Raw genomic sequence first — 62914 nt, 5'->3', positions numbered from 1 at the left:
ACAGTCGCACAGTGAGAAGATAAAAAGAGAATGTGTGCAAAACACTTGCCACAGCCCTCGCCCCTCGTGGAGGCCAGGCTCAGGCGGTTGTTTGCGGGGTTGTGCTGTCACAGGGAGGTAGGTGCTGCTGTGCGTGGGTGTTCACAGGGAGGAAGGTGAGAGCCTGTTGAGAACCATTTCCTGGTTTTAAACCTAACGTTGATTTCATTCTGAAGATCTCCTGTGTTTCCCCTCTGAGAGTTCCCAGTGCCTTTTTCTTTCAGTGCTTCCATTTCATCCTGAGAAGTCATTTCCCGGGCACACAGGGGTGAGGCCATCCCCAAAGTCACAGTGTTCTAGTCACCATTCCCTCCACTGCCTCGCCAAGCTCAGTTTCCAGCCCTAGACCTTGGGCTTAAGTGGCCCTTTGACAGTGCCAGTTATGTGGCTCCATTACAAACTGCTCACGCTTGCAGCTTGGTCAGTGGGATGTTATTCCTCACTCTGACATTTGCTTCCCGCCTGGTAGCTAGAAATTTCCCCCAGGGGCCAGGACTGAAATTTGGCTTCCTGAAGCTCCAAGGTTTGGGTGCCAGAAGTAAGCCAGCTGTTGGTTGCTTCTCTATGACCAACACCAGAAACCCCCCTGGACAGCCCCTGGGTCTTGTTCCAGGGGGAAGGGGGTTAGTAGAGCTGGGGGAGTCCCACACTCCAAGCTCTCCTCTCTTCCCGGTATGGCTCTGGGACCAGCCTGTCCTCCACAGATGGGCAGATCTCACAGTCCTTCCGTGACTGAGGCTGTGCCTGGATGTTGGGAATGCTGCTGGCGGAATGTCAGTGAATGGGTCCTTTGAGCCGCCCTCCAGGGCCTGAACTCAGCTTCCCGGAGCTCCTGAATGAACATGTGTTCTGGCTCACTCAGTCGCAGAAGGCCCATTGACCAGGCGGCCCTGTGGTTGCCAGTGGCTGCAGGCCCGGCGTGCAGCCCAGCTCTCTGCACTTCTTGTTTAGAGCCTACAGCGTGTAGGCAGCCCCTTGCTTGCACAGCTTTTCTGACCTCACTTGCATTCCTCTGGGGATTATCTGGCCCATTTTCTAGATAAGATGGATACCCTGAGGCCAGCAAGGGCTCTGGAAGGCTAAAGCTGCTTTTGTATTCCTGGTGACCACAGCATCCTCACACCTTGCCAGACTGTGAAATGGGGAGAAATGCTCCTGCTGTGAGATTTCTGGGAAAACTGGGCCTGGCGCGGTGCTTTCAGGCTCACTGATTTTGAAGACTTGCACGAAGAGGGTTCTTCAAGTAGCAGACACTAAGGAATTTCAGTTCCACCAGCTCCTTGAAATGAAAACCATGTAGCCCATTGGAGGCCACTAATGATTAGACCCATTTCACGTTCTAAAATTATGTATTAAGAGTATACAAAAATTGTATCAGAATACTTGAAATATGTGGTACACTGTAATTACAGCCATCCTTATAGGTAATATTTCATTTATTCTTAAAATGCAAAGGGGAAACAATGGAAATAGACTTTATTTTCTTGGACTCCAAAATCACTATTTCCATTGTTTGTCTATCTATTTGCCATGAAGTGTTGGGACCAGATGCCATGATCTTAGTTTTTTGAATGTTGAGTTTTAAACTAGCTATTCATTCTCTTTCACTTTCATTAAGAGGCTTTTTAGTTCCTCTTTGCTTTCTGCCATAAGGGTGGTGTCATCTGCGTTGTCTTAGGCTGAGGTCAACTAAACAAGTTGGTGCTCCCTGTCTCTGAGCCGTGGTGATTAAATTAGAGATAGACCTGTGTCCTAGTACAGAGTGAAGGAATACAGCCTCCTCTCCACTGAACAGTCAGTCAATTCAGTTGCTCAGTCGTGTCTGACTCTACAACCCTGTGGACTGCAGCATGCCAGGCTTCTCTATCCATCACCAACTCATGGAGCTAGCTCAAACTCATCCATTGAGTCGGTGATGCCATCCAACCATCTCATCCTCTGTCGTCCCCTTCTCCTGCCTTCAATCTTTCCCAGCATCAGGGTCTTTTCTAAGGAGTCAGTTCTTCACATCAGGTGGCCAAAGTATTGGAGCTTCTGCTTCAGCATCAGTCCTTCCAATGAATATTGAGGACTGATTTCCTTTAGAGTTGACTGGTTTGATCTTGCAGACCAAGGGAATCTCAAGAGTCTTCTCCAACACCACAGTGCAAAAGCATCCGTTCTTCATTGCTCAGCCTTCTTTATGGTCCAACCCTCACATCCATACATGACTACTGGAAAAACCATATCTTTGACTAGATGGACCTTTATTGGCAAAGTAATGTCTCTGCTTTTTAATATGCTGTCTAAGTTGGTCATAGCTTTTCTTCCAAGGAGCAAGTGTCTTAATTTCATGGCTGCAGTCACCATCTACAGTGGTTTTGGAGTCCAAGAAAATAAAGTCTCACTATTTCCATTGTTTCCCCATCTATTTGCCATGAAGTGTTGGGACCGGATGCCATGATCTTAGTTTTTTGAATGTTGAGTTTTAAGCTAGCTTCTTCATTCTCCTCTTTCACTTTCATTAAGAGGCTCTTTAGTTCCTCTTTGCTTTCTGCCATAAGGGTGGTGTCATCTGTGTATCTGAGGTTATTGATTATTTCTCCCGGCAACGTTGATTCCAGCTTGTGCTTCATCCAGCCCGGCATTTTGCTTGATGTACTCTGCATATAAGTTAAATGAGCAGGGTGACAATATACAGCCTTGTTGTACTCCTTTCCCATCATTGAACAGAAGCTACCAGAAGAGTCATCCATTGGATGGATGGATGGAGGAAGCATGTGAGCCTGGAGCTGCTACCCTGAGTTCTAGCTTGAGGATGAAGTGACCAGAGGAAGGAGGACAAAGAGAAAAGGGGGTAACAAGGCTGACATCCTTGGCGACAGCCTTTGAATCAAACTGCTTCTGAGGCTTATATACAAAAAAGTGAATGTTTCTAAGCTGTGGGACCTACTAACTGCACTTTTGTGCTAACCCCATTTGTGTTGTCTGCCAAAACAGTCTTAACTGTTATCCTCAGTGTAGGGATAAAGAGCCTCTTGATGAAAGGGAAAGAGGAGAGTGGAAAAGTTGGCTCAAAACTCAACATTCAGAAAACTAAGATCATGGCATCCAGTCCCATCACTTTATGGCAAATAGATGGGGAAACAATGGAAACAGTGAGAGACTTTATTAACTAAAAAGCTATGGTTTTTCCAGTGGTCATGTATGGATGTGAAGGTTGGACTATAAAGAAAGCTGAGCGCTGAAGAATTGATGCTTTTGAACTGTGGTGTTGGAGAAGACTTGAGAGTCCCTTGGACTGCAAGGAGATCCAACCAGTCCATCCTAAAGGAAATCAGTCCTGAATAATTCATTGGAAGGACTGATTCTGGAGCTGAAACTCCCAATACTTTGACCACCTGATGCAAAGAACTGACTCATTGGAAAAGACCCTGCTGCTGGGAAAGATCAAAGGCAGGAGAAGGGGACAACAGAGGATGAAATCATTGGATGGCATCACCAACTCTATGGACATAAGTTTGAGTAAGCTCCCGGAGTTGGTGATGGACAGGGAAACCTGGCGTGCTGCAGTCCGTGGGTCGCAAAGAGTCGGCACTACTGAACAACTGAACTGAACCGAAGGGATAAAGAAGCTTTATAGTTTGTTTGCTCTTCATAGGCTCCTGGGCACCAGCTATCTACTTTATGAACGTCAGCTCTGCTCTCATTATAGATAAAGACTATGATATCTGGACATCTGTTTGCTCCTGGCGAACACTGACATTTCCTGAGCATATTCTAGGATCCAGGTCAGGGTGCTGGCCAGAGGCCTGTGTCAGGGCCTCATACACTCCTACTTATGACACCAGTAAGATAAGACTCGCAGGTTTTCAACACATTCCTGTAGGTCTGGCCATGCACCTCTTATCCTTTAAAGAATACTGCAGCCGGTCTACCAGGGTGTTTCACGGTGTTGCCAAAGGCCTCTATTTTGTGCTCCAGTGAACCACGCGATTGTGCAGGGCATTCCTCTGAACCATCCATTCATTCACTTCTGCTTTCCTACTCACTCAGCTACACAGTCTTCTGAACCTGCTTCCCTTTCAGGGCCTTTGTGCTTGCTGCACACTGTTCTTCCAGAGCAGTGCAGAGAGCCTTCCTCATTTCCTTCTGCCTCCACTTCTGCCCAGCCCTCCCCCAGAGTTACTAGAGTAACATCAGATAAGTTAAAGAGCTCTGGAGTCGAAAGTAAAGAACTGTAACATTTATTTATTATCTACTGTATGCTGAAGGCTTCAGAGATGGTCCACCAATTCTTTACCAAGTAATGACTGACATTCCTATTTTTTAGAAGAGGAAACAGGATCTGAGAAGCTAAGCAAATTTTTTTTTTTTTAAATTTTGGCCTCAATGCAGGGCATGTGGGATCTTAGTTCCCTGACCAGGGATTGAACCCACGCGCCCCCTGCAATGGAAGTTCAGTCTTAACCATTGGACCACCAGCCAAGTCCCAAGCTAAGCAATTTTGCATGAGAACATCCAGTTACTGAGGGGCACAGCCATGAAGCGAAGTCTCCCAAGCCAAAAACTAGGAAAACTCCCCTGCTGCAGCCTCAGACTGTGGTGGGAGATACTCAAGACAATAATGAATTTGCAAATCTTTGGCAAACAACAGATGCCACCACTCCTGGCTCCCATTGACTGGGTGTTTCCATGTGCCAGATGCTTACCACACAGTATCACACTAAAAGGGACAACAAGGAGACATTTTTTCATTTATTTTCATTTTACAGGTAAGGACATGGGCTCAGAGAGAAGTGATTTGCTCAAGGTCACACAGTGACAGCAGAGATTCAAATCAAGTGTGGTCCTTTTTTTTCTTCTGCCATCCCCTTGTGGCTTGCGGGATCCCAGTTCCCTGTCCAGGGATGGAACCTGTGCCCTCGGCAGTGAAAGTGCCATCATAACCACTGGAGCACCAGGGAGCTCCCCTGGATGGTCTTATGTAAGAAAATTAGAAGCTGGAGCCTCAAGGCCTTAACTTGAGATCAACATCTATCCAGTCTCCTAAGGAAGGACACTGGATGCTTCTAACCTGCCCACCCCCACCCCCACCCCAAATGCCCCTGAAGTGAACTGTACAGGCGCCTCATAGAGCTGAGCATGTTTGGGATATGAGTGTAGAACCAGAACTGCAGTCAAAGGGCTGTGGATACTTTGCCAGACCTGGGCTTCACATTTGATCCAGGCATGTGACTTTCTCTCCCTCCCTTGGGATAGGCCCTCCTCCTCTGGCCAGGTGTACTCTGCCCTTCCTGGGAGCAGGGACTAAGAGCCCACCACTCTGGAGCTGCTAGAGAGGTGGAACACATCCTCCCAGAGTTTAAGACCAAAATAGCATGTGCTTACCCCTGTATCTGTTATTGCCCTGTTTATGGAAAACCAGAAGCCTATGGAATGTCAAGACTGCACAGTGAAGTCTTCAAGAATGTCTGAGCCACATGGCATTAAGGAATGGCTGGTGAAGTCAAGGCTTAAGACATTCCTTCTTGGGGCTGCTTTGGGCCCCTTAGCAGCCTATCCCAGGCTCTGCAACTCAGGCTTGGGTCTTCTGGTCCCTTCTCCTCTCTAAGCCTGTCTCCCAATAGGTCTGCAGGGGAGTGTCATGACAATATGGTTGTGACTTATGAGCCATAAAGTACTGGACTGAGGTGAGGAGTTACCATTACAATTCTATGAGTTGATAATCCCTGGGGTAAGAAGTTGGCTGCCAGGAGCAAAGTCTATATAAATACTGTTAGCCTGTGCTTCCCAATAGAAGCTGTTGGTAAGCAGTAGTGGTAGTAGTGTTAGTCGCTCAGTCGTGTCCGACTCTGCGACCCCATGGACTCCGGCCCGCCAGGCTCCTCTGTCCGTGGGATTCTCCAGGCAAGAATATCTGTTGCCAAGAATGCTGTTGGTAAGAGCTAGATTCAAATCCTGGCTCTGCCACAGGTAGCTGACAGCACTTCCCTGCACCTCAGTTTCTTTAATTGTAAAATGGGACTAAATAGTCTCTGGTGTTGTTTAGTCACTAAGTCATGCTGGACTCTCTTGTGACCCCATGGACTGTAGCCCGTCCATGGAATTTCCCAGGCAAGAATACTGGAGCGGGTTGCCATTTATTTCTCCAGGGAATTTTCAAGACTCAGGGATTGAACTTGAGTCTCCTGCATTAGCAGGCAGATTCTTTACCACTGAGCCACCAGCGAAACCTAAAAATAGTTATCTACCTCCTTGCTGAAAGATTGCAAGAGATGGTGTGATGGTGTGACCAGTTTGGAAAACAGTTTGCCAGTTCCTCAAAAGGTTAAAGACCCAGCAATTCCCACTCCTAGCTATCTACCCAAGAGACATGAAAACAGATGAACCTTGAAAACATCTGAGGTGAAAGAAGCCAGACACAAGGCCACACACTGTATGATGCCATGTATATGAAATGTCCAGAAAAAGCAGAACTATGGAGACAGATTAGTTGTTGCCAGGGACTGGGGGAGGAAGGATGGGGAGTGACTGGTAAGGAAGGAATGAATTTATTTCTTTTTGGAGTGATGAAAATGTTCTAAAATTAGGTTACAGTGATGGCTGCACAACAATACAAAGATACTTAAAACCCAATCATATATCTCAGTGAGGCTCTTGGAGAAATAAGAGAAAGTAGGTAGAAGTCATTCAGGGCAGTGAGTGGCTCAACAGTCCTTGGTCATTATTCTTATTGACATTGACAATGAAGTCACTCAGTCGTGTCCGACTCTTTGCTACCCCATGGACTGTAGCCTACCAGGCTCCTCCGTCCATGGAATTTTCCAGGCAAGAATACTGGAGTGGGTTGCCATTTCCTTCTCCAGATCTTCCCGACCCAGGGGTCGAACCCGGGTCTCCCACATTGTAGGCAGACGCTTTACCATCTGAGCCACCAGGGAAGTCATTCTTATTAAATAGGTCTCCCTAATAAAGCTGAATCAGACACGACTGAGTGACTTCACTTTCACTTTTCACTTTAACGCATTGGAGAAGGAAATGGCAACCCACTCCAGTATTCTTGCCTGGAGAATCCCAGGGACGGGGGAGCCTGGTGGGCTGCAGTCTATGGGGTCGCACAGAGTCGGACACGACTGAAGCGACTTAGCAGCAGCAGCAGCAATAAAGCTGAAACTCCAGTACTTTGGCCACTTCACGCGAAGAGTTGACTCATTGGAAAAGACTGATGCTGGGAGGGATTGGGGGCAGGAGGAGAAGGGGACGACAGAGGATAAGATGGCTGGATGGCATCACTGACTCGATGGACATGAGTCTGAGTGAACTCCAGGAGTTGGTGATGGACAGGGAGGCCTGGCGTGCTGCGATTCATGGGGTCGCAAAGAGTCGGACACGACTGAGCGACTGAACTGAACTGAATAGGCCCCAGAAGCAGTGAGCAGGGGAAGGAAAGGGCTGCTGAATTTCTGTCTCAGCCTACCTCTTCAAGCTGCCATGTCCCTGGGCGAGTCCCCGAACCCATCCCGAGTCTCCTCAGAGCTACTCGTAAATGAATGGGAAAACAATCCTCACCCACATCCTTAAGGTCTCGCGAGGAGAGGGCGAGTACTCCCAGAGGGCGCCCTCGGTCTCTGCCTTCGCGGTGCTGCAGGTATACGCCAGGCAGAGGCTAATCCGGAAAAGCCCTAAAGCTCTTTCAGGTGAGCCCTCGGTGATTGGCAGCTCGGGGGGGAGGGCTTCGGGTGACGGCTGCCCCGCCCCCTCACGTCGGGCCTGTTGGCGCCAGCCTGGGGGAGGTGGGCGGGCCCTGGGGTCCGCGGCACCCATTGGGCGTTGCGGGGAGGAAGCGCCCGGGAAGCCCTAGGGCCCCGCCCCCGGCTTTGCGGAGACCAATGAGCGCGGCGCGTGGGCGGGGCGTCGGCGGCGTCGGCGGAGGTCGGGAGGCTGAGGCGGCTGAGGTGGCCGCTGAAGCTGAGGCGGCGGGCGCGGCCAGGATGGCGAAGAGCCTCGAAGAGAACGGGCCGCGCGCGCCCGCAGCTCAGGGGAGCCTGTCGGGGACCCGGGAGAGCTTGGCCCCGGGCCCCGACGCCGCAGCCGCCGACGAGCTCAGCTCTCTGGGCTCCGACTCAGAGACCAACGGCTTCGCCGAGCGCCGCATCGACAAGTTCGGCTTCATCGTGGGCTCGCAGGGCGCCGAGGGCGCGTGAGTATCGCTGGGGCTCGGAGCCAGGGGACCAGGGGCCGGGGCAGGACCCGCGGCGGTGCCTCGACGCTGACAGAGCCGCTCTCGGGAAGGACAGACACGTCTCCCTTCCAACTAGGAACAACAATCCCTTATCTCCTTTGCCCCACCCGCACCTTCCCCCCCACCCCCACCCCCACCCCCGGCGGACTGACCCGCCCCTAGGAAGGGCCTAGAGTGCTCTCCTCACCGGAGCGCACAGGTCGACTGCTACCTTTCCCACCCCCGGCGCTGCCACCCTCGCCTTAGGGCTGGTTGGCTCGGCCGGCTCCTGACAGGCTCATAGGTGGTCTCCCCTCCCCCAACAGCGCGGTATTCTCCGTATCCCGCCCCCTACCAGACCCACTGACGTCCTTGTCTCAGCAGCCGCCACCGCCACATCAAGGGGACACCTTAGGCCGACTTCAGAGGGACGGGCTGCCCTGCCCCCACCGCGCTCGGGCACAGACTGACCCTCATCTCAAGGCACAGGGACCTCTAGATAGACTGACATTGGTCACCTCCCTCCCACCTTGCGATAGAGAGTCACTTCCCCTCATGGAAGGGACAGAGAATGCCCCCCTCCCCCTCAGAGGCAAGTTTCTCCCTGTCACCAGCAACAGGTGGGCAGGCACTGCCCCTTCCCAATACCCTCAGGGGGATGGTACCTCACCTCCAGGACAGACTGTCGACGCTTCCTCTTCAAACGCAGACCAGAGTGCAGGCAAGGAGACAGCAGGGGACCTGCTCATAGCACACCTAGATTTCCCACACCCAGGAGCCCCCAGCTGGCAGGCAGAGCAGTGTGAGGCAGTGGAGCAGCACCTTCCCTCCAAGCTGGGCGAGCTGAGCAGCCACATTCTGCCCCCAGAGTACTCCCTGAGTCCAGTCCTCACAGGGATCATATGTATGGATTGGTGATCCCTTTAGGAAAGATGGATTCCAGAGCCCACTCACATCCCAGCTGTCCTGTCACTTGAGACCAGTGTTCTGCCCGGAGCTGACAAGCCTCCCTTGAGATGTGCCTCCCCTTCAATAGAGAGCACCACACAATCACCTGGCAGAGCCTACAGGACTCAGCCATGACCCTATTCCAGAGGGTCCTTCCTCCCCTTTTCTGACCAGCTGTGATCGTCTAAGGCTTCTTCAGCCTCTCTTATGACTTATGGAAGAGGCTTGACCATCTGTAAGATACCCACCCTACACAAGCAACCCCATAAAGTTCACTTCTGGGATTTTCCACGGTCCCAAAGCCTCGTATTCACCAGACCTCCTTCTCCTTTGGAAAGTTGGAGAGAAATGCAGGCCCCTCCCCTAAGGAGAGTTCTCTTTTACCCTCCAGCCTCTTCCCACTTGCTCAGAGCAAGCCAAGCCTAGTCCAGTCCAGAACTCAGAGAACACCCCTTATTCTGATCCTTCACTCTGACTTGAAGCTTTGTCACAGTTCCCCAGGGAGTAGCTTGTGAGAACCCAAAGAGGACTTTGGGTATATTTTTGAATTGAAGAGCAAACACCAGAGATTAGGGTCTTGGGAGGGATGAGGTCAAAAGTGGGAAAGGAGTTACCAGTTGCATTTGTGGGTGCTTGGAAGGAAAGAGTTCAGATTTGCTAGTGAATTCTGGGAGATAAAAATTCCTACTTAAAATTCCTACTACATGCTTATCAGGAAGTTAACTAGATCTCAGGGTACAAAGCAGTGTGAAATAGTGGGAAAAGGCCAGATTTAGGAAGAAATCACACTTGCTGGCTGTGTGACCTTGGGCAAGAGCTTGAATCTCTGAGCCTGTTTACTCACTGTAAAGGGCAACAGTAACACCTATTGCCAGGATTACTGTAGAGATTAAGTATTCAAAAGTGCCTAGCACAGTGCCTGGTGCAAGTAGTGGCCTAGGAAAATGTTAGTTTCCTTTCTTTGCCTTCTAAGGGTCTGAAAATTGAGGAGAAAATGAGGGCATACCTCTGGTATTTGTGAACAGAGAGAGGCCCCAGTGGGAGCACCTCCCTTTGGCTGTAGTCCCCAACCAAACAGCCAGACATCTGTCTTTCCCACCCTCCAACCGCAAACCCGGGCTTTGCAGATGCCCTCTGCATCATTGGTGTCTATAGGGCTGGGGCTGAGGTGGGATTCCAGGTCTCTTCCTCTCTCCCTGCCTCACTTTCTTGACCCTGTTGGCCACCCTAAAATCTCTGGTGTCTGAAAACTTGGATGTACCCTGTAGAGTCAATATTGTGGTTCAAAAAAAATAGCCAAAAGTAAGTTCCTGCCCAAGGCCATAAGAGAGGAAGTTATGGGAAGTTTCAGAGTGACCGCCCTGAACCCAGTCTCGTGGTTGAGGGCTAAGAGTCCATGTGCTAGCCCAGAGAAGTGAAACATTAGCCCTGATGGCTGCAGTGGAGATGGCCAGGACTCTGGCTCCAGATTAAAGGTCTGTTTCAGCCATCTTGGGCCAAAGGTTGTCTTAAGACAGTTTTGGCAATTGCCAGGGGCTAGTGGGGTAGGGGAGGAAAGTAGATCAGAAGCTACCTCCTCAGGTGACTGCTTGGTGCCTGTTGTGAGTAGATCATAAAATCATAGACTTATATCCCTCCTATAGAAGGGATCTTAAGAATTTGACCAGTGTAACCCTAACTTCTTATACGATGAGGAAACTGAAGTCACAGAGAAGAGAGGAACTTGCTTAAGCTCACACAGTACACCAGTGGCAGAGCCAGGTCTTGAAACCAGAGGTTCTGACTCCCAAGTCAGGACCGTTTCCATTGCCTTTCCCACCCGTTAATATGGTCTGGTGGCCCCAGCAGTAAACCAAGTCCTGGACAGGTAGAACAGAAGGTCCCTAACAGGAACCTGTGTGCCCTTACCTTCCCTGGCTTAGCTCAGTACTTTGACTCCCTAAGCAGTGTGAGAGGTCCACAGAGATGGTCCAGCAAGGATAAGACTGTGTTGTCATTACCACTTTGTTACACTCATTAGACTGATGAGCATCAGAACTAGGACCAGGCCTTTTTTATTTGGCTGCAGCTTGTGGGATCTTGAGTTGGGATTGACCAGAGATTGAACACAGACCCTTGGCAGTTTGGCAGTGAAAGCACAGAGTCCTAACCAGTGGACCACCAGGGAATTCCCTGGGACCAGGCTTATTCACTTTGTTCTCAGGCCTGCAGAGAAGTAAATGATCAGTTAACATTTTCTGACACACATTTCAAGTCAGGAAGCTGAAAGCCACCTTAGAGATGGCCTTCATCCTATGGATAGGTAAACTGAGGCCTGAAGGAAATGATTAACCTCACCTGTTCAGTCAGTTGGGAGCAAAGCCAGGAAGTAAACCCAGAACTCCTGATTCCCAGCCCTAGGCCCTCTTTACTTCACCTTGTCTGTCTTTTGAGTCTGCAGGGAACCTTTGTGGGGCCTGAGATGGTCCCTGCCCGCCGTGGAGCAGTAGCCAGTGATAGGGAGAGGCAAGAAAGCAGCCAGCCAGTGAAGGGCCCTGTGGTGGTGTGAGCGCAGACCAAGTGCTGATAGCATTGGCCCCTTTGGCGTGGCTGGCAGCTGAGCTGGTTGTTGAAGTCCAAGGTGGACCAGAGGAGAAGAAAGAAGGATCTTCAGCAGGGACTGGTGGCCAGAGGACTCTGGGGACAGGAGGAGCAGACTTGTTTGTGGGGAAGGGGTCCCTTTTGGAGTTGGTCAAGAAAGGAAAGAAGGATACCAGTGGATACCAGGTCTCTGGCCTGAGGAAGATGGCCTGAGAGGGGTGGGTCCCTGGCCTCCCCCTCCTTTTCCTATGTGATTGCCAAGACTGGCCTCTTGAAGCTGGAGTTTCCCACCCAGCTTCACTGTGCGCAGTGCTGCAAGCCAGATGAGGTGAGGAGCTGTGCTGTCTGGGATCCCGTGGGTGTTGGCTTCCTGTTAGGGGAGAAATGGATCTGAACTGGGCCCAGGGAGAAACATCTGGAACAGCAGTTCCCCTGTCGCCTGGGCCCTCCACTATTCCTAGTCAACTGTGACTTTGGAAATCATATAACTGGCTCAGTTGACATCCTTGTAGTTTGGTCTCTGCCAGTTATTGTTGGGCCAGGGCCCTCCTAACAGGCCAGGTCCTGCCTCCCTGCTTTCCCACCACTTTCTCCAGTTTGTAAGTTCAGGACATCCTCTTTTCTTGAGCTGTTACAGTTCCCAGGAGAGCCTAGAGCTGGGCGTGGAGTGGCCCCTGGGTGGCCCATCTGGAAAGAGACTACTGCACATGTGGGGCCCTGGTCCATGACTCGGGGCCACACGTCCTTCATTTTCTCTCCTCCTCCCCTTCCCCCAGCTTCAAAGGAAAATCCAGTTTGGTAGCCCTGTGGGTGTTCTAGGGCCTCAGACAAGACTTGACTTGGCGAAGGAGGGGGCCAGATCACCAGCTGCTGCCCTGGGAAGGTGCCTGTGTGCCACCTGCTAGGAAACTCTAAGCTGTGGGAAAGAGATAAAACAGTGGGACCTGCTTGATATTTTGTATTCCCAGCATCTAGGTTTGAAACAGGACCTTCGGGGGGCCACTAAGGCCTGGCTCTGGTCCAGCCCCCCAGTCTGTTTACACTGAGGGAGGGGAAAAAAGGTGCTCTGTTCAGCCTCACACCTAACCCTTTGAGCCCAGATGTCTGTGTGACCTTGGACATATTGCTTCACTCTTCTGAGCCTCAGTTTTTCACTGTGAAACGGTTATGATAACACTGACTTTGAAGGATTGTTGTGGGGGTTAAAAGAACTAATGCTTGCAAAGAGCCTGACAACACTGTAGCTGCTCAGTGAATGTTCTGCCTCCTCATAGAGATTGGAGTACCTGGTGGTCCTGTCTTTTCATTTTCTACTTTGCATCTCTGGTTGAGCATCAGTGAGATCCATCCCCTGTGAGCAGAAGTGAACACTAACCCATGATGAACCCTCACTTTCCCCAGATAAGTGTGGTTATCCCATTTTGTAGATGAGGACACTGAAGTTCTGAGAAGAAAGCGTTCAAGATTTGCCAGCTGGTACATGGCAGAACTAGGACTAGAACCTTTTTTCTTGACACTGAATCCAGTGACTAAGCCTTGCTAAGGTGTAGCAGGTAGGGTGCCAGGTGCTCACCATCCCTGAGGCCCCACACCCAGGGCAGGAAGCCTGTGGTTAATATGGGCATATATAGGAAGAAGCAGCCAGCTCCACCCATAGGAGCTCAGAAAGAAGAAGTGGCACTTGATTCAGGCTTTGGAAGGAGCAAGGAAGGGCAATCCGTGGTATGGGAGGGGAAGTGTGTGAAGAAAAGCCAGCTGTTTGAGAAATGTGTGCCAGGAGGTGACAGGAAGAATGGGAGGTGGGAGGATGAGGTGAAGCATGGGGAGGGGAGGGAAGTGGATTTGGCAGAGGTGACTGGCCTTGAGTGTCACACTGAGGCTTCCTGTGTTTCATTAAGGTCAGTCTGGTGAGGGCATGGAAGATGGTATGAATGGGAGCTGGACCACAGGCAGTGAAAGCAGTTGGGAGAGTTTGGGACAGCCCAGAAGGGCTGCAGAGAGGTCTGGAAGGTTATGGAGCCGAGAGGATGAAGAGTCAGCGAGTAGGGCATGGTACCTGATCAGCTGTGTGGACCTGCAGGGACTTGGCAAAGGCTTTGGCCAGGCTGAAGTCTCCTTTATGTACAGTTGGGAAGGTCCCCTGGAGGAGGAAATGGCAACCCACTCCATTATTTTTGCCTAGAGAATCCCATGGACAGAGGAGCCTGGCGGGCTACAGTCCATGGGGTCGCAAAATGTCAGACATGACTGAGCGACTAATACTAATACTTTGGCCAAGCTGAAGTGGCCCTCGCCATCCCAGGGCCTCTGACCACAGGGAAGGAAGGCCATCTGCGACCTTCCTTTGAAGCAGACAGTGGGCTGCTGCTGACTGCTTTGTCACAGCCCTGGGCTCCCCGAGGTGCCTGGCATGGCTGGCACGCTCAGGGCCCATCAAGGGGTTCTTTGTATCTCTCCAGTAAGAGAGCGGATTAGCTGGCCTGGTTGGGAGGGGGTGGGTAAGTGGAGCTGGGCTTTGTGGTCTCTCCTGGTAGAAGTATTGGATGGCAAGGGAGAGCTAGCCACCTCTCTGTGCAGAGAGGAGGAAGTCCTGAGGGCATGGAAAACCTCCCTTAGGGCAGTGTGTAGCTGGGTGGGGGAGGGGGGGATGTTTATAAGGCTTTCAGGCACAGCATAAGCTCATCAGGGGTTTCTCACCTGGTTCAGTGGTAAAGAATCCACCTGCCAGTGCAGGAGATGCTAGTTCGATCCCTGTGTCGGAAAGATCCCCTGGAGAAGGAAGTGACAACCCACTGCAGTATTCTTGCCTGGGAAACCCCGTGGACAGAGGAGCTTCTTAGGCTATAGTCCATGGGGTTGCAAAGAGTCCAACACAACTTGGCAACTAAAAACAATAAAAGCTGATCAAGAGGAGGCAGCCTGGCAGTGGAGGGCTGACTTCCTCTCACTTCCAGTCTTTATTATGTTCCTGGAGCTGGTGCCTCAGCTGGGAAGTGGAAGCAAGTCCAGTGCCTATGAGTACATGAACCCCTCAGCCCTTATGGGCACCACCATGCACTTCTCAGAGATGATTCTGGCAGGACATGTGGATTTATGCTAGTATGGGAAAGGGTTCTGAACCCAGGGACTAAGGTGCCAGGGCTGGCTTCGCCACTGACCCTGGTGGTCTATGAGTAAGCATGTCCTCTCATTGGCCGTAGGGCTAATGCTCCTTGCTTTCACCTAGCACGTGCTGCGTGTGCAGCCGTGTGCTAGGCTCTGGGGGTGCAGACTTGGTCCTGACTTCCCAGGACCTGGAGCATAGCGGGCAGGAGACACAGGTGTGGTCTGATGATGAGGATCAAATAAGATGACTGGATTAGGAGCATGTGTAAACAAACACTGCTGACCAGGGATCAGGAAACCCAACTCCTGGGCTTCACTGCGCCCCTAACTAACCCTGTGACCTTGAGAAATTTGCTGAATCTTTCTAAGCCTCAGTTTCCCTTACATATAAACTAAGGCAGCCTTAATGAATGAAGTTGAAGAGCTCTTCTGCTTCTAACATACTGAGACTGCCCTTGGAGTATATGAAAAGGGCTTTGAGAAGTTTATTCCTCCTGGGTTGGGAAGACCCCCTGGAGAAGGACATGGCAACCGACTCCAGTACTCTTGCCTGGAAGATCCCATGGACGGAGGAGCCTACTAGGCTATAGTACATGGGGTCGCAAAGAATCGGACATGACTAAGTGACTTCGCTTTCTTTCTCACTTTTGTCAGGTACCTCATAAGTGCAAAGGTCGTCAGGGCACAGCCCACAAAGGCCAAAGCCTGCAGCATGCTCTGTTTTTCTTATGAGAGGACCTCTCTTTGTCTGTCAGACCAATGGCCCTCATGTCTTTGGGAGTGCAGTCAACTCAAAGAATGCTTTGGTCTGTCTGGCTCTTTGGTCTGCTCAGTGCTTTCTTTCTCATTGCCTTGCAGTGATCCTAACAGGAGCAGTGGGAACTCAGGAGGGTAAGTTTTATTTTGCCCTGTTTACAGACAGGGAAACCTAAGCTGAACAAGCGAGAAAACTGTGCCTGGAAGCCAGGGTTCTGCCTTTCCAGTGTTTTCCATCTTACCAAAGCTGGTTGCTTCTGTGTGGCCGCTCCTCCCTCTTCCTGTCCTAGCCTTAGGACTTTCAGTCCAGCTCCAAATGTCTATACTTCTCCTAGTGGGTTTCTCAAGTTGTTTTTGTTGGCTTTTTTCTTTCTTTCTTTAAAAAAAAAAAAATTTTATTTGACTGTGCTGAGTCTTAATTGTGGCGTGCGGGATCTAGTTCCCTGAGTAGGGATCAGACCTGGGCCCCCTGCATTGGGAGCATGGAGTTCCAGCCACTGGGCCACCAGGGAAGTCCTGTTTTTGTTGTTGAGTTGTTACAATGGATGGCACACTTCCTATCCCAGGCCCTCCACACACAGCACCTCATGCAAGATGAGGCAGGAGCAGCTGGATGCTAAGGGAGCCCAGGAACATAGAATGGAGAACTCTTGTTCCTCCTCTCTGCCCTCTGGGCCCTGGATTCTGTGTGTCCAGAAGCGGTCCTTCTTAGCCAGCCACATTTGGAGGATGCTTCCCTCTCTGTCTTGATTTCAAAAAAGGAGAACCTAAATTTGGGAGATCCTGGGTTCAGGACACCAGCAGACTGGCTTCAAGCCCTGGCTCCGTCACTTTCTAGCCATTGACCTCTCTGAGTCTGCAAATGGGCCAGATGGTGGCGTTGGGAGTGGGAACTGGCCCCGTGTGCGCTATGGTTGTGAGTATAAGGAGATGATGTTGGTAAAGTGCCCAGCAGTGTCTCCCACCAAGTGAGGGTTCTGTGGTGCACGGTGGCTCTCACAATTCGAGTGTGATTATCCTCTAAGGGTTACTCCAGGCCTTTGACCTCATGGTGAGAGAACAAGGCACCCTGGGTTTGAAGATCCACACCCCTCCTTGTGCTCTGCCTATATACCCTTGGACCCTGGGGGCAAGACGGGAGCCAGTCCCACTCAGCTTGTGGTCTGAAGCTTTCTGACCTGCCAGGGCAGGTTGGGAATCCCCCAGTTAGTTCCTCATTGAGTCATCTGGAACAGGGCTGCAGGTGACCCTGACTCTGAGGGCCCTAATGCGAGGGCCTCGTCTTCTCTTTGGCATGAAGATAAAGCGGAAGTGAGAACAGAGGTGGGTCTCCTGAAAGATTCAATTGAAAGCATGCAGTCATAGGGCTGCCTGGGGCCTCTGCCCTCTTGGGTAGAGATAGTCACTTGGGGAAGAAATCGGAGTTTGCTTCATAATTGCCACCATCCTCCTGTGTTCCTGGTGGACTTTCACCCTGGGCTCCCTGTCCTGCCTCTGTGTGACCCCCTCCGTCCCCCTAGCACAGTCACTTGATCATGCCACTTCGCAGAAGCGCCTGCATCGTGGACCAGGCTTTCACCAAGACCACCGTATTTAACTCCATGAGATATAGTTATTATCATCATAATCTCCATTTTACAGAGGTAGATCCCAGATCCCAGAGTGGTGAAGTGACTTGCCAAGCATCACACAGCATATGGCATCACTCAGTCAGTGCCAGAGCTGAGTGACAGAGCAGAAGTAGGGCCTGGGTACACCTCCCAGGTGTCCTCTGCTCCCCTTGGTGCATAGTTACTGGCTTGCTGAAAAACCTGAGTTTCTACATCTGCCCAAGGGCGGGGTGGAGGTGATAATTAGAGGACCTATTTCATATGCTTGTTGTCAGGATTAAATGAAATAATCTAAGTGCTGAGCACCATGTCTGGTCCATAGCAATTGCCTGGTAAGGGTTATAACAGACATTCAATTATGTTAATTGAATATAGAATTAAAACGTTGTAAAAGGCCATCATCAAACACATCTGGGCTCAGCCCTGTGCTGGGCTTCAAGGAAGATCCATCGCTGGACTCAGGCCGGGGAGGGAGTGCCCTTCATCAAGCTCTCTGTGCTCCTGCTTTTCCCCTCTGATTTCAAGGCAGAGGATAGTATTCCCATCTCACTGGGGAGAAAGCTGAAACTTAGAGCGCCCGAGGTCACAGAGCCACTGAACCTGTCAACATACTTTTATTGAGCACCAGCTAGGCACCAACCAGGCCTGGAGAAGGGAACGGCAACCCACTCCAGTACTCTTGCCTGGAGAATCCCATGGACAGAGGAGCCTGGTGGGCTATAGGGCTTGGGGTCGCAAAGAGCCGGACATGACTGAGCAACTAACACAGGCCCCCAGGCTCTGTTCTAGGGTCGGGACACACTGGGGAGAGTGGTTGGCAGAGTCCCTGCCCCCAAGAGCACACCTCATGGAATGCTGCCTCAGCAAGCGGACCGGACAGTCAGGCAGAGAAGCCAGACTCGCTCCACTGGACTGCTCACATTCCCCAAACACACCAGGCTCTTTTCCATTAATGTGTGCTTTCTCATCCTGGGTCTTCTGCCTGATGTGCTGTTTCCCCTTTCCCACCCTGGCTACTTCCTGTCACCCTTCAAGGATCATCCCAACAAGTCAGCTCCCTTTAAGGTTTTCCCTGAACACCCACACCCCCAACCTGGGGCCTTCTTGCAGTCTCGTAGCGCCTTCCACACTCCTCGCTTCTGTGATAGCACCTCTGTATGGGCTAGTTATTTACTCCCCCATCTGTCTTCTCTGCCAGATTGACCCCAAGGGCAGGACCTACGTTTTATTCAACTTTGTAGAGTCAGGGCCTGGAATGCAGGCTCTGGAGAGATGTGCATGGAATGTAATGAGGCGCTGATTGTGTTCTGTTCCTTTAGTGGCTAGGAAGGACTTTGTAGAGATGAGAGGCTGTTCTGAATGAGGCCTCGGGAAACAAGTGGTACTGAATTAGAGTCAGGGTAGGGGTGAGGGTGGGCAGCTTAGAGAGAGGGCCGTCTAGAAATAGGGCTGGGGATGTGCAGAGGGACTAGGAAGGCCTGGGAGCCAGAGCCTGAAGTTCTGTTGAACAAGGTGGGCAGTAGGGATCCTTGCAGGAGTCTTGGCAGAGATAAACAGTGAGTCAAGACTAAATTGATAAGATCTATCAATCAAATTCAGCAGTTTTGTAAGGATGGGTAAGGGGCTGTACATGAGTCATGGTGCCCACAGTGAGATTGTGACCTGAGGACCCAGTTGCCAGAGGGGAGTTTCAAGTAATACTCTGCCTGGTAGGGGTGGGGGCTTGGAGAAGGCATGTCTCCAGTTGAGAATAGTCTCCATTTTTGTTGTTGTTTCGTTACTCTGTTGTGTCTGACTCTTTGCGACCCCATGGACTGTAGCCCACCAGGCTCCTCTGTCCATGGGATTTCCCAAGCAGGAATACTGGAGTGGGTTGCTGCTTCCTTCTCCAGGAGAGCTTCCTGACCCAGGGATGAAACCCGTATCTCCTGCACTGGCAGGTGGATTCTTTACCGCTGAGCCACCAGGGAAGACCCAATAGTCTCCATACCTCTCTGCACTGGTCAGAGAGAGCTGCCCTGGGGGTTTTTGCTCTGGTCTGTGCCTTTCCCTAGCTGAGTGGGAGTCGGGGGCGGGGGGATTCCTTGCTTTTTGGAACCAGCAAGGCTGGTGCTTAAAGGAACCATTTCTTGCCTCTGACGTCAAGGGGGTGGGGCTGTGCCGAGTGGAGAGTTGGGGAGAGGCCCAGTGCACCGAGGCCAGAGAAGGGTGGCGAGAACCTGTTTACCATTATGCGCTGACCCGGGGCTGCAAGGAGCAAAGCCAGGGAATTCCTTGTGGGAAAGGGAGGCAGGCCCAGACCTAGCTTGCACGGGGTGTCGGGGAAGAGTGAAGCAAGCGGGACTCTTTCACCTAGACAGGGAGCCCGCGCGCTGCCCTGCCTCCAAGTGGGGGCTGCCAGGCCGCAGGGGGGAGCACCAGGCTGCTGCAGACCATCCTGCTTCCCCGCACTGACTCACAGCGCCACCTCAGGCAGATCACGTACCCTTTGGTCCCTAGGCCTCTCTAGCTGCCTGGGGACTCACTCCAGAACCTCACAGGCCTTCCAGCCCTGACTATCGGCCATTTGTAGATCACCAGCCCACCCTCTCCTGCCTTCTCGTTTCCTATCATGGGTGACTGTGGAGCTGGCATAAAGGCTATTTATACTTTTAGTCATTACCACCACTTAGATTAATGAACTCCAGAGGTTGTTACTCAGCGTGCAAAGTAGGTCAGCCTTTTTGTTTAGCCTCACTCCTTTTTCCAGCTCTGGGTGGGAGAGGGGAGTTCCCCCACCCTTGTTGTCCCTGGATCTGTGATTGCACATCCATTTCCCAATTTTCCACACTTGCATCTTGCTCACTCTTGCCGTCTCAGCACAGAGAGCAGTGGTTGTCTACTGGGTGGTAAAGGAAGAGGAAGGGAATGTAACAGATACTGAGGCCCTGTTACATGGGGATCAGCTTATATTTATTGGATGGCTTAGTGCTCAGTTGGCATCTCTGCTTCCAGGCTGTGTAACCTTGGACAGATTACTCAGCTGTGCTAAACTTTAGTTTTCGTGTCTGTTAAGTAGAGATAATAAAAGCTGCTTCCTTGGGGAATTGTGTGCCTATGTAGTGCTTGGCGGGAATGGTGCAGAATGGGTGCTGGAAGTGTGTTAGTTCCTCCTGTCTCATGTGGTCTTTCCTGCTGCCCTCCAAAGGGGTGGCCTTGCCCGCATGTTACAGGTGGTGAACTGGAAGCTCAGAGTGGCAGAGCTGGGTCAGAAGCTGACAGTCACAGTCCGTGTATCATTGAGTAAACGGCTTAATCTCTTGGGGTTTCAGTTGCTTCGTGGGTAAAATGGGGATAGTCCTGCCCTGCTGTGTGTGTGCAGACCAGTCAGATGAGAAGAGGGATGGGAAAGTGCTAGGCAAGCTGCAAATACTGGTCCCCTCAGAGCTGCCATTAGCTGGCCACCCGCCAGGCTGGGCCCTTACACACATGTATTCTTCATTTAGACCTTACGTGTGTGGTCCCACTTGAAGATGAAGTGGAGACTTCAAGGTCTGTCTCCCAGGTGGAGGAGCTGGAATGGAACCTCGGTCGGTTGGCTTCAAGGTCCCCACTCCTTTTACTGTCTCCCACACTCCACATGGCCTTCCTGATGGTTGAGATGAGGAGAATTCATCCCGAGGTCTCAACCTTGGGCCTTATGCTTGGGCTGTGTTTCTTTTTGTTTGGGCTGGTTTGGAGAGGAAGGCTTAGCGGAGGGGGGTTACATTGGTTCCCTGGGACCAGGTTTTATCTGACACCTTTGAATAAAGGGGTCATGGGCACAGGCGCCACACCTGGCTGAGTCTGCCAGCCAGAGGGGCTGAGGCGCTCTTGGGTGGAAAGTGCATGGCTGGAAGGACAAGGCGGAGAGAACCTGGGTCTCAGGTAGCCTTGGGAGCTGGTCCTGTCCGTCTCGTCTCTTGGAAGTCTTCAGCCTCTGGGTTTGGGGAGGGGGGGAGGCTGGTGTCAATGGGCTGTCACTGCTGCCTTGGGCTGCGGCACGGCACGGCACGGCTCAGCTCAGCTTAGCTGAGAGCCCAGCAGAATCTGGGCTCAGTCACCCTCTAGCTGCATGTTTCTGTCTCCTCTGTGCCTCCTTCCCCAGGAGGGGGTGGTCAAGGGTGTGCTTGTGAGCTTTGCCCATCCAGCGTATTGGCCTTGCTGAGCTTTGCTAGGTTTGGGCAGGGTCTGGGACAGTCAGAGCACTGGAGGAAGGCTTAGACTGTCTCTAGGGGGTTGAGGGCCAGAGATAGAGCCCCAGGGTGGCATCTGGAGAGCGGCCTGATTTCCTCCCAGTCTTCCCAGGGGAGGGAGAAGCAGCACAGGAGTCACTGTGGCAAAGAGAAGCTCTGGTTTTCCACTTAATAGCTTTGTGACTTTGCCCAAGTCATACAATCTCTCTGATTGGGTCAGGTTTCTCATGGGTCCAATGGAAATAGTAATTAATCTGTGAGGCTCTCACTGGGCTACTAGGGGCACAAATACAATTGCTGTAGGCAGCAGTGGCTTATAGCCCTGAAGGCAATAGATGAAAGTAACGATGTCATGGAGATAACCAGGCAGGCATCTGTCGGTATCCGAGAGGTACACAGTAGGAGTTACATAGCTCAAGACCCAGTCCGGTTAGGGAGTGACAGGGTTGAACAACATGACCAAGTTGTAATGAACTGCTCATTTCACATCACGTCTTGATTCATTGGTGATTTAGTGCTGAAATTGATTAGGAGATTGTGACCAGCATAAAAATAAAAAAGAAGTAGGAAGTAGGATAGAATAATACAAAAATTGAACTGAAAATATCAGGTGCTTTAGTACATGTAGGAGAAATTTTTTTCATAAAATGTATTTTGGTTATGTGTGTGTGTGTATAGTCTCAGTACAAAATGTATTTCATACTGTGAGTTTCAGTTTAAAAGCTTGGAGAAATGGTGTTGTAAGTAGGCAAGATGAAGGTCTTCAGGTTGGAAGACAGCTAACGAGATCTGGGCAGGCACAGCAGCTGTGTGGAGGCTAAGGGCTTGACTTTGGGGTTCAGAGCATGCACTGCGGAGTGAGGCAAGCCTGGGTTTGAATGCAGCTGCATGGCCTTGGGGGCTTCCCTGGTGGCTCAGAGGTAAAGAACCTGCCTGCAATCCCTGGGTCAGGAAGATCCCCTGAAGAAGGAAATGGCAACCCACTCCAGTGTTCTTGCCTGGGAAATCCCATGGACAGAGGAGCTTGGCAGACTACAGTCATGGGGTCACGAAAGAGTCAGACATGACTGAGACTAAACAGCGACAACATGGCCTTGAGCAAGGCGCTTAACTTTACTAAGTCTTGGATTCGACTTCTGGAAAATGGAGAGAATGTTATGGTTGGGTTATTATGAAAGATACATGAAAATGATACATGTGTATATATATATTAGTATTTTAAGTAATATATAAATATTTTGAAAGATATTGGTAAGTAGTAAATGATGTAAAAATGGTAACTACTATTGCTGCTGTTATTGTTGAAGTTGTCATTTTTATTATGTTGGGCCCCAAAAGTGTTGCTGTGACTTGGAGAGGGGAGAAGAAAAGGCATTCCAGGTAGGGGTGGGTGAGTGATGAGGGATAATTACATTTGTCTAATATGAGGCTGATCTGGCTGAGAATTGTGCAGCCTTAGAAGGGGGTGTTGCAGTAGACAGAAAGTACCAGAAAACTTAACAGTATGGCTTCAGCAATGAGGGTGACTTCACCTGGAGATGATGAAGGCCCAGCCCTGAGGAGTTCCACTAGAGACTGTCCTCATTAGACTCTTGGTTGCGGAGACTCCTTCAGGCCACCTTAAGGACAGAGGAGTTTTCTGCAAGGGTGAGTGAAACTCTCAGGCTGGAAGCATCTCCATGGGCCGTTTGGTCCCTTAAGTTGGCTATTTGGTCAGCCTCCCTGTCACTGGAAACTGGCTCACACTCTCCCCCCATTATTAGGAGGAAGCCACCTCAGGGGCTCCACACCGTCATGTCATCTGTAGAGATGCCCAGACCCCAGTCTACGTCACAGCTCCTTTCTGGGCATCTTTTGAGGGTCAGTTCACAGGGCAGGCCATCCAGCTGTATAGCAAACAGGCTCAGAGAGGGCAAGAGGCTATTGCAGAAGGAATTTCTGTATCAGACAGCACTCTAATCAGATGCCTTCTGAGATCCTGACCCACCAGACTGGATGTGAACCTTCTGATTTTTAAGAAAATGGGTAGTGTGCAGCCATTCAGGAGCACATTCTGTGTGTGAAGAGAAGTTCACCTGTAGTTAGAAGGTGAAGTGCTGAGTGCCGGGTCCAGCAGGTGGTTCAACTCCTCTGCTGTTGGAGGAGAGGCCACTCAAATGACCGTCTTTCCTCCAAAATTTCCCAATTTGAGGTTTTGAAAATAAAAATAGATCTTTCGATGAATATGTACATTTAAAGTAGTAGTGGATTTTTTGTTTGTTTCTGAGATGATCTTACCAAATCAATGGTGCAGTTTAAAATCAGTAGTGCCTTAGAATCCAGGAAATATGGTAGTTTGTTTTGTACCCATTTGAAATTCCGGTTTGAGGTTTGATGCTGGGTCTTTGAAACTGCAAAAGCTGTTATCTGACATCATTTAAAAGAACACTGAGCTTGAACGTGTTCCCCTGTGTATTTGTAGTTGGGAGACTGGGTATCTCTGTGGCCCTGCTGTCAGATCTTATCAACAGAGACAGACTAGAGGGTCAGGGTGTCAGATGGGTATGTATTTAATCAGATGGGAATTGTCTGGAAACTGGTAATCTCAGGCAAAAGCCTTGCCTTCTTATGAGCCTCCATTTTCTCTTCTGCTCAGTGGGGCGATTGGATCAGATATTATCCACATTCATAGCTGCCAGAACTTCCTGTTGACTCCATGTGGCTACCTCCTTTAGTTTAGATAACTAGAAGGCTCATCCCCTGACTTGTGTGAGGGAGTGCTTTGTAGTGATGGGAGGCGACCTGGGTGTTTGGGGGCTGCCTGGAGATGTGCACACATTTCTTTGTAGATTACCTGATCTAAAGGTGTGGTCTCTGCTTTTCTCCTGAGGGGAGGGATAGGAGGGGGCCGGTCCTTGTGCCCCACTTCTGCCTCAGGTGGTGAGAGGTGGGCGGGTGGCCTGTGTGGAGGGACTGTTGTCTCTCCTCGGCTGATCAGCACCAGGGCTGCTCTCAGGCCTGTGCAGTTCTCCAGATAAAAAACCGAAGAAGAGGACCTGCCCTTTTGTGTCTGGGAGCTCTGCTCTGCCAGGGCCCCTCCCACTGCTCGTCCAACCAGTAAAAGTTCTAGCAGTGCATTTCCTTCCTGTAGAAAGAGAATCAGAGACTCAAGGCCTGGGCCAAACCCTGGCCCCGCTGTGTCCTGTTCCTGAGAGCCTCCACCCCACGCTGCGTTCTGGGAGGTCAGGCAGTGCAGAGTGCAGGCCCTTGGCTATGATCTGACTTGGATTTGAGTCTAGGTTTTTCCACTGATTTGCTGTTTGACTCTAAGCAATATACCCTTCCTGGGTATCTTACCTCTCAATAATGCTAGTATTTTTTTATTGGAAAAAAAGGGGGAGAGGCACAAGAAAGAAATTTAAAAGATCCATAATCTACTACTTTAAAAATAATTCTGAGAGTGTGTATGTGTGTGTAGAGAAGGACACATACACGTTATTCTCACTGTTTTCTTACCAGTATTGCTCTGTAGGCTGAACACAAGGAAGCACGTGTAGAGGACGCAGCCTTCAGATGCTAGTCTTCTTCTCTTTGCCCCGTGGGTATGTGAACTCAGGAACTTCCAGGGACTCCCTCCTCCGAAGGAACTCACTCACTCGAAGCACCCTCTAAGCCAGGGGTCTCGCCCAGCCTGCCGCAGCTGCTTCGGTGCTGCCCGGGGTAGGTCTCCAAGCTGAGGTGTTTCCCCACCAGCTCTCGTGGGCATTCAGAGCCTGTAGAATGTCAGCGCCGTGAGGGCTGGGACTTGTTCTAGTCACATGACTGTACCCCACAGTTTATCCAGACGCCCTGGCCCTAGAGCTCCGCCTGGATAGCTGTGGCAGTGGTTCTCTGAGTGGATGTGCAAATTCAAGTGGTGTCTGGTGGGGCTTTGAAGTGTAATTGAATTTGGATAGGCAGAGACAACTTGGAGTGTGTTTCCGCAAAGGGACTGGCAAGAGCAAAGGCTGAGAGGGGAACAGGGCCAGGGCGTAATTGGGGAAACCATGAGTAACTAGCTTTGTTAGAATGCAGAGGTGAGCATGGTGTCCCTGTACTTGTTTGACTAGTTTTCCGTCCAGCTCTGTACCGTGCACGCTGGTTCTCTGAAGAGGCTTGTTTATCAGCACAGATCCAGGGTGGGAATGCTGTGCTTTGGTGCACAGGTGCAGGCACTGGGGCCCCTGGTCCCTTGACACATGGGGGAGTGAGTGCTTGAACCTAGTGTCTCTTCAGCCTGTGCCTTCTAGGGAGGGCGTAGTGTCCCTCGCGTCTGTGTTAGAGGGTTCTTGAGTTAGCCCCGTAGGGGATGGCAGGATGAGGGGCAGGGGGAGGGACGGGGACTGACCAGGCTGGTACCTGGGGCCTCAGCCAGGGCCTTTGCTTCTCTTGGCACCTCTGACGGGCCCTGCCCTCTGCTCCACAGGCTGGAGGAAGTCCCCCTGGAGGTGCTGAGGCAGAGGGAGTCCAAGTGGCTGGACATGCTCAACAACTGGGACAAGTGGATGGCCAAGAAGCACAAAAAGGTGAGGGGCCTGGCCTTAGGCCTGGGGCTGGGAGTCGCAGTGGGGGAGGCAGGGGCTGCATTACTTGGAGGAGCAGAAGGGTCTCCAGCCGCCCAGTGTCCCCCCACCGGCTTGGAAATGGGGACAGAAGCTGGTCCTCCCAGATGACTTCAGACTGACGCAGATTCTTTCCTTGAGTCACACTGCAGAGCCGCGCTCAGCTGAAGGCCCTTCAGGCAGCTTTCCTGCAGTGCTCCTGGGGCAAGTCTTTACCACTGCCTACCACCTAGGGGCGGACTTGATATACTAATAGTGGCTAATGTATGTGGACGCAGCGTGCTGGGCACTGAGCTGGGTCATCCTTACAGCACCCCAGTGAGGTTGGTGGTGGTGGTATCCCCACTTATGACTGACAGCAGAGTCAAAGTTTGAACCCAGGAGTCTAACTTTAGTGCCTGCACGCTTCGCCACCACAATAAGGGGCCTTCTTTACCCTCTAGATTAATTCGATGAGTTCCCTCTTGTCCCCTAGCCAAAGCAAAAAGAAGGAAAAGTGACTTCACAGTTTAATGGTCTCATAAAAATGAAAATGCCAGTGGTTCTTTTCTGGTGGGCTGTATTTAGGTGCCAGCTCTGCCACACTGTAGGCACATCCTTGTCCACCACACGTGTGTTGATGCTCTTGTTCACCTTAGCAGGGTCTGCTTACTCCCTGGCTGAGCGGAGGCCTGCCTGCAGTCCCACTGCTGGGGTCTCTCTGCACAAGTCGCCAGTGCACAGTGACCCCCTCGCCTGCATCGTCAGCTGACATGCTGGTCTGGGCCAAGCTGGCACAGCCACGGCAGGGCTTAGCAGAAACCAGGGCCAAAGGTCACATTTGGGCTTGGGTTCAGCCACACAGCCCCAACTCTCCAAGCCCATGGCTAGCAGAGTGACTTTGGGCAATCATTTCACTCCCCCAGCCTCAGTTTCCCTGCCCAAGTGGGAATGAGCGTCCTGTTGCGAGGCTCCTCCTGTCAAGCCCTGTGCCCGTGGGAGGAGAGGGGCACCCAGACCGGGGCTCTTTCTTACTGTTCTATGTAGACTTTCGGGCTTTCTTTTTTTGCTTATTAGAAAAAATTTCACTTAAAAAAATACTTTTTTAAGGCAGTTGTTGCCCAGCTGCTTCCTGCCTGACTCTGGGGGTCTGTTTTCCTGCTTCCTCAGCCCTCGGGCCTTTACCCTGAGCTTCGCTCCTCTCACGTCTGCGGAGGTGACTCGAGGCTGGCAGGAAGATGGCTATGGCATTCTCACCCCCGCCTCCTCGCAGATGGGAATTCCACAGGGGAGCTGTGAGGAGCTCCTCTCCGCAGAGCAGCCAGCATCACTTCCTCTTCCCCTTTGCTTCCCTGGTACTGTGGTTAGAGACCAGGGCTACCCGCCCAGCCGGGGCCACCAGAGGAGCCTGCACTCCACCCTCGCAGGAACCCTAGCGCACGGCTTATCTGCTGGCACTCTGGCCCCGGAGCTCTCACTGCCTTGCTGTGCCAGCTGGGTCGGAGGTGGTGGCACAGGAAGGACGACACCTGCACCCAGAAGTGGATCCAGACCCCCACCCCCTGCACGGATCCCGAGTCCCCGGGACCCGCCAGGCCCTGCAGAGAGACAGGGTGCTGGCTGGAATGCTGTCTTCCCCTGTCGGGCTCTGCCCTCCTTGAGCTCAGCAGGCTAGGTGTGGCTTCTCTCAGTTGTCATCAGAACTCTCCTTTCCCAAGGCCTTACCTCAGATAATGGCAATTCCTGTGCTTTCCATTTGCTGAGCACTCCCTCTGGCTTTACCCTTGCTCATCCCCACCTCTGCCTCTCCCTAAGAGGTTAACATCTCCAGCACCCCGAGCTGAGGAGGATGCCAGAGGCCAGAGGGGGAAGGTTAGTTGCTCAGTCGTGTCCAACTCTGCAACCCCATGGACTGTAGCCCGCCATGCTCCTCTATCAATGGGATTTCCCAGGCAAGAATACTGGAGTGGTTGCCATTTCCTTCTCCAGGAGATCTTCCTGACCTAGGGATCGAACCCAAATCTCCTGTATTGCAGACAGATTCTTTACCACTGAGCCACCGAGGAAGCTGGCTGTATTCCCAGCTCTCCATCCCCACCTCCCCCACCTTGGGCCTGGGTGAGGCCGGGCCTCTCTGAGAGCTTAGTGGACTGAAGGTATTCCTGGACTCTCCTCGGTCCTGAGCAGACCGAGGGTGATGGGGCTGCAATGATATGTGGGGCCAGCTCAGCTGAGCTTGGCCCTGGGGAGCCTGAAGGGCCTGTGGTTCCAGGTCATGTGCACCCCTTTGCCAAAGCCTGCCCAGACCACATGGCTTCCTTCAGGAGACCCCAGTCCCACAGCAGCGGGAAAGTGTTCATGGAGTCAGGCCGGTCCCTTCTGTTCCCTTCCTCTCCCCACTTTGCAGGCAGTCCCAGAAGCGCAACTTGGCTCCTCTGACCAGCCACTCTGCTCTTCCCCCACTGCCCTCAGCCTGCCTGCCTGTCTCCTTCCTGGTTCTTGACTCCCTCTGACCCTTGGAAAGTTTTCTCTTGTTTATGCTGGTCATTAGGAAGCCGGGCCTCCTGTGCTCCCTCCTCAGAGAGCCTCCCAGGGGACTCTCTCAGGGGGTTTCCAGATGAGGGGACTTAGGAGTGAGCCCGGGGCCCAGGGCCTCAGAGGTGTCCTCCCGGGATTGGAGAGGCAGAGAGGAAGCCATCATTTATTAACACCGACCGTGTCAGGCCCCGTGCTAGGCATGTGCCCTGTGCACCACATCTGATAGAATCCTAGTTGTTACCATTTTCATCTTACAGTTGATGAGAGGCGATGGGCTGAGGTCAGCGCTGGATTCAAACTCATCATCCGGGCACCGTCCACTTCCCACTGCCCTGAGCTTCCATCTCCACCCCAGGCCAGGCTGCTCGGTGCAGGGGCCGAGGGCAGTGTCACCGGACAGTTCCCCACCCTCTTTCCAGAGGAATGGTGCCTCTGCCTTTGCCCTCAATCTCTTTGACCCTTGGCCTTGAGGTCAAGGAGCACGATCAGGGCACCTGCCTTCAAGCCTCACTCTGCCCTCAAGCCCAGAGGAAGCTCATCTCCCCATGTGACTTGGAGAGGCCTGAGAAGTGAGCACCCAGGGCTCGGTCCTCCAGCCTGTGTGGTGTGGCTGGAAGTTGGCGTGGTCCCTGATGGAATGACCTTAAATATTGTCCCCACTCTGTGCCTCAGTTTCTCCATCTGTAAAACATGATGCTTTCTCAAGCCAGGTTTGGCAGTGGAAGCCTTTTTTCTGTTGAAGAGAACAAGCGTACGCATTGAGCACTAGCTCTGGGTCGTGAGATCCCCAGACACTTCCTCCCTCCCCTCTCCCAGGCCGTGATGGGGAAGGCCGGGGTCACTTTAGCCTGGGATCAGGACTCACACCCAGACCAGTTGCCTCCACCCTGGTCTGGAAATCGTGAGAGCTCGGGGCAGGGAGAGCAGAAGAGAGGGGATTCTTGACCAAACAAAGGGGAGCCATTCTGATCAGTTCCCGTCTTCTTCCTGAATTCTGCTGAGATCTTTCCTCTCTAGGCTGGATGTATCTTGCCACACAGCTGCTTAAACACTCCCATGAAAGCACCCAGGACACGTCTCTGGGCACATTCCGGGTCATCTTGTGAGCTGCTTTCCCTATGGCTGAGCCATGTTCCACATCGTGCAGATCCCTTCCTGATGACGTCCCAGGGGCTCCTCTAACTTGTCTGGTTCCATTTGGATTCAGAAAATTGAGATGGGGATTCATAATCCTGTGTGGACTTCAAGAATCCCTGTGTTGTCACTGGGCCAGGGAACACAGGGCCGCTGCCGTCACCTGCTGGCAGCAGACCCGGTGCAGTGTTGGAGCAACAGAGGTGGAGTCCGCTTTTCCCCCCGTTCCGCTCTTGCCCCCGTGCTCACGAAGGCCTGATGAGCACCAGCCTCTTGGGGGCTAGGGAGGGGGCAGCGGGCAGCCTGGCTGGATGCACAGGCATGGCCTCCCTTTGACTTCCAGATCCGGCTGCGGTGCCAGAAGGGCATCCCACCTTCTCTGCGGGGCCGCGCTTGGCAGTACCTGTCAGGAGGCAAGGTGAAGCTGCAGCAGAACCCTGGAAAGTTCGACGTGAGTTGCCCTTCCTTCCCCTGCCCTCCCTTCCTCGTCTCTGGACATCTTCCGAGGGGGCAGTGATCCTCTGTGCTCAGGGGACCTCTCCCCTCCAGAGCCGACTGCCAGGCCTGGTCAGTCTGTGACTCTGGGGGCTCCACTCATCTGAGGCGCCAGCCCTGAGCAGGCCTCAGTGGGGTGGACAGATTGGCAGCCGCCCAGATTTGCTCTCTTGGACTTGGTGGACTACCTCTCAGCTCTTGGTTATTGGGAGGGACACTCAGAGCCCTTCCCTGACCACCTGGGGCCTGAGCTCTGGGCCTTCGGGGGCTGCCCAGCAGGGTTCACAGGACCCTAACGCCTTTTGACTTCCCGTTCTCTACTCTTTCTCTTGCCTCATCCAAGCCAGCTAAACTTGGTTCACCCATGTTGCTTATGGGCTTGTCTGTTCTGGGGGTGGCAGAGCCAAACCAGTGTCCTTAGAGTTTAGAAGCCAGTCAGGGGTCAGACAGGATACCCTCTGACAGCCATGCCTTACCTTCCCACTGCTCCCCACCCCAGATTGCCAAGGTGAAGAACACCCCTCCATTCATGAGGCTTCTTGGGGCCCCCGTGGCCCGGGCTGCTCCTCCAGCCTGCTTCTCTAGGGAACTCGGCAAGTCAGTTGGCTTTCCCGGGGCTGCCCCAGCTCACCTGCCAGACTTGGCCCCAGGCCTCAGGGCATCTCTCAGGCTCTTGGGACTGATGCTAGGCAGTGAGAGAGCTGTCAGTCAGCAGCTCCCTGTTGACAAAATTCATGCTTCAGTGAACAGCCCTCTCCCGCCAAACCTATTCCTGGAGCTGCTGCTGTAGACCGGGAAGTGGGGAGAGTGGCCCAGGGGACGGGGGTTGCTGGAGTGTCTGGCTGAGGGCAGGCCTGAATCAGGGGTCAGGCTGTCCCACAGAGCACCGACATCATGCCCACTCAGGCAGCCTCTTGGCTCCAGAGTCTTCCTCCCTGTGGCTACATCACTTCCATGTCAGGGGGCTGCCTTCTGGCAGAGTGGGAAGCTCAGGGGTGGGGTGGGAACGTCACCAAGGCCCTAGGTTACCTTCAGCAGCCAGAGCACAGCCTGAGAGCTGAGGGAGCTCGGGGGCCTGGTCAGCCTCCTGGTTCCACAGTTAGCAGACATGATGCCTCTGAGGGGCAGCGGAGTGCAGAGCTCTCTGTGCTGTGTGTGTCTGGGGAGTGGTGTGTCCCGAGAGGGGTCGGCCGCCTCTGTGGGGTCTGAAGGTTGCTTGTGGGAGGTGGTAGACTGGCCCAGAAAGCCCTTCATGATGTTTTGAACCTTAGTGGCAGGGCCCCGAAGCGATCCTGGGGGCCAGGACAGTGGTTTGTGAGCACAGCAGGAGGGACTCTGCCTGCCTGTGGGGTGGAGGAAGTGGACGGGGAGAGAAGCTGCCTCCGGCTGCTGGGGCAAGAGGCCAGAGGCAGGGGCGCTGTGAGGGGCTGTGGTGCAGCAATCCTGCCCCCGCAGGCCCGCACTGACCCCAGCCTCCGCCATCAGCGCAGGCTCCACACCCCGGCAGCTCCTCCTCCTCTGCGCTGGCCACTTCTTCCTCCTTCCTCAGGCAGGACAAGACCTTCCAGTCTTTTTCTTCCCTGGTTTTCTTCTCCGATTTCCCTTCTTGACAACGCCAGCACCTGCAGGCTCCATGGGGGGCTGCGGTAACTGCATCGCCCCCAGCGGCCCCTATCTGCCTTGGACTCTCGGCACCCTTTCTCCCTGCAGGCCCTTCGGCTGCACGTTTCCCTTTCTGAGGGGTGGTGACCCTGTGTGGCTGAGTGCTGTGAGCTGCTGAGGAACCCAATGAGCGTGTTCTAGGAACCTTGGGTTCCCAGGTCCACACCTCAGCAGAACCTTCAGGAGAACTTGTGGGACCCTCCTTTCCTTCCTGACAAAAGCAGACCTGCACTGTACTCAAGACAGTGTCTCGGATCAGGACCGCATCCTGACCTGCGGCGCCTGGGGCATGAGCGGCCCCCGCCGAGGGGGGTTGCGCAGGCACAGGTCGAGTGTGCACCTGCCCCAGGGCCCACTGTCCAGACCCTGCGCCCCTCCCTTCACCCTCCAGCCTCCAACACTCCTTTGTCTCAGTGTTTACCCTCTTGTATCAAGTTACCTGACACCCTAGGGTCCTTATTTCAATCCTGGGACACCCCCACTGAGGAGGCACAGATGGAAAGGGACTTGTATGAAGTCACCTGCCGGGCAGGGGCCTGGGCCTACACCCACTGATGTGTTTGCTGCGGACCCAGACTTCCTCCTGGGGCCCTCCTTGCACTGCCCAACACGTAGACAACGAGGGCTCTGTCTGCTTCCCTGCGCAGCCCTCCAGGCATCCTTTCCACTGAGTTGTTTCTTTTTTGAAAGCTGAGGTTATGAACTTACATAAAGTAAAGTACACAGATCTTAAGCACACAGTTCAGAGAGTTTGGACAAATAATATATACCCCTGTAACCTACAAGCAAGTAAGATAGAGGACATTTCAAGTAATTGAGAAAGGATCTTTCTTTGTGTAGTAGCTTTGTTTTCATAAATGGAACTCATGCAAAAATGTTCACGGAAATTCAAAGAAAAGAGTAAAAATTTGCTGAAACCCCAGCACCCAGAGATGGCTCTGAGGCTAATGGTGTGACAGATGTCATGACGTTGCTCAGGGTAGCAGAACACACACACACACACGCTTCCTGAATGGGTGGCACCTCTTGTACAGGGAGGTAGGTAGCACAGGAGTTGGGGTTGACAGCTCTGAGTCAGCCTGGCTTCCAGACCCAGCTGCATCATTTTTCTAGCCACAAGGCATCAGGCAAGTGGCTTTTCTTTGACCCTCAGTTCCTCACCTGTGAACAGTGTAACAATAGGACCTGTCTCTGGGGGGCTGAGAACAGTCGGCAAGGCCCACGTGTGCCATCTCAAGTGGTGCTCAGGGTGGTGCTCCCAGGTGGGAGTCGTTGCTTCCAAGTTGCCTTCCATCTTCAGGGGGTAACAAGGTGTTTGAGTCCTGAATGAAGTACCTGGAGGTTATCTCAAGCTACAGCTATGTCAGGCACTCTTACCCACGTGGGTCTTCCTCCTGGAGCCTAGGTAGCCCCTCAGGGTTTCCAGGACTCTGCTCCCCTTGTCTGTGCCCCACCCAAGCTTCCTGACTTGTCCTTGGGGAGGCCCAGTCAGGATGGGATCAGGTGGACATTGTCCCTGGTGATGGGGCCTCCTCCACAACCTGGGACGGTGATATCCTCCCAGCCATCCTAACTCCTAAGAGATGCTCTTGACCTTGCTTCCAGGAGCTGGACATGTCCCCTGGGGACCCCAAGTGGCTGGATGTGATTGAGCGTGACCTGCACCGGCAGTTCCCTTTCCACGAGATGTTTGTGTCCCGGGGGGGCCACGGGTGAGCAGGCTGGCCCTTGTGGGCTGTCCCTTTCCCTCAGAAAGAGAAGGTAAAATGAATCTGGCGGCACGTTGGGGGTCCCGGAAGCTGGAGGGTCCTGACTGCACTGTTAGTTCCCTCTTTGGTTCAAACCAAAGATGGGTCCTCTTAGGTCTGGGGCACTTCACCCTGTACTTCCCAGAGAGCTAGGCTCGCCTGGCCTGGCCTTCCTCTGGAAACAGGAAGATGCACAGATCGAGTGGGGAGAAAGAAGGCTGGAGAGAGCTGGGTGGGTACAAGGTATGCAGGAGAGGAGAGACGTGGCGGCCAGGCCAGGACCGAGACAGACCTGGGACGGGGCTGGCCTGGCCGAGGGGCCACAGCTGCTAAGCCAGGAGCCACGCGCTCTGCCCCGGCCCTGCTCCCCGCTTTCTTTTTGAGCCTCTGCCCTCACCTGTCAAAGGAGGGTGCAGGGGCTGCAGTGGGGGACTGACCCCTGGTGACCCCAGTCTGCAGGGAAGTGCAGCCTCTGAGTCAGGTCTGGCCCAGTGGGGCACAGGTGAGTCCTGTGGGTGGCCGAGTCCACCCGTCAGCCCTTCCCTGCTCACCTCTCCACAGCCAGCAGGACCTGTTCCGGGTGCTGAAGGCCTACACACTGTACCGACCCGAGGAGGGCTACTGCCAGGCCCAGGCACCCATTGCCGCTGTGCTGCTCATGCACATGCCTGCCGAGGTACCCCCAGGCCACGGGCGGGCGGGCAGACGGGCGGCTGGGGAACACCCAGCAGCCAGGCCTCACGTCTCTCTTGCCCACAGCAAGCCTTTTGGTGCCTGGTGCAGATCTGTGAGAAGTACCTGCCCGGCTACTACAGTGAGAAGCTGGTGAGTGCTTGCCAGCCTGGCCCTGGCCTGAGACCTGCCCCAGACCTGACACCTTTGTGGCCTCTCCAGGCCTTAACTCCCTGTGCCCGTGGAAGTCCTTCCCGGCCTCCCACTTCCACCCTCCCTCCACCTCTGCCTCCCTGTGGCTGTTTCTCCAGGGCACCACGCTCCTCCTGCCTTGGCCTTCCAATAGGCTTAATCCTCCACCCCTTCCTTCCTCTGATAACTCTTCTTTCCTCTCAGCTTTCAGCCCATGAGCTTTCCCTGACCTGACAGGCGGGGCCTCTGGCACATGCCCCCCAGGGTCTTGTTCCTGCCATGCCCTTAGGGGGCACTTGGCCCCCTCCCTCCCTCTACTCCCTCAGCCCTCAATGCTTCTGTGGTTTGTGTCTGTCTGCCTCTCTGCAGGACACGCTCAGTGAGGGGGACTAGCTGTGTCTGGTGTGCTTATCATTGCAACCCAGCACCCAGCAGGAGCTTGGCACCCTGCAGCATGAGCCGCCTGAGGAGCCAGGGGTGGCTGCCGCGGGCCCTCGGTCACAGCCCGGTGGCTTCCCTGTCCCCCCAGGAGGCCATCCAGCTGGACGGGGAGATCCTCTTCTCGCTGCTGCAGAAGGTGTCTCCCGTGGCCCACAAGCACCTCAGCCAGCAGAAGATCGACCCGCTGCTCTACATGACCGAGTGGTTCATGTGCGCCTTCTCGCGCACCTTGCCCTGGAGCTCCGTGCTGCGTGTCTGGGACATGTTCTTCTGTGAAGGTACCGGGCTGGGCTCGGGCCAGCACCCCTGCCACCAGTCCAGTTCACGGGGGGGGCCTCTGTTTGCAGAGAAACTCCCCAGAGCAGCCCCCACCACCCGCATTTACTGCCTGCCCCCCTGCAGGAGTCAAGATCATCTTCCGGGTGGGCTTGGTGCTGCTGAAGCAGGCGCTGGGCTCCCCCGAGAAGGTCCGAGGCTGCCAAGGCCAGTACGAGACCATCGAGCGGCTGCGGAGCCTCAGCCCCAAGGTCATGCAGGAGGCGTTCCTGGTCCAGGAGGTACAGCCACCCCTGCCCCTCACCCCCGGAGGGAGGGGGAGACTGAGGGCCTGGTGGGGGCCTGCGGCCTTGTGCTCAGCAGCCCAAGACGGCATGGACAGACCTCGTCCTTCTGTCTGAACAAGGAGAGGGGCACAGAGAGGCCCAGATCCCCCTAGAAGGAATGAGAGTAGGTGCAGCCCCCACCCATCAAGCCTTGGCTTTATTTTCCCGTTTTTCTCTCTTGTGGATCTTTGTCTCTGGGGGGCTGGAGTGAGGCGATACACAGGTAGGGAGGAGGACTCGTGGCTTTCTCCTCCGAGGCGGTGGGCCTCGAGGGCCTGGCTCACCTGGCAGTCACTCTGGGGCCTGTGACCACCATCCTGTGGTCAGCCCTCATGGCCCGGGCTGGGAGGCGGAAGGGGACAGCTCTTCCTGACGCCCCCCGCCTTCACCGCCCCACAGGTGGTGGAGCTGCCAGTGACGGAGCGCCAGATCGAGCGCGAGCACCTCATCCAGCTGCGGCGCTGGCAGGAGACGCGGGGGGAGCTGCAGTGCCCGTCCCCACCCAGGCTGCACGGCGCCAAGGCCATCCTGGAGGCAGAGCCGGGCCCACGGCCCAGCCTGCAGCCCTCACCATCCATCCGCCTGCCCCTGGACACCCCCCTCTCTGGCTCCAAAGGCAAGTCCAAGGCATCCAAGCAGGTCCAGAGGGAGCCGCGGGAGCCGGCGAGGGAGAGTGGGCAGCGGAACCAGCCGCCCGCCCTGAGTCAAGCCAAGGCAGCGGCTGCCACGGGAGACGCATCTCCCCCACAGGATATGCCCGTGCAGGACCCAGCCCCCCAGGGCTCGGCCCCCCGGGACTCAGCCCACCACCGCTCCCGGGAGAGCCTGACGTCCCAGGAGAGTGAGGACACCTACTTATAACCCTGGCAGCTCAGGCCCCTGGGCTGGGGTCTCCACACACCACACGGTTCACTGACTGACTGACACTCCAGGGCCCGCGCACCCTCCGAGGGCCCGCTGCCTGGCCCCGGGCGGCAGAGAGTCTGGCTGGCCCAGCACAGATTCTGCCTGAGTCTCCTTATTTATTTTCTCCAGAGTGGAGCTCGGGCCGGCCCAGTTGGGGCGGGTAGAAGTGCGGGCCGATGGATGGGGCCTCACCCAGCCCCTCCTGAGGGGATGCTCCCCAGGGCCAGGGCACGGATGTGGTGGGGGTGGGGGGTGGGGAGGTTCTTTGTGTAAAATAGAAACATGGTTTTGTACAGAAATAAACAGGCTTGTGTAGAGAGCTGGTGTGTAGCTTGGGACTGGGAAGGGGGTCCCACCTCTAGGGCTCAGCATCTCCTACAGAGGCCCCCATCCCGGCCCCAATTTCCCCTACTTCATCCCCCCGGCCCATGGCCACCGCCTGCCAAGGGTGAGGGTCACCAGGGCTAAGGCAGAGCAGGGCCTGCTCCCCAGGCCTTGATCCCTGCCCGTCACAGAGGTGAGGGGCTCCGTAAGTCCTTCCGGAGTCCTCCTCCTCCAGGGGCTGGCCTGGATGCCACTTTGGACCCCAGTAAGGTACTCGTTCTGGGCCGGGTGCTGGTGCCAAGGGTGGGTGGTTGTGAAGAACTGCCCTCCCATGCTTAGCGCAGGCCTCCATCCAAGTTAGAGGGGTGCGGGGCGAAGTCTGAATCTGTGATACGAGGTGCCTGCTGGCCGCTTACCGAGCTGAGCACATGCCAGGCTGGGCTGGCTGATTGACGACTGGGTGGGCTTCATCCCTATCCCCGTTTTACAGAGGAGGAAGCAGAGGAGCTGACTGGGAGAGGTGAAGCTGATCCAGATTGGGACCCAGAGCCCCTCACTACCTCTCCTGACTAGGGTGACCTGACTCCACATTGAGGACCCAGGCAGGCAGTGTGGTGACCAGCAAGGGTGAGAACAGGGTGTCCCTGGGAGAGGCCCCCCTTCTGCTGAGGAAGCAGCTTTTCCAGTCAAACAATAGTGGCTGTTCCTGGCAGGCCACCAGGCTGGGCCGGGCCGGGGTGGGGGTGCGGGGGGAGAGGGAGGGAGGAGCAGAGCCTCCCTGGGAGCGTTTAGGCATCGCAGGGCTGCGGCCTTGGCCTGGGACACCCTGTTCTGGTAGAACCAGGGATACTGAGGCTGAGGAGGTCAAGGGTCACATGAACTTTTCAGGGCAAACCACCTACTTCTCACCTGCCACTCCCCACTGTGGCTTCCTATGCCACCTGCCCCTGAATTGAGGGCTCGGCCTCAGAGGACACTCCCCTCCCCTGGCCCTCCAAGGGACTGGCCAGGATCGGTGGCTGCGGTGTTCCATGGGGACCCACTGAGCCGGAGAGTCTAGGGAGGGCAGGTGCTGCCCCTCTTCCATCCGCCTACCGTAAAGGCTGCCGAGTGGGCAGGAGGCCTGCTCAGACCTGCTGGGTCCATCAGACCCGAGTCCTGCTCTAACCTGTTTGATTCAGAGCCTTGGCAGTGATGCCTGAGGACGCTTGGGCCAGGCAAGGGCCCCTGGAACACGTTCTGTCCTGCTGCAGGGCCAGCCTCCGTGTGCTCATGCCTGTGCGCACCGGGGTCTTTGCAGGCCTGAGGACGCCTGAGCAGAGCCCAGCCCTGATGTGGAAACGAGCCCAAGTTGGCACTCACCAGCCTCGGATCTGGGGCGTCTGCCAGTGCTGGGGGCCTCCTTGGGCATGAAGCATGTTTAGGTGTGCTCAGGCCACGTCAGTCCTGCTCACGACTGCAACCTTATGTCTCAGCGGAGAACCTGAGTACCCAGTGAGCCCCAGATGCATGGGCCCTGTTCCCCCAAAGGTTGGGAAATGCCCAAACAAGTGTTCAGCCTGGTGGCCTTCAGCCCCCTCCCCACCACGTGCTGCTCAGAGAATGGCTGGGGCCCTCCCTTCTGCTCTGGAAGCTGGGTGAGAGTAAAAGATGTTGAGGCCACTGAGTCAAGCTTCACCTTGTCAGTCCACTCAACGGGGCTCACGAAGCAGGGAGGGTATGTGTCAATACTAGTCCCGGGCAGCCCTCGCTGGGGAACTTTTGTCCCCGCCACCCCTGCCAGCTCTGGTAGCCCTGCCAGTTCTGAGCCACGAGAGGAAGAAGGGGCAAGGCACCAGGACGCTCTCAGGGCCTAGAACCACACGGCTGCCTGGGCTGCGGCAGCGGACCCCGCCCCTCGCACGTTCCAGGAGTTTGGGGGCTGTGTTCTGTCCCAGGCGCGCCTCCAAGGCTCAGCGAAATTAATTCTAAGGCCCAAGGACAGATACGACTACCAGTCTCCGCCGGCTCGGGACCCCAGCGCAGCGGGCGTCCTACAGAAAGCGCGGAGTCCTGAAAGGGGGCAACGCGCGGCAGGGCCCCCCACCCCCGCAGGAGGACTCGACGCGGGTGGGGTCAGCGGCTGATTCCCGAGCCCAAACCGGTGGGGCGGAGCCAGCAGGGGCGGGTAGGGCGGGCCGGACGGAACAGAGTGAGGCTCCGGCGCTAGAAGGAGGCGTGGCCACCCTGGATTGGCCGCCCGGTCCGCGTGGCGTGGCTTTCGGGGAGCTGGCGTAGCTGGCGGCGTGCGCTCGGCCGCGCAGCGGCCCCTTTAAGCCCCCCGGCACCGCCCCCAGCGACCCGCCCCCAGCACCGCCTGGGTCCTGTGGGCTGCGGGGTCGGGTCCGCGCGGGCCGCGATGGAGCTGCACATCCTAGAGCACCGGGTGCGGGTGCTGAGCCTCGCCCGCCCCGGCCTCTGGCTCTACACCCACCCGCTCATCAAGCTGCTCTTCCTGCCCCGCCGAAGCCGGTGCGCGCCCGGGTTCGCGGCACAGACGGGGGTGGGCTGCACTGTCGCTCTGGGACGGGGTCGGGAGATTAGGGCCGTAGTGGGGCCAGCGGGAGCCGACGGGGAGAGCCCTCCCTGGCCTCCTCCCTCCCCCGCCCCGGCCGCCATCCGGCCTGGGCCTAACCTCCCCGGGACCGCCGCCTATCCGGCCCCGTGAGGCCCCCTCCCAGGGCCGGTTAAAGCGCAAACAGCCTGGGATGGTCAATGCTTAACCCTAGTGGTGTCAGGTGGGGGCATTCTTTCCTGGCGACTGCGTAGAACTTTTTCCACTTGCCTCCCGTCGGGTCAGAGGGGCTTGGTCTAGAGGGCTCAAGGTTCGACGGCCTGAGTTTGCAGCCGCGGGTGAGCCTCTCCTCCTGTCCCGGCGTGGAGGTCGGGGAGGCGGAAAGCAGTTCACAGTTCTGGAAACGGGGCACACACCCCACTGTCCTGGGGAGAAGACAGGCTTGAGGGGGCAGGGAGGCGCCCGGCCGGGGTCTACCCGCCCCCTCCGCCCCACCCAGGCTGAAGATGCCCCCCGCCCCCAACCAGGTGCAAGTTCTTCAGCCTGACGGAGACCCCCGAGGATTACACGCTCATGGTGGACGAGGAGGGCTTCAAAGGTGGGGGCTGGGCTGGGGAGGGGGTCTAAGGGAGGAGACTGCGCTCGTCCCTTTGCGAGGTTCTCACCGAATGCTAAGATCCATGGTCGCAAGAGCTGGGGGCCGAAGGCGGATGGATCTGGGTTCGAATCCATTCCCACTTCTCACTGGCTGTGTGCCCTTAAGCAAGTCACTTCCCCTCTCTGAGCTGTTTCCTCTTATGTAAAATGGAATAGTTACGGCGCTGATCTAATAGGGTCCCTCGAGGGCTTTATAAACGGGGCTGTGTGTGAAGGGCGGTTAGCAGCTCCTGGCCGGCCAGCAGGGCCTCAGTTACAGTTCTGGGGCAAGAATCGGGTTCCTGCGGCTGTTTCACCAGCCCACCCCAGCCCCGCCGTTATTACCCCCACTGACTCCTCTCTTCTCTGGTGTGTGTCACCCCCTCCCCAACTGGTCTGGCGGCTCCAGGAGTCTGAGATGGTTGGGGAAGGAATGCAGGAGGAGCAGCCAGCCAGCCCAGGGCAGGGACCTGGCGGGCCTCCTAGCTGTGCTTGGGCAATTAGCAGCCACCCTGGCCGTGGCCCCTGCTCCGGACTGGACGCTAGCCTGGTCCGTCCCTGATCACTGGAGTTGACATCTACCTCCTTACTCCTGCCAGCCTGGCCCATGCTGACAGGCCTGGAGTCTCAGGCCAGATCACTGGGGCTTCATCGGCAGGCATAGCGCTGCTTCAGGCCTTAGTTTCCCTATTTGTGCAGCAGGGAAGTTTGGATCTGCTCAGAGTAAACGGCATCCCCTAGCCAACTTGGTCTGCTGGCTCCCCCTGGTGGTGCCACGTGGTATAAGGCTTCTGTTCGCCCACGAAGCATTTGTCTTGAGGGCCACACCGTCATCCCATTTTACAGAAGAGGAAACTGAGGCTCAGAGAAGTTAAATCATTTACCCCAGGCCAACAGAAAGTAGATGGTGAGGCTGGGATTGGAACCCAGCTCTGTCTGAATTCGGAGCTCCGATCCTAACTGGGAAGTTTCAATCCCTGACAGGCCAACACCTGAAGCACCTCTCAGTCCTTGCAGACATGCAGGTCTCAGGACCAGAACTTGGGGGAGGAAGACAGCTCCAGTCTCCAGACCTGACCCGATCTTGGTAGAGCTCCCCGTAAGGCTCAGACAGGGAAACAGGGCAGGGTCCGCCCTGTAGGCCCTAACTGGGCCTGTGCCCCCTGCCCCACAGAGCTGCCCCCATCCGAGTTCCTGCAAGTGGCCGAGGCCACGTGGCTGGTGCTGAACGTGTCGTCCCCCAGCGGCGCGGCCGTGCAGGCCGCCGGGGTCACCAAGATCGCCCGGTCAGTGATCGCACCGCTGGCCGAGCACCACGTGTCCGTGCTGATGCTGTCCACCTACCAGACAGACTTCATCCTGGTGAGTCCCGCAGGTGCTGGGTTGGGGCGGGGGGAGGAGGGGTGCGGGGCAGGGCGGGCCCCATAGGTGCTTGGGGACCCATGCCTTCTGCCTCTCCTGGCCCAGGTGCGGGAGCAGGACCTGTCCGTGGTGATCCACACGCTGGCCCGGGAGTTCGACATTTACCGAGAGGTGGGCGGGGAGCCTGTGCCTGTTGCCAGGGACGATTCCAGCAACGGCTTTCCCCGTGCCCAGCATGGTGAGGGTCGCTCTCTGACACCCGGGCCTCGGCGGGGGCTCCTCTTCCCACCGGGGGCCCTTCCCTTGTGCAGGTGGGGCTGTGGGTTTGGGGAGACCAGCTGACGCGGACCCCCACCTCCTCAACAGAGGGCTCCGGGAGAACCCAGGCAGCTTCCTGCAGGTGCTGCCTGACCCTACTCCCAGCCCAGGCCGTCTCTCTCTGGCTGGCCACCAGGGGGCGCCCCCGCCCACAGTCGGCCTTTCACCTCCGCCACCATCTGGTCCCTCCCCAGCAGGGCCCAGCCCCACGGTGCACCCCATCCAGAGCCCACAGAACCGATTCTGCGTCCTCACGCTGGACCCCGAGACGCTGCCAGCCATCGCCACCACCCTCATCGACGTCCTCTTCTACTCGCATAGGTGGGCCCCTTGGCATTGGTCTACACACCTTGTTCCTGGGCTTCTTCCCATCACCTTCCGCCCACCCCTGGGATCTGCAGTTCTGTGTCCTGTTCCATGGCTGGGGTTCCTGGCTGTCTGTGACACCCCTGTGCCCTGCACTGAGGTCCAAGCAAGGCCCCAAAGCCACAGCTGGGGCCCCCTCCCCACCGTGGCATGGGCAGAGCCCCCTGAGCTATGCCCTAGTCAGGCCCTCTGGACCTGGGGTAAAATCCTCTTTGTCACATTCAGGGTTCATCATCCTCTCCCGTCCCCAGCCATACCAGCAGGTCAGGGCCCTCAGACGAGGGGGGAGGACAGGGGGCCAGGAGGGTCTGCCCAGGGCCCCCTGTGCCAGCCCCTTTGCAGGTGTGGAGCCCAACTGGGAGGTAGAGCGGGCAGATCACCTGAGCCTCCCATCCTCCCCAGTCCCCCTAGGGAGGCAGCCTCTGGTGGTCCGGGATCCAGCTCCATCACCTTCTTTGCCTTCTCCCTCATCGAGGGCTACATCTCCATTGTCATGGATGCTGAGACGCAGAAAAAGTAAGTGACCCCTGACCCCAGGTGGTACACAGGCCCTCGGCCAGCCCCAGGGAGGGGGCAGCTAGAGCGTCCAACGCTGAGGTCAGCAGGCTGACCTCCTCCCGGGCTCACAGTGGGGGCAAGGGTGGACCACGGTACCCCGGCCCACCACCCTTCTGCCGCCCTAGGTTCCCCAGTGACCTGCTGCTGACCAGCTCCTCGGGCGAGCTGTGGAGGATGGTGCGCATTGGCGGACAGCCCCTGGGCTTCGGTGAGGGGCCGTGCCTTGTGTCGGGGGCTGCGGAAGGGCTGGGGCTTGGGGGAGTGGTGGGGGGTAGACTGCGGTGACCCACACAGCCCCTCCTCGACCCTCAGACGAGTGTGGGATCGTGGCGCAGATCGCGGGCCCCCTGGCTGCAGCCGACATCTCGGCCTACTACATCAGCACCTTCAACTTCGACCATGCCTTGGTGAGCCCCCTGGCTGCGGAGGGGGCCCTGGGCGGAGGGGGAGGGGGCAGGGCGACCCTGACGCCTCCCTGTGCCCGCCGGCCCGCAGGTGCCCGAGGACGGCATCGGCAGCGTCATTGAGGTCCTCCAGCGCCGGCAGGACGGCCTGGGCTCTTGAGGCTCCGGGGGCAGGCCACAGCAGCCTCCGGGGTCTCCCCTTGCCCTCTGGCTTCCAGAGACTTCTCAAAGCTGTGTGCTCCAGCTCTGGGACGTTCCTGCCGGGGGGCCCCCTCCTTCCGCTCTGTGTATGTAAGCTGCAAGCAGACGCCGGCTCTCAACGTGGCCGCCACGTGTCTGCCCAACGCAGGGGACGTGGTGCTCTGGGCTTCTTCCAGGAAGCCCTCAACCCTCCCTGCGGGGCCTCGGGGTTTGCACATTCCCTGCCTGAGGCCTGAGCCTCCCCCATCTCTGCGCCGCCCCCGGCTGGGTTGCCTGACCCAGCAAAGGAGTTCTGACCGTGCCTTCCCTTCCTGGGGCCTCCAAGAAAAGTATTTTTACACCTCTCTCTCTCTCTCCTTTTTAAATCAACTTGTTAATAAAGAGCTTATACCGAGCAGACCGGGTTGTGGTCCTTGGGGTCGTCCAAGCCTCAGCCACGGGACTGCCGCCTGAGGTCCTGGTCTGTACCTGCCTCTCCCACCCCATCCTGTGCAGCCGGCTCTGGGCCGGGCTCACCTCAGCCTCCCTCTGTGCTCACCTCGAGAGCCAGCGCCCCCATTCTCAGGACAAAGTGACTGGAGCGCCGGCAGGGGGAGTGACCCAAGCCAGGGCCATGTGATTCCCTGCCGGGGCTGCCCAGCTCTGAGGTTCAGCCTCTCTCTTCATTCCTTTCTGGGTCTGAACAACCCAGGAGGTTCGGAGCAGAGCAGAGGCTCCCAGACCCTCCTGTCTGGGGTGGGGATCCCGCATCCCCCCCACCCCACCGCCACCTTGGCTGTGGCTGGCCTGCTGTCAGCTTTCTCTTGGACCACACCTGAGTCCTGGCCATCCCTGGTGGGAGTGATCACTCAGTTCTTGCCCCCAGGGCTTTCCCGGAGCAGTGCTGGGAGGGGCCGGCCAGAGTAGGCAGCTGAGAGTCCATGCTGGGCTTGGGCTTGGCTTGGCCACACAGACCGGACAGGGGACTGGAGGCCCCCAGGAGCCTCTGTGCCCAGAGGCTCCACAAACCTGGGCCTGGGTTTCCTGTCGCTGTGGGGCCACCTCCCCATTCCGTGGGCTGGGATTCCGCTGTGACCTGGTGGGGCCCTACAGATGCGCGGGGGAGGTTATCGGGTGCCCTCAGCCCAGACCCGCCCGTGCACAGAAAGGGAAGAAGGGTGTGACTTCGGGGTACTCAGAGGTCGTGGTGGCTCCCCAGAAAAGCCAGAGCGGGGCCAGGCCTCTGGCAGCGCGCCCACCCTGCCTCTGGGAACCTGGGGGCTGCAGATCAGAGGAGCAGGGAGCACGGCCCAGCCCGGTGAGTGGCGGTCGGGGGCCCAGGCCAGCCCTTTCCCCCCTCCCCCTGGCCTCAGTTTCCCCAGTGCCTGGAGACCTGGGAGGCAGCCCGCTCAGGATCCAATACCCCTTGGGCCCTGGGGAGAGGGCATTTGTCTGTGGATTGTCTTTGGGGTGGGGGGAGTCTTGCTTCTCTCCCTGGAGGACCCACCCTGGGCCTTGGCTGGAGGGATATCCCAGGCTGAGATGGGGGCTTTAGAACCAGAATTCCCGGGGCTGCCTGACCTGCATCTGGAGGGTTCCTGGCCACCCGTCCAGCTCTGGGGGGGTCTTTCTATCTCTCTGTTTGTGAGTCATTGCCTTATTTGGGTGTTCCTGCCACCCCAGCTTTCCAAGTGGGTCAGGCCTCTCCCGGTCCTCCAAGCTGGATTTTAACACATCGGTTAGTTCTGGGGCCTGCCCTCAGAACTGGCCTAGGCAGGAGCCACAGGTGCCCCGCTGGGCCGGCCTGACTCAGGCCCAGGCTTTGAGGCCAGCACACCAGCCTGCATCTCCTGCACACGCGCGTGTGTGTGGAGGGGGGTCGTTAGCTCTCAGGGCATTAAAAGTCCTTGGGGGTCACTGGGCTGGCTCTCGGCAGGTTACAGATGGGGAGACTGAGACCCACAGGGCTTGGGCAGCGCCTGCAGCTAGGAGATGGGGATGTGACTCTGGCCCTCTCGCAGAGCTGATGCTACGGGTGCCGTCAGACGGAGGGGTCCAGGCCGGTGTCTCAGGCCGGTGGGGGGGGGGGGTGGCTCACGGAGTGACCTTCTTAGCCTCCCAGGACCCAGAGAGTTCCAGGGCTAAGGAAGTCGGCTTGGTCAGCCCAGGCCTGGGCTTGGGTAATTCATAACTGAGGCTGGGGGCCCTCACTGGCACACCCGGAGCCTCGGGGCGGCCGCTCCTGAGAGCAAGGTTGAGGCCCCAGATCTCAGAGCCTGACGCTTGTCTTCAAAGATCAGCCTGTGCCCCGGAGGGGAGGGCGGGACCAACCTGTGGCCCCTCAGCCCCGGGTCCCTCATCTCCGGGGTTGGGGGGGAGGGGGGCGTGAGCCTGGGCCGGGGTTGTGTGGGGGGCTCTGGGTGGTGGGGACAGGAGATGAGCACACCTCAGGGGGGAAGAACCCGAGGCGCATTTCCATGCTTTCTGGTCTCCACGGTCGTATATAAGTGACCTCGTCAGCCCTCCTCCAAGCGTTTGAACAGAAATTCAAGGTTTAAGGTCCTCACCCACGCCTCAGCCAGGCTGGGCCATGCAGTCCTGTGCTTGCAAAATTGCCACAAAGAGGGTTTCTTTTCCTACATAGAGGGGAGGACAGACCTACTCCCCCAGCATGGTCTACTGGTCCCACTGGGTGGGACGGGTCCAAGCAGGAGGCAGGAGGAACGGCGCCCAGTCTGCAGCAGGCCAGCCGGATGCCCTGGGAGGCCGCGGTCCCAGCTGCGTGTGGGGGAGGGGCATGACATGCTACATTAATTCACATGTTCACCACGTGCTCCCATCGGCCCCCTTTACCGGGGAAATGAAGCGCAGAGCAGTGAAGCGACTTAGCCAAGGTCTCACAGCTGGGCATGGCAGAACCAGAATTTAACACGAAGGTCAATACTGCCCATGGGGCCTGGGGAGGTCCCCAGGGCGGGGGGGCAGGGACAGTGTGGCTGACCCCTGAGGGACCCGGGTGATTTTGCAAGCTCCGTCGCAATCCCGGCTGTCTGCGTCGCTGGCTGGGCGTCTGCCGCCAGTGCGTGGGCAGGCACGCGCGGCCGGGCCCTGGCTCCTCCCTGACCTCGGGCTGGGTGTTGGGCAACGGCTGCGGTTTGTGTCTCCCTTTCCCAGGCAGGCCCTGGTGCTGGGGTTCCTGAATCCAGGGGTGTCTCAAAGGGGGATGCCCAAAGCTCCTTTCCCCAAGGGGAGGGGGTCGGTGATGGTGCTGCACGTCGGGGCAGGGGGGTGATGGTGTGTGCACTTGTGGTGTGCAGGCCTTGTTTGTGCAAAACAAGCGAGCAAGTCTGTTTTGGCCAGAGAGTGTGTCCGTGTGTCTGTCTGTCTGCACATGCTTCTGAGCGTCCGTGTGTCTGTGTACTTGCGCTCCCGCGTTGGGGGTCTGGGTGTCCGCGGCTGTACGTGCACCCAGCCCCTCGTAACCCTCAGCCGTGTGCCTGGCTCTGTCTCGGCACGTGTCTCATGTATGCGTGGCTGGTGTGTGCAGCTGCTCAGTTGTGAGCGTGCGTGAGCGTTTGCAGCACGTGTTTCTGCATGTCTGTTTTTACCTGTGGCTGGTACCGTTTTCCTGTGTCCATGTGTGCGTGCACACGTCTGCCCCTGTGTACCCTCGTGTCCACTTTCCTTCCATGGACTCACATCCCCCTGGGCCCCTCTGCCTCTCCCTGAGGCGGAAGGCCCAGCCCCCTGCAGTCCCCCGGGAGCGGTGGGCTGTGCTGCCCTCCTCAGCCCTGCCCTCTGCCTGGCCACCTCCTGCCTCCGCCCTCAGCCTCCCCGACCCCCTCGTCACCCTCTGCCCACGTCTCCTTCCCCGCTCTTCTGCCTGCAGCCCCGAGGGAGCCTGGCTCTGCTTTCTGGCCCCAGTGTGTGCGGCCCTCAGCCTGAGCTCTCTACAGGGCCCCAGCCTCGCTGCCCTGAGTCAGCCCAGGGCTGTCCTCGGCAGCGTGGCTGCCCCGGGCCGGCCGCTGGTCTCCCTGCCTGGGTCTCCTCCTGGCATACCCTGGCCTCGTACATTTAGGTGTTCCCTTTCTTTCTTTCTCTTTTTTTTTTTTGACTGCGTGGCATGTGGAATCTTCGTTTCCCAATCGTGGATCGAACTGGCGCCCCCTGCGCTGGAAGCGTGGAGTGGTAACCACTGGACCGCCACGGAAGTCCCTACGTGCACCTTTCCTAAGTTGACAAACGCCAGCCCAGTGTGCAGGCGCTGCTCAGGCACTCACACAGGAGGGGCTGTGGAGACCCCCTGACTCTCTCCTGCCTCTTTGGAGCCCACTTCCTGCCTCCCAGGCTCTTTGTTTTCCTGGAGTGGTGTTTTTTTTAACTCTGCCTTAATTTTTTTTTTTTTCTAATTGAGGCGGAATTCACACAATATCAAGTTGACCATTTAAAAGTGAAGAGCTACCTCTGGGCCATTACCTCCGCATTCACAGTGTTGAGCAACCGTCACCTCATCTAATTCCAGAACACTTTCATCACCCCAAGAGGGAACCCCGTACCCCTCGGCTGTCACTTCCCATTCTCCTCCTGCAGCCCCTGGCAATCACTGGTGTGTCTTTATGGATTTCCCTATTCTGGACATTTCCCACTAATGCACTCATCTCATATGTGACTTCTGACGTCTAGCCTGTTCACTCAGCGTGATGCTTTTGAGGCACATCCAGGTGAACGCATGTGTCAGCACTCCATTCTTTTCAATGGCTGAATAATATTCCAATGCATGGACAGAATCACGTTTTTTGGACAGAATCATGTTTTTTGGACATAATCGCGTTTTTCAGACATAACCACTTTTTAAAGATTTTACCGGAGTATAGTTTCTTTACAATGTTGAGTTAGGTTCTGCTTTACGGTAAAGTGAATCAGCTGTATGTATACCTATATCCCCCCTCTTTTGGACTTCTTTCCCATTAAGGCTGGGCTTCCCCTGTGGCTCAAACGGTAAAGAGCCTGCCTGCAATGCAGGAGAACCGGGGTTCGGTCTCTGGGTTGGGAAGATCCCCTGGAGAAGCAAATGCAACCCACTCCAGTATCCTTGACTGGAGAATTCCATGGACAGAGGAGCCTGGCGGGCTAGAGTCCATGGGGTCGCAAAGAGTCAGACATTACTGAGTGACTAACACTTTTTCCCGTTTAGGTCACCACAGAGCATGGAGTGGAGCCCCCATGGTGAGTGGCTCTCACCAGTTACCTATTTCATACCCGGCAGTGTGTATGACATAAGCGCTTTTCTCGTCCACTGCTCGTTGATGGGCATTTGGGCTGTCCCCGCCTTTGGCCTGTTTAAGCCCCTCCTTCTTGACCGTGGGGTGCACAGCAGTTGTGTTCAGTGACTACTCTCCTCCTCCTCACGCTCTTGGCTGTGGATGGTCCCAAATGGACACACTCTGTCACCCAGCTGAATGGCCACCAACCAGTCAGCCCTTGGACAGAACAAGTCTTTTCTCCCCTCGGACCTGGAGCATGTTTCTGTTTCCATGTCAAAATGAACGCTCAGAGATTCCTTAGCGCGTCCCCAAGAACAGAAGGAGGACGAGAGCAAGTCTTCCCAGTGCCCACCCCAGGGCATTTCCTCCAGGGCCCGTAATCGGCGTCTCTGCAAAGTGAATCCTGCCTCAAGTCTTTACCACTTTGTAGACACTGGGCCCGCAGCCTGTTCCCCCGTCTCCTTCCAGTTGTCAAGCAAAGCTGGTGAGCTTGGGCTGCAGCTGGCACCCAGAGCAGGCTCAGCCATCCCACTTCCTCCCTCCACGCCCTCCGCCCTGAGGACTGAGGACTCCCCGGAAGTGCCGGGAAATCAGCTCAGCTAGCAGAACTGGCCTCTTGGCACGTCCTGTGTAGCCGGAACCTGACTTTGTGCAGGGACCAGGGCTCAGGAAAATCCCTTGGCCTCTCTGGCTGCACCAGCCACGTTCTCACCCGCGCGGCAGGACCCCACTCTCACCTATGACATCCCGGTTCAGAAACTCCAGCCACGCCAGGGAGGCGTGTCTCCTGGGTCTCGCCATCAGTCCCAGGAAGGACTCCGACAGGGAGCGGGGGCAGACAGAATGCAGGTTCATTGCTAGACCCTGGGGTACCATGAAGATCAGGCTGGGTCGGCGTTCACTCCTGCAGCAAGAAATGGGCAGCCTGGCAAATGAGTCTTCCAGGTCCCTCCAGGCTTCACGGTAATTTCACTCACCTGTGAGTAAGCCTTGTCTTTCTTGGCGATTTATCCCTTGCACCTGGCTTGGTGCCCCACACACGCAGCAGGTTCTTTATTACCTAGAGGTTGAACGAGAGACGGTAGGCTTGTCCCCTCCAATGAAGGCTGGCGCCTTTCTATGAGGCTTACGTAGAATTTGTCCTGAAATGCGTTCTTGAAAGGAAGTGGGAGAAATGCCTTGCCTTTTTCCTTTTCAGTTTGTTTTCGCAGGGAAGTGTTGAAATCTGCAGCGGCTGAAAGAATAGATGTTGAATTTGCTTTTGAAAAATCATCATAAAAGAAAAAGTCAGCGTCTTTTGTTGTACCCACACGTTCCGGGAAACAAGCTCACTCAGAAGGACAGTGCAGATAGTGGAGTGCGGTTTATTACACCGGCGAGCCCAAGGCAGAGTCTCCTCTTAGCCAAGGACCCCGACCAGTTTTTGTGAAAACCTTATATACCCTAAGTGTACTTGCCCAAACCCACCTCCCCAAATTCTTTGAAACTAGTCTGGACAAGGTGAAAGAGAGATATGATCAAAGTTAACCCATGAATCATGTGCTTTAGTAGTTAACAGTGTAGTTAACAGCGGACAATTATCAATAGGCCTGTGGTCATACCCCAATAAGCATAATAGAAGTTATGATTCTATTTGGTTACACAGATAATTAGGGTATTCTTTTAGGCAATGGAGAGTCTAGGTATGAGCCCTGGGGTTCTTCCATCCGGGGGGGCCTGGTTTTCCAGTTGGTATGTCGTTTCCATAGATACTGGGCATATAGGTCAAAGTCCACAGTCGGGCCCAAGCTGGAGTCCTGCTTTCAAGATGGAGCCTGTTCTGTCTGTTTCCTCTTTCACTTTAACCATCGAGGTTTCCTGAAAAGGAGGGATCACATGCCTTGGTGTATCAGGAGCGGTGCGATTCTGACGTTCCTCGGAATGCGCTAGAAAGGCTCCAAGAGGCCTGGTCCCACCCGGCGGTGAAGCCGGCCTGCACTTGTGGAGGTCCGGCTGCGGGGGGCTCTGCACGGCGGCTGGGGACACACCTGGGCCCATAGCCGCAGCTGCACGGTCATGCATCCATCCAGTCATCAAGGATTTATTGAGCACCTTCTGCATTCCAGGGCTTCCCTGGGGCTTAGATGGTGAAGAATCCACCTGCCAATGCAGAAGACCTGGGTTCAATCCCTGGGTTGGGAAGATCCCCTGGAGAAGGAAATGGCAACCCACTCCAGTACTCTTGCCTGGAGAATCCCCATGGACAGAGGAGTCTGGCGGGCCACAGTCCATGGCATTGCAAAGAGTTGGACACGACAGAGCAAGTAACACTTTCACTTTCACCTCTACCTTCCGCGGCCTCTGCTGTGCTCTGGAGACAGGCGATGGGGAACCACCACCACCATTTCACACCCTCTTGGAATTTACAGTCTGGCTGGGGACACAACCCCACAGTTGTACAAGTTTATGGTTCTGAAGAATGCTACAGAGAGGGGTATGTGGTACTCTGGGGCGGGGGCGGGGTGTAAACTAGCCCGGGGTAGAGGAAGGCCACTTGAAGAGCTGAAACTCGGTGTCCGATGGCAGTTCAGTAGTGGGTACAGCATGTGCCAAGGCCCTGAGGTAAGAGCTCGGCTCCTCTAGGGGCTGAAGAAGGTCAGAGAGAGCGGCGGGCAGGCTGGAGAGGTGTTGGGGGCGGGCAGGCTGGAGAGGTGTTGGGGGAGGCTGGGGAAGTGGGCAGGGACTGGGGGCCGTGGCGATGACTTTGGCCTCATCCAAGAGGCAACAGGAAACCAGGGAGTGTTTTGAGCAAGAGGATCAGACCAGGCTGTGTTGTACAAGCCCCTCCGGAGGGTGGCTTGGTGTCCCCCGCCCTTTTTTTAAAAAAATTTTTATTTATTTGGCTGTGTTGGGTCTTGGTTGCAGCACACAAGATCTTCATTGCGGGCTTAGTTGCCTGCTGCAGGTGGGATCTTAGTTCCTCAATGACCAGGGATCGAACCTGGGTCCCCTGCATTGCAGGCATCACTGAAAGAGGGATTCTTAACCTCTGGATCTCCAGGGTAGTTCCTCTACCCCCCAACCTTCCCATTCAACTTCCAGCCACACCCTTCATTCTGTAAACTGTTCCATGAGGTCCTGTTTGCCCTTGCAATTCTCTCAACCTGGAATTTGTAGCATTTCTGTTCTGCCTTTCTGCCAATGAAACCTGGAATTTCACAGGTTTCACTGTGGAATTCACAATTTCAGCGATGTCTGTGCAGACCCGCGGAAACACCCACCTCCGTCCCCAACCTCCCCAGGCAGCCAACCGTGTGAGAGCACTCTGGGAGCCGCTGGCATTTGTTTCTGTGGCATCTTTGCCTCCTCCCCGCTGTGCACCTTTCCGCAAGCTCCCACCTCTCAGGCCTCAGTTTCCCCACCTGCAGGGCAGGGACCATGGACTCTGCCTCATTAGGGGGTTTTGAAGATGCAGGGAGCTGACCCATGAGGGAGTCCTGGTCCCGGTCCCCAGAAGAGCTGCAGAAATGAGCCCGTTTGTCACCACTGGGCACACAGCACATGCCTGGGCCACCAAAACAGTTTTGGCAAGAATGTGATGTTTCAAAATAGGCCTCGTGTGTTGTCATCATGAGAAAAGCCAGGACTCCGTTCGCTGAACTCCTTGATCCTGCTGAGTGTTTGCCAGGTGGTGGACTATAGCCTGCCAGGCTCCTCTGTCCATGGGATTTCCCAGGCAAAAATGCTGGAGTGGGTTGCCATGGCCTCCTCCAGGGGATCTTCCCAACCCAGGGATTGAACCCAAGTCTCTTATGTCTCCTGCATCGGCAGGAGGCTGCATGTTTAGGATTGCTTTTATTTACGGTGACGTCTCAGTGTTTGGAGCCTCCACGGGACCCCATGGCGCTTTATAGGGTTGTGGACCCTCTGTGGTCATCTCTCCTGTCCCAGCACCTCACAGAGGAGACCCTGGGCTCAAAGAGGGTGGCCCAGGGGGGTGGGGGTCATCTGCACGCTCGGCTCCTGTTCGTTGCACCTCAGAGTAGATGAAGCAGCCCCCAGTAGCCTTCACCTTGGCCTGTGTGGGGGTGTTCCCCGTGGCAGGGCCTGGTCTGGGAGCTGACGGCTGATGGCTAACGTGAGGTTGCTGCAGAGAAGCAAGTCCCTCTTCTCTCTCTCTGCACTTCCCTGAATAGGTGTTCAGGCTCCTGGAAGCGGGGGTCAGTCACCCAATTTTGGGGAGCCATGGGGTGCAGGGGAGGGTATGCAGTCCGGTCCCCACGGACACGCCAGGTCCCAGGAGAACCCTGCCAGGTCTTGAGTCAGATGACCCCCAGGCCAAGGGTGACCTCGCTGACCTCACGGGGCCCTGGAAGATCCTTGCTCACCCGGTGTTTATGTAACGTGAGTTTCCCAACCGCCCTCAGAGTCACCCTGTGACCTAAACAGATGTGCGCCGTCGTCCGCCCCAGTGGCTGGTGGGTAAGTGCTCACTGGACACTCGCTGTGGGCCGGGCATTGGCGCGCCCCGTCCGCGGAATTACAGCACCAGCCATGTAGTTAGTAGGCAGCGTTTGGCCCTGCACTTTCACAATCGAGATGCAATTCACATGTCATCAAGTGCATTTACATTTACTTTATTTATTTATCTTTGGCTGCCGTGGGTCTTCGTTGCTTTGTGCGGGCTGTCTTCAGTCCCTGTGAGCCCAGAACTTCACTCTTCGTGCAGTGCGTGGGCTTCTCATCGCGGTGGCTTCTCTTGTTGCGGAGCACGGGCTCTCGGCAGGAGGGCTTCCGTAGTTGTGGCACTCGGGCTTAGTTGCTCTGAGGCATGTGGAATGCTCCCCGAGCCAGGGATCAAACCTGCGTTCCCCTCGTTGGCAGGCCGATTCCCATCCACCGCGCCACTAGGGAAGTCCCCATCGAGTGCATTTAAAGTGTATATAATGCATGGACTTATATCCAACTGCTGGAGCCTGCGTGCCTTAGAGCCCATGCTCTGCAACAAGATAGGCCACCACAGTGAGAAACCTGTTCTCCGCAAATGAAGAGTAGCCCCTGCTGGCCACAGCCGGAGAAAAGCCTGCACGCAGCAGTGAAGAGCTAGCCCAGCCAAAAATAATACATAAATAAAAAGTAAATATAATAAAAAGCATAATCCAGTGGTTTAAGTATATTTATAAGAGGGTGAAATCATCTGTTTGATAGTTAAAAAAATATTTTCATCCCCCCTAAGAAACCCTACCCATAAGCTATCACTTCTTGTCTGTCCCCATATCCCCCAGCCCCTGGCAACCACTAATCCATTTCTGTCTCTATGGATTCACCATTTCTGGACATTTCATATAAAGGGATCATACGTGGCCTTTTCTGACTGACTTGCATGGAGCATAATGATTTTGAGGTTCGTCCACGTTGTAGCACGCATCAGTACGTCATCTCTCTTTCTGGCTGGATAATATTCTATCGTATGGACAGACCACATTTTAAAATCCATTTTCTGTGGATGGAATTGCATTGCTTCTACATTTGGGCTATTGTGAATGAATGCTTCTGTGAATATCTGTGTGCAAGTTTTTATGTGATTATATGATTTCAGTTCTCTTGCGTACATGCCCAGGAGTGGCATTGCTGGGTGTCTGAGATTTCTACGTCCACCATTTGAGGACGAGACTTTCTTTTTCCTATAGCGGCTGAATGTACCCTCTTCCATTGCCACCAGCAATGCACACGGGCTCCGACGTCTCCACGTCTTCTCCGACACGTGCTATTGTCTGTGTTCGGTCGCAGATGCCCTAGTGGAGGTGCAGTGGCATCTCGGTGTAGTTTGGACGTGCATTTTCCTGATGGCTAATGATACTGACTTCTTTTCACGTACTTATTGGCCATTTGTGTCTGGTTTGGAGAAAAGTCTTTTTAAATCCCTTGCCCGTTTAAAAATTGGGTTGTAGGCACTTCCCTGATGGTCCAGTGGTTAAGACTTCGCCTTCCAACGCAGAGGGTGTGCGTTCAAACCCTGTCGGGCGGCAAAGACCCCACATGCCTCGCAGCCAAAAAACGGAAACAAAACAGAAGCTGTATTGTAACAAATTCAATAGAGACTTAAAAATGGCCCACATCAAAAAAAATTTTGTTTCAATTAAAAAAATGGGGTTGTTTGTCTTCTCTGTTGTTAAACTGCGGCACTGAGGTTCAGAAAAGCGGGGGTGTGACTGGGCCAAGAATTCTGGGCCCACAAGCAGATGGAGACCGGAACCTGGGTTGGTCTCCACCCATAGCCTGCAGGCCTCTGCTCCCAGGCCTCTGCATCTCCTGCATCCACTGTTGACCTGCCCCTCAGGTCACACCAAATCCTATCCTTGTGTTTAAAGGTAGGTGGGGGGGGGGGGGCGGGGGGGAGCTCCCCAGCTGGAGGGTGGATCGGAAAGGCGAGGAAACAGCAGTTCTGAGGAACCAAGCGGGCCCTCTCTTCCCCTCCGGATCACGCGGACCTGGCTGACGTGGCCCGGGAAGCGGGGACAGCCCGGGCCCTGTGGTCGTGGAGCCTATTTATACTGGCGGGGGCCGTGTCGCAAGCCTTTCCTGCTGGCAGGAGGGACGTCACCAGGCGCTGACCTCACCAGAAATGCTGACGCATCTTCCCCTTACACTTTGCTTGGATGGGCTGTGGGGCCACCTCACCTCAGCCTCCTCCAGCCCAGCTCCGGGCTTCTCCCCAGTGTCCCCACTCCCTGCAGCCCCCCAGCCACACCCTCTACTTGAAGCCATTGACTCTCGTCCCTCAAGTGTGTGCACCGAGGTCACGACCCCCAGCACCTCAGAATGTGAGTGTGCACAGAGCCAGGGCCTGCAAAAAGGCAATCGGGATAAAGTGGGGCCATTGGGTGAGCCCCACTGCAATGTGACAGGCGTCCGTAGAAGAGGAGATCGGGGCCTCCCTGGTGTGGCTCAGTGGCAATGAAGCCACCTGCCAGTGCAGGGGACGTGAGTTTGATCCCTGGTCCAGGAGAACCCCACGTGCCGGGGTGCAGTGAAGCCCGTGCACCACAGCTACTGAGCCTGTGCTCAAAAGCCGCGCGAGCCACAGCTACAGAAGCCCATGAGCCTAGGTCCTCTGCAACAAGAGAAGCCACCGCAGTGAGAGAAGCCCGTGGATCGCAACTAGAGAAAAGCCCATGCGGCAATGAAGACCCAACACGGCCCCAAATAATTTTTCATGAAAGGAGAAGAGATCTGGGCACAGACAGACACGGCAGGGCAGCTGTGGGAGGAGATGGTGAGAAGCTGGCCGTCTGCAAGCCAAGGAGGGCGGCCTCAGGATGAAGCCAGCACCTTGAGCTCGGACTTTCAGCTCTGGGACTGTGAGAAAACACCTTTGGATCATTTCTGTCTGTGGTACCTGGTTATGGCAGCTCCAGCAAATTCATATGTAAGTTTAAAGCTCCGTGCTCAGAGCCAGCTCTTTCACATGTGAAGGCACCCTTCTTCACATAGAGATGTTTTTATAAAAGGCACACCACAGGTGGAGCGATCGCAACATCTCTGGGTCTTGGAGGCCTCTTCAAACCGGGGAGACCCTACTGCTTCTGGACCAAGGGGTGAAAACACTGGGCTGTCCCCTGAGCATGGAGGCTGCTCAGCAAGGATCCCGTGAGAGGGGCATGAGGCTCTCTGGCCAGACCTGGCTCTCCCACCTGGAGCCCAGCCCTGAGCTTCTCCAAGCTTCGGTTTTTCTCTCATTACCAGGAGCCGGGGAACTTCCCTGGTGGTCCAATGGTTAAGAATCCACCTTCCAATGCAGGGGATGCAGGTTTGATCCCTGGTTGGGGAACTAAGATCCCACAAGCCACAGGGCTACTAAGCTCAGGCACCACACTCAAAACCCACTCACCACAACAAAAGATCCCACGTTCTGCAACTAAAACCCAACGTGGCCAAATAAGTACATTTTTTTTTTTTTAAAGCAAACAACTATTAAAAAAAGGGAGCTGAGGCACGCCTGCCCGGCCGGTATCCCTCCCAGGGCTGCAGCGAGATGAGATCAGAGATGTGAAACGAACAAGGATCCGGGCCTGGCCTGGGCCCAGGAAGCCGCCTTGTGGGAGTGGGCGCCGGGATGCGGAATCGAGCAGAAGTGACGTTCTCAGGAGGAGACTCCAGAACTGGGCCTTATGGGTGCCGGGGGTGTGATGGGGACCAGGGAGTAGGCAGGGGCGGGTGAGGAGAAACCTCCGGGGCTTAGGGTGGCGGGTGCCCCTGGTGCTGCCCATTGCTAGTTCCTCAGCACTTGGAAAAGAGCAGGCCAAATAAACGTTTGTTGACTGCGTAAATGAGCGAGATGGGCGTGTCTCCAGGGGGCGGGCTGGTGGGAATGGCCTTGGGGGTATTGATGGGTGCTGGGATGGGTGCCCGACCTTCCTCCTCCTGGCCACCTTGGCATTCCTGATCCGGGCTCCACAGGGCCCAAGCAGCTCAGGCTTCTTTGGCCCCACGCCCCCGCTAGGGGCCCCACCCCGCTCCTCAGCCTTTGACACCCTCCTCCCCACGGCAGTCCTCAGGGTGCAGGCCAAGGACCCCCAGCCAGTCTGCTGGAGGGGCTCGGGTGGCCAGGCATGGCGTGCGGGCCAGCGCAGGCTCCGTCTGCGCTCTCATCCTGTGGAGAAGCAGCAGGTTGACTCAGGAGGCGCTGTCTCTGGGGCCCCTCCTCTCGTTTCTTTGAGAAGCAGAGGACCTACTCGAGATCACTATCTTTCAGAGAAAGTGAAACCTGGCCCCCACCCGTCACCAGCGACTCCCCCTCCAGCTTCCCCTCTGAGCTCACAGCTTCCCCATCTCCTCCGCCCCCCTACCCCGCCTCCCCGACAGCCAATACTTGGAAGCAGACTGCTTCATTGCCCCTTTTTTCCTTCCAAGGGCCTTTGCCTTTTATGTCCATGATGGCAGCAGCCCAGTGAGATAGCTGAGAGATACTTTTCAAATCTCATTTTACAGGTGGTGGGGGCCTCCGTGGCCCAGAGAGGCGAAGCAACTTGCCTTGGGTCACATAGCATGTCAGTGGGCTTGAGCCCTGATCTCCCTTTTTTCTTGCCCCAAGTGCCTGGTTCGATGGGCCTGGGATGGGGAACACTGGTTATATGAGGGGTGCCTCGCGGGGGAGAGGAGATGGCGGGGAGCCCCACCGAAGGATGCAGGTCTTGGGGCCAGAATCACAATCTCGGGGCTGCCAGCCTGGGTCTGGCTCTGTGCCCAGAGCCCCGTGGTTTCCGCTCACAGATGTCCCAACAGCCCCGCGGGAGGGCGGGAAGGGCACCCAAGAAGGAAGATGTCTCGCTCCCCTCACCCCCAAACCACAGTGGCCTGAAGCCCAATGGCCCCCAGGCAGGGACCCGGCTATGGGCCCTCCAGGGGCCCGGCTGGCAAACCCTCCCATCTATCCCAGACGCGCACCCCCTGCAGCGGGCATAGACCCCCTTGCTTCCCCGCTCACCCCAGGAAGGCTGAGGCTGTGGTTTGCATCATCCTTGGGCGTGGGGGGCTGACCTCGAAGAATGAATTCGAAGAAAACAGGAGGAGGCGCGGGCATGCCACCGCACTGGGCACCCATTGGCCGCCTGCAGAAACTTTGGTTTTTTTTAGGGTCATGTTCCCAGAAGGCCTCCCCTCCCCCACCCCCTCCCCACCCACCTCACGAGGTGTTGGCCAATCACCCCGACGGGCATAAAGTGGCTGCCAGCCCTCAGGGCTCCAGGCAGGGAGGTGTCACCCCCAGCGGGCGCAGGCCGGAGCTTGGTCACCCAGCATGCGGGCACAGCGTATGCAGAGAACACTGCTCAGTGAGTACTTCCTTCCTCCCCGCCGGCAACTGCCTGCCGGGCTCACGGGCACCAGCAGGGAGCAGGGCCACCCTTTGCCCTCTGGGAACTGGGCAGAATGATGCTGAGAAGGGGAGAGAGCCAGGGGGCAGGCAAAGAGAGGGATCCACTGAGAACACAGCATCTTCACAGCAGGAGAAGCGTATCCCCGGAGGGCTTCCAGGTGGAGGTGATGCAGACTCATGGACTCTGGGAGCAAGGGAGTGAGGGAAGGAGATCACCACTGCAGGAGAAGCCAGGGAAGCAGGAGTGAGGCGGGAGATGTGCTGGGGCAGAGGAGGAGGCCGGGGAAGCTGAGCGGGATCGTGGTGTGATGTCTGGAAAGGCGGTGGGGTGCCTCCTTTTTTTGGCCCGGATTCACAGGCCCTGGGATGGATGGGCACTCTCAGCTGGGTCTGGGGGCCCGGGAGCCCACACAATCACACAGCACCCATAGCCACACCCACAGGGTGACAGGCACACAGAGCCGCGTGACGTCATCCGGTGCCCTTGGTCTCAGCCATCTGGGAAGCCCTGCACGCAGCCCGGGGCCCCTGCGGCCGATGGGTCACAACAGCTGGCCGTGTGTAGCGGCTGTTCCCTTGGGCCTTGCGCAGACCCAGACACACGCCCACACAGGCGCCCTGGCCCCACGCGCTCGGGGCTTACCCCAGCCCCCGCCGGCCAAGCCCAGCAGCAGGTACCTGAGGGGGCGGCAGGGGGTGCCCTGTGGCTGCGTTCCCCTGGCGCCCAGCCCCCTGGGCCCTGGCTGCGGCGTCTTCCCCAAGGGGCCATGGTTCCTAGGAAGGGAAAGTGGTGTCACTGCCTTCCGGGCCATTGCACCACAGGCCCTTCCGACCACGTGGCTGGCGGTGCCGGTGGGTGGGTGGGGGGAGGTGGTGGAGGGGGGGAGCTGTGACGGTGCCCGCCCACCGCGGGGTGCTCTGGCTCACTACATCTCTGGCGGGGGGCGCCTGAAAGAAGTGGCCGTTTCCGGAGAGAGGAGGGAGGCCCGAGAGATGGGGGCAGAGGGTGGCCTTGGGTGACCTGAACAAGTCCTTCTCCTTTGGCGCCTTGGTTCTCCTGTGGGTCAGATGGGGGCGTGGATGAGCTTATCTCATGCATCCTCTCCAGGTGGAAAGGCAGCCCCTCCTGGTTCTGCAGATGGAGCTCAGGGCCAGGGCTACAAACCCCTCTGGAGGCCCCCTGTAGGGTTGGGGGTATTGGGGCCTGCAGCAATGGCGGATCCTTAGCCCAGAGGTCTCGTGGGACCCATCCGGGCCCCCGTAGGTCAGCTCCCGAGGTTGGCAGGCTGGACTCGGCTGGGCCCCACCGCCTCTTCTCAAAAGGCTTGGTGGTGAGCCACGGCCACTGTCAGGTGCAGGGCAGCGGCTCTCTGGACGGTGGTGCTGGCCGCCGCAGGTGTCCCTGGGCACGCGCAGAGCCCAGCCCCCGCCTCCACGCGGATGAGGGACGGGCTGTGCCCTCCTCTGAGGCCCGCTTGAGCGCCCTCCCCTCTGCAGGGCGCCCACTGGCAGAGACTGAAGCCGGTCCCTCGTCTTCCCTCTGCCCCAGGTCTGGTCCTCAGACTTCTGTTCCTGTGCACAGTGGCCACAGGCAAGTGCTTGGGCAAGTACCACGAGCTTCTCCTGCAGCTCCAGCGCCAGGCGGACCTCATGCAGGAACCCAGCACGCTCCTGGATCCCTATGTGAGTGCCCAGCCCCCCCGGGGGGCACCTGAGTCTCAGAGAACTGTGGGTGGAGCTGGGGCTGGAGCAATCCCCAGAGAGGACCCTCTCAGCCTGGGGCTGGTGGGGGAACCGAGGCTCCACGTTATTCCAGGGCCACAGTGACTGTCGCGGGTCTAACCCTGAGACGTCAAGGAAACAGTGGGTGGGCCTGGAGGGTGAACCCCGACTCCATCACCTCATTCGTCTGTTTGCCCAGCGTGCTCATTGCACATCTACCACGGGCCTTGTTCTAGGCACCTGGTCGTCGCAGGGAACAGTCCACTCTCCTAAGCTCAGGTCATCTCCCATCACTTCCACAACGACACACCTCACACCACCATCACCACGTGTGTGGTCACCCCCGCCAGCCCCGCCTGCAATGACCTGGGAGTCCTCTCCCTTCTTGGGCCTCAGTTTCTTGATCTGTACAATGGGAGGGTTGGATGGGGGAGGGGTGCATGTGGTCCAGCAGCTCAAGGCTGAGCAGGTGTGTGTGTGCTGTCGGGGCTCCAGGGCTCACCTCTGTACTGTCCTTTTCGCTCTCCCCAGATCCGCCTCCAAGGCCTGCACAGTCCCGTACTGCAGGAACACTGCAGGGAGCGCCCGGGGGATTTTCCCAGCGAGGATGCCCTGTGGAGGCTCAGCAGGCAGGACTTCCTGCGGACCCTCAACACCACACTGGGCCTCGTCCTTCGCATGCTGAGCGCCCTGCAGCAGGACCTCCCGGAAGCAGCCCACCAACAGGCGGAGATGAATGTCCGCGGGTTCGGGAACAACATCCACTGCATGGCCCAGCTGCTGCGCGGCTCCTCGGACCCAGAGGCCGCTGAGCCCACCCAGCCGGGCCCAGGGCCCGCGCCGCTGCCGCCCACGCCGCCTTCCAGCACCTTCCAGCGCAAGCTCAGGAACTGTGGGTTCCTGCGAGGCTACCACCGCTTCATGCGCACAGCTGGGCAGGTCCTCCGGGGCTGGGGGGAGAGACAGGGCCGCAGCCGCAGACACAGCCCCCGCTGGGCCCTGCAGAGGGGGGCCCGCAGGACACGGCCCTTCCCGGAGGTCAGGAGACTCGCGCCCAGGGGCCAGCTGCCCCGGTAGCCTTTGGGGCACCCCTTCCAGGTGAAAGGTCAGCAGGTGGCGTGCAGGACGGCAGGCCGCCGCCACCCATCTCCTCTCCGCTCCCCACATCTCTGAAGCGCACTTTAAGGGGTGTGAGCCAGGCAGCCCCCTCTAGCTCCCCCAAGGCTGGGCTGCAGGGGTACGGTCAGGCTGTGGAGTGCCCCCAGCCCTGGGTTCCTCGGCCCTCGGGGGGTGGCCGGGCCAGGTCCATACAGGGCCAACTTTCCATTGATTCAGGGGTCGGATGACACAGGCTGACTCACGGCCAGACTGGGCCCCCCCACCCCCGCTCTGCTCCCCGGAGACCGGCCGGACTGTCCTTCTCATGACTTGCATGGCTCTTGCCCCCATACTTCCTCCTTACCCTAGTGGCCCAGCTCCAAGGCGGTGGGGGTCAGGGCCTGAGTTGGCCGACTATGCCTCATCGCGTCTGGGGCCAGATCCCTGGATGCCTGGGAGGCCTCACTTTAGGCAGCTGTGATGGAGCCGAGGGCACTGGAAGGAGCACTGATGGGGGTGGGGGGTCGGTCCGAGGTTGGCCTCTAACTCGCCGTGTGACCTCATCAAGGCCACCTTGCTTCTTAGGACCTCAGTTTTCTCTTTGTGATTCGAAGGGCTTGGGGACCACGTGCAGCCCTCTCTGCTTGTCAGTTGCTGGGACTCTGTGACACAGGGTGGATATCAGATTCTCTCCATACATAGGGACACACGGTGCAGACGGCGCCTGGGCACAGGCTCCGCTCTCTGGAGGAGACCTACCTAGTGCTTGGAAGCGCCTGGTCTTGGGTCTCGGCTGCCACCTGCGCCCCCTGGTGGTGCATCATGGTATTTTTTTCGTGCTGAAATCATCGCCCTCCTGGAGGGGGGGTCCCAGAAGCTTCTGGGCCAATTCCTTGGAGGGACAGGACTAATTTATAGATTTTTTTTTAAATCAGTTTTTTAAAAATCTGTTTTCTATTTATAAGGCTTATTTATGATGTGTATTTAATGTTAATATTGTGCAAACATATATTTAAAATTTGCATGGTTTCTAAAGCCCCTGTGTGTCTCTGTTGCATTGGTTGGGGGGGGAGTTGGGGAAGCCTCTTGGAGATGGGGGGGTCCCTAGGTGGCAAGGCCACAAGCGTCCACCAAGGAGGGCTGGGCTGGGGGTCCTTGCTCTATCCGGGCAGGGAAGCCGCACACCCGTCAGCTGTGGGCTCTGACTGAGGGGGCATCTCAGAGAAAGTGCCCATTTTCTCAGAGTGGGTCTCCCTTGAGAAGCTGGGGACCAGAGGTTTGGGAACCAGAGGGGACAGGGGAAAGATGGAGTATGTGGGTTGCTCTTGGTCTTCGTGGGTGAGTGGCTGGGGGTATGTGTCCTGTGGGTGTTGTGTGAAACAGCGAAGTGAAGTGAAAGTCACTCAGTTGTGTCCGACTCTTTGCAACCCCCATGGACTATACAGTCCATGGAATTCTCCAGGCCAGAATACTGGAGTGGGTAGCCTTTCCCTTCTCCAGGGGATCTTCCCAACCCAGGGTTTAAACCCAGGTCTCCCGCATTGTAGGCAGATTCTTTACCAATTGAACCACAAGGGAAGCCCAACACTGGAGTGGGTAGCTTATCCCTTTTCCAGCGGATCTTCCCGACCCAGGAATCAACCCGGGGTCTCCTGCATTGCAGGCGGATTCTTTACCAACTGAGCTACCAGGGAAGTCACTAAGTCATGTCCAGCTCTTGCGACCCCATGGACTGTAGCCCACCAGGCTCCTCTGTCCGTCGGATTTCCCAAGCAGGAATACTGGAGTGGGTAGCCATTTCCTTCTCCAGAGGATCTTCCGGATCCAGGGATAGAATCCAGGTTTCCTGCATTGCAGGCAGTTTCTTT

General features: G+C 56.2%; 3 protein-coding genes across 6 annotated transcripts; all 3 read left to right on the top strand.

Moving 5' to 3' along the window:
* The first annotated feature begins 7932 nt into the window (after nt 1–7932).
* TBC1D10A (TBC1 domain family member 10A) lies at nt 7933–36721 on the top strand. Of its 2 annotated transcripts, XM_055549935.1 has the most exons (10): nt 7933–8221; nt 15734–15766; nt 25900–25999; nt 30030–30137; nt 33449–33555; nt 34153–34267; nt 34351–34416; nt 34985–35174; nt 35299–35453; nt 35898–36721. In XM_055549935.1, the coding sequence occupies exons 1-10, from the start codon at nt 8013–8015 to the stop codon at nt 36357–36359; spliced, it is 1545 nt and encodes a 514-aa protein (XP_055405910.1). In that variant the 5' UTR covers nt 7933–8012; the 3' UTR covers nt 36360–36721. The 2 variants fall into 2 exon arrangements, with proteins under 2 accessions (XP_055405910.1, XP_055405911.1); XM_055549936.1 differs by lacking the exon at nt 15734–15766.
* Nucleotides 36722–39024: 2303 nt separating this feature from the next.
* CASTOR1 (cytosolic arginine sensor for mTORC1 subunit 1) lies at nt 39025–43522 on the top strand. 3 transcript variants are annotated; one of them, XM_055549489.1, is made up of 9 exons: nt 39025–39239; nt 39810–39880; nt 41093–41280; nt 41386–41518; nt 41793–41919; nt 42367–42480; nt 42648–42730; nt 42835–42929; nt 43018–43522. In XM_055549489.1, the coding sequence occupies exons 1-9, from the start codon at nt 39127–39129 to the stop codon at nt 43084–43086; spliced, it is 993 nt and encodes a 330-aa protein (XP_055405464.1). In that variant the 5' UTR covers nt 39025–39126; the 3' UTR covers nt 43087–43522. The 3 variants fall into 3 exon arrangements, with proteins under 3 accessions (XP_055405464.1, XP_055405465.1, XP_055405466.1); XM_055549490.1 differs by having other exon boundaries at nt 39033–39239; nt 41796–41919; XM_055549491.1 differs by lacking the exon at nt 39025–39239 and adding an exon at nt 39543–39620.
* Nucleotides 43523–58148: 14626 nt separating this feature from the next.
* OSM (oncostatin M) lies at nt 58149–62022 on the top strand. Its single transcript, XM_055550339.1, has 3 exons — nt 58149–58182; nt 59776–59909; nt 60480–62022. Exons 1-3 carry the CDS (start codon nt 58149–58151, stop codon nt 61023–61025), a joined length of 714 nt encoding a protein of 237 aa, XP_055406314.1. The 3' UTR covers nt 61026–62022.
* Nucleotides 62023–62914: the final 892 nt, after the last annotated feature.

Source organism: Bubalus kerabau, chromosome 16, assembly GCF_029407905.1.
Source record: "Bubalus kerabau isolate K-KA32 ecotype Philippines breed swamp buffalo chromosome 16, PCC_UOA_SB_1v2, whole genome shotgun sequence".
Taxonomy (NCBI): domain Eukaryota; kingdom Metazoa; phylum Chordata; class Mammalia; order Artiodactyla; family Bovidae; genus Bubalus; species Bubalus kerabau.
The sequence above is the reverse complement of the archived record's forward strand: the minus strand, read 5'-3'. Positions and strand labels throughout refer to the sequence as shown.

Bases quoted from the DNA above. Each gene is read 5' to 3' on its own strand.
- TBC1D10A (XM_055549935.1), top strand. From the start codon at position 8,013: ATGGCGAAGAGCCTCGAAGAGAACGGGCCGCGCGCGCCCGCAGCTCAG. The intron at 26,000-30,029 runs GTGAGGGGCCTG...TTTGACTTCCAG, and splicing joins TGGCCAAGAAGCACAAAAAG to ATCCGGCTGCGGTGCCAGAA. The intron at 34,417-34,984 runs GTGAGTGCTTGC...CTGTCCCCCCAG, and splicing joins GCTACTACAGTGAGAAGCTG to GAGGCCATCCAGCTGGACGG.
- CASTOR1 (XM_055549489.1), top strand. From the start codon at position 39,127: ATGGAGCTGCACATCCTAGAGCACCGGGTGCGGGTGCTGAGCCTCGCC. The intron at 39,240-39,809 runs GTGCGCGCCCGG...GCCCCCAACCAG, and splicing joins TTCCTGCCCCGCCGAAGCCG to GTGCAAGTTCTTCAGCCTGA. The intron at 41,920-42,366 runs GTGGGCCCCTTG...CATCCTCCCCAG, and splicing joins GTCCTCTTCTACTCGCATAG to TCCCCCTAGGGAGGCAGCCT.
- OSM (XM_055550339.1), top strand. From the start codon at position 58,149: ATGCGGGCACAGCGTATGCAGAGAACACTGCTCA. The intron at 58,183-59,775 runs GTGAGTACTTCC...CCTCTGCCCCAG, and splicing joins TATGCAGAGAACACTGCTCA to GTCTGGTCCTCAGACTTCTG. The intron at 59,910-60,479 runs GTGAGTGCCCAG...CGCTCTCCCCAG, and splicing joins GCACGCTCCTGGATCCCTAT to ATCCGCCTCCAAGGCCTGCA.